Source organism: Ranitomeya variabilis, chromosome 5 (genome assembly GCF_051348905.1).
Source record: "Ranitomeya variabilis isolate aRanVar5 chromosome 5, aRanVar5.hap1, whole genome shotgun sequence".
NCBI lineage: Eukaryota > Metazoa > Chordata > Amphibia > Anura > Dendrobatidae > Ranitomeya > Ranitomeya variabilis.
In genome coordinates this window covers 568,456,147-568,528,235 of record NC_135236.1, presented here as the reverse complement: position 1 = coordinate 568,528,235, position 72,089 = coordinate 568,456,147, and the positions used below count along the sequence as shown (strand labels likewise).

Genomic DNA, 72,089 nt, shown 5'->3' with positions numbered 1-72,089 from the left:
CAACATCATAATTCCGCTCAGCGGGCGAAAATTTACGGGAAAAGAAGGCACAAGGCCTCATCACGGAGCAGTCAGAACTTTTCTGCGACAACACTGCCCCAGCTCCGATCTCAGAAGCGTCGACCTCAACCTGAAAAGGTAGAGCAACATCAGGCTGACGCAACACAGGGGCAGAGGAAAAACGGCGCTTGAGCTCCCGAAAGGCCTCCACAGCATCAGGGGACCAATCGGCAACATCAGCACCCTTCTTAGTCAAATCGGTCAATGGCTTAGCAATATCCGAAAAACCAGCAATAAATCGACGATAAAAGTTAGCAAAGCCCAAAAATTTCTGAAGACTCTTAAGAGAAGAGGGCTGCGTCCAATCACAAATAGCTTGTACCTTGACAGGATCCATTTCAATGGAAGAGGGGGAAAAAATATATCCCAAAAAGGAAATCCTCTGTACCCCAAAAACACACTTAGAACCCTTCACACACAAAGAATTAGACCGCAAAACCTGAAAAACCCTCTTGACTTGCTGGACATGAGAGTCCCAGTCATCCGAAAAAATCAGAATATCATCCAGATACACAATCATAAATTTATCCAAATAATCGCGAAAAATATCATGCATAAAGGACTGGAAAACTGACGGAGCATTTGAAAGACCAAAAGGCATCACTAAATACTCAAAATGGCCCTCGGGCGTATTAAATGCGGTTTTCCACTCATCCCCCTGCCTGATTCGCACCAAATTATACGCCCCACGAAGGTCAATCTTAGAGAACCACTTGGCCCCCTTTATGCGAGCAAACAAATCAGTCAGCAACGGCAATGGGTATTGATATTTAACAGTGATTTTATTCAAAAGCCGATAATCAATACATGGTCTCAAAGAGCCGTCTTTTTTTGACACAAAGAAAAAACCGGCTCCTAAGGGAGATGACGATGGACGAATATGTCCCTTTTCCAAGGACTCCTTTATATATTCTCGCATAGCAGCATGTTCAGGCACAGACAGATTAAATAAACGACCCTTTGGGTATTTACTACCCGGGATTAAATATATGGCACAATCGCACTCTCGGTGCGGAGGTAACGAACCAAGCTTGGATTCTTCAAAGACGTCACGATAGTCCGACAGGAACTCAGGAATTTCAGAGGGAATAGATGATGAAATGGAAACCACAGGTACATCCCCATGAGCCCCCTTACATCCCCAGCTCAACACAGACATAGCTCTCCAGTCGAGGACTGGGTTGTGAGATTGCAGCCAAGGCAACCCTAGCACCAAATCATCATGTAGATTACACAGCACCAGAAAGCGAATAATCTCCTGGTGATCCGGATTAATACGCATAGTTACTTGTGTCCAGTATTGTGGTTTATTATTAGCCAATGGGGTGGAGTCAATCCCCTTCAGCGGAATAGGAGTCTCCAAAGGCTCTAAATCATACCCACAGCGTTTGGCAAAGGACCAATCCATAAGACTCAACGCGGCGCCAGAGTCGACATAGGCGTCCGTGGTAATAGATGACAAAGAGCAAATCAGGGTCACAGATAGAATAAACTTAGACGGTAAGGTGCAAATGGAAACAGATTTACCAAGCTTTTTAGTGCGCTTAGAGCATGCTGATATAACATGAGTAGAATCACCACAATAGAAACACAACCCATTTTTCCGTCTAAAATTCTGCCGCTCACTTCGGGACAGAATTCTATCACACTGCATACTCTCTGGCGATTTCTCAGTGGACACCGCCAGATGGTGCACTGGTTTGCGCTCCCGCAAACGCCTATCGATCTGAATAGCCATTGTCATGGACTCATTCAGACCCGCAGGCACAGGGAACCCCACCATAACATCCTTAATGGCATCAGAGAGACCCTCTCTGAAAGTCGCCGCCAGGGCGCACTCATTCCACTGAGTAAGCACAGACCATTTACGGAATCTTTGGCAGTAAATTTCCGCTTCATCTTGCCCCTGAGATAGGGACATCAAAGTTTTTTCTGCCTGAAGCTCCAAATGAGGTTCGTCATAAAGCAACCCCAAGGCCAGAAAAAACGCATCCACATTGAGCAACGCAGGATCCCCTGGTGTCAATGAAAAAGCCCAGTCTTGAGGGTCGCCCCGGAGCAAGGAAATCACAATCCTGACCTGCTGTGCAGGGTCTCCGGCAGAGCGAGATTTCAGGGACAAAAATAATTTGCAATTATTTCGAAAATTCTGAAACCCAGATCTATTCCCCGAGAAAAATTCCGGCAAAGGAATTCTCGGCTCAGATACAGGTGCATGACAAACAAAATCTTGCAAATTTTGTACCTTCGTGGCGAGATTATTCAAACCTGCAGTTACACTCTGAAGATCCATTACAAACAGGTGGACACAGAACCATTCAAAGATTAGAAGGAGAGAGAAAAAAAAAAAAAAAAATTTCAGCAGACTACTTATTTCTCTCCTTTCTCAGCCAAGGATTTTAACCCTTTAGTGGGCCGGTCAAACTGTCATGATCTCAATGGCAAGAGATCATAGCATCAGCATATAAAGGTACTAGCTCTTGGAAGATGGGAACTGAGCTGACCATGAACTAAACCTAACGCACAACTAGCAGTGGCCGGGTAGCATGCCTACGTTGATTCTAGATGCCCAGCACCAGCCGGAGGACTAAATAATGCTAGCAGAGGAAAATATTAGTCCTAGCTCACCTCTAGAGAAATACCCCGAAAGGAGACAGAGGCCCCCCACATGTATTGGCGGTGAATTAAGATGAAATAACAAATGTAGTATGAAAATAGGTTTAGCAAATTTGAGGTCCACTTACTACATAGCAGAAGACAGAAAGGACACTTTCATGGTCAGCTGAAAACCCTATCAAAACACCATCCAGAAATTACTTTAAAACTCTGGCATTAACTCATAACACCAGAGTGGCAATTCCTGTTCACAAGAGCTTTCCAGACACAGTAACGAAACTACAGCTGTGAACTGGAACAAAAATGCAAAAACAAACATGGACAAGAGTCCAACTTATCTAGTAGTTGTCTAGGAGCAGGAACAAGCACAGAGAGGCTTCTGATAACATTGTTGACCGGCAAGCAACTAACAGAGCAGCAAGGTTATATAGCGACTCCCACATCTTGATGGGAACAGGTGAACAGAGAAGATGAAGACACCAGTTCAATTCCACCAGTAGCCACCGGGGGAGCCCAGAATCCAAAATTCACAACAGCCATCTCTCACTCAGTGGGCCATATAAAGCCTTTTTTTTTATTATTTGGTTTCTAAAGTCTCCCTGAAAAAAAAAAAAATTCAAACAGTGGGAGATTAATATTGCCCTTTCTGCTTGTGTGCCACTCCTGACTCCTGTGTGTGCCATCTCTCACTCAGTGGGCCATAGAAAGCCTATTTATTTTTTATTATTTGGTTTCTAAAGTCTCCCTGAAAAAGAAAAAAAAAATAAAACAGTGGGAGATTAATATTGACATTTGTGCTTGAGTGACAGTCCTGCGTGTGTGGCATCTCTGTGATTTGGTGCCACAGAAAACAGAGTGTGTAACATTGTGCCTGATTTTCCTTGTGGTCTCACCAACCTGTTAAGGGATATTGAAATCATACTGAAGTTATAGCTCACCGTGTAAGTTGTTTGACAGCAACAAATAAAGTTACTTTGGTTAAGTTTTTAAAACAATGAGGAAGTCTGGTGCAAGAGGTCGTCGTGGCCGTGGGCGTTCATTGTCAGCTGGTAATGATGGTAGTGGTAGTGGAGCATCAGGTGGTCGTGGGGATAAAAATATTCCACCTAAGTCTGGAGCTGTGGAGCCAGTTTCATTGTCTGGCTGCACAAGGCCTCGAACGCTCTTTTCTGGGAGTTGGAAAACCGCTTTTAAAGGCGGAGCAGCAACAGCAAGTTTTGGCTTACATTGCAGACTCAGCCTCTAGCTCTTTTGCCTCCTCTTCTGAAACTGGTAAATGTAAAAGCAGCGCGTCGCTTGTGGATGTTCACGGTCAGGGACAATTCACTTCCTTGTCCTCTTCAGCAAAAACTACAACAAGAGAGAAGGATGCAGCAGGCGACACAACGGGTAACTCCATGGAGCTCTTTACACATACCGTCCCTGGCTTAGAAAGTGAAACACTTAACAGGCCATGCCCATTACAAGTAGATTCTGACATGGAGTGCACTGATGCACAGCCACAGCCAGAGTACTATGCTGCTCCTTTGACTCAGACCACCACATTGCCCTCTCAGGGTACAGATCCACAATCAGACCCTGATGAGACTATGTTGCCCCGCCACGAACGCTATACCACCGACCGACACAGTGACACAAACGAAGTTGCACACGAGCTCGAAGAGGAGGTAATAGATGACCCAGTTGTTGACCCTGATTGGCAGCCATTGGGGGAACAGGGTGCAGGCGGCAGTAGTTCAGAAGCGGAGGTGGAGGAGGGGCCGCAGCAGGCATCAACATCGCAACAGGTTCCATCTGCCGGGCCCGTATCTGGCCCAAAACGCGTGTCAAAGCCAAAACCTGTTGGAGGACAGCGTGGCCATCCGGTTAAAGCTCAGTCTGCAATCCCTGAAAAGGGATCCGATGCTAGGAAGAGTGCAGTCTGGCATTTTTTTAAACAACATCCAATTGATCAGCGCAAAGTCATCTGTCAAAAATGTTCAACTAGCTTAAGCAGAGGTCAGAATCTGAAAAGTCTAAATACTAGTTGCATGCATAGACACTTAACCACCATGCATTTTCAAGCCTGGACTAACTACCAAACGTCCCTTAAGGTTGTAGCACCCTCGGCCAATGAAGCTAGTCAGCAACGCAACATCCCTTCCGTCACTGTAATGCCACCATTTTCCGCACCACCGGCAGTATCTGTGCAGATTTCTTTGCCAGCCAAAAGCAGTCAGGGTCAGGGAATCACCAGTTTTGTAGGAGGAAATATTGCATCTAGGGCACCGGCGGAAACAATACCGTCTCCAGCCGTCTCTCAGTCTGCCATGTACACCGGCACACCCGAAAGTTCTACGATCTCCAGCTCTCCAGTCCAGCTCACCCTACATGAGACTCTGGTTAGAAAAAGGAAGTACTTATCCTCGCATCCGCGTACACAGGGTTTTAACGCCCACATAGCTAGACTAATCTCATTAGAGATGATGCCCTACCGGTTAGTTGAAAGCGAAGCTTTCAAAGCCCTGATGGAGTACGCTGAACCACGATACGAGCTACCCAGTTGACACTTTTTTTCCAGAAAAGCCATCCCAGCCCTGCACCAGCATGTTAAACAGCGCATCGTCCATGCACTCAGGCAATCTGTGAGTACAAAGGTGCACCTGACTACAGATGCATGGACCAGTAGGCATGGCCAGGGACGTTATGTGTCCATCACGGCACACTGGGTGAATGTGGTGGATGCAGGGTCCACAGGGGACATCAATTTCGGGACAGTTGTGCCTAGCCCACGGTCTACGAAACAGTTGGCTGTAGGCGTTCGCACCCCCTCCTCCTCCTCCTCCTCGTCCTCCTGCAAAAGCTACAGCTCTTCCACAGACCGCAGTCGGCCAACCACTCCATCGGCAGATGACACTGTTGCACACCAGTTGTCCCATTATGGGCCAGCTACTGGCAAGCGTCAGCAGGCTGTATTGGCTATGAAGTGTTTGGGCGACAACAGACACACCGCGGAAGTTCTGTCTGAGTTCTTGCAACAAGAAACGCAGTCGTGGCTGGGCACAGTAGATCTTGAGGCAGGCAAGGTAGTGAGTGATAACGGAAGGAATTTCATGGCTGCCATCTCCCTTTCCCAACTGAAACACATTCCTTGCCTGGCTCACACCTTAAACCTGGTGGTGCAGTGCTTATTGAAAACTTATCCTGGGTTCTCCGACCTGCTCCTCAAAGTGCGTGGACTTTGCTCACATATCCGACGTTCGCCTGTACACTCCAGCCATATGCAGACCTATCAGCGGTCTTTGAACCTTCCCCAGCATCGCCTAATCATAGACGTTGCAACAAGGTGGAACTCAACACTGCACATGCTTCAGAGACTGTGCCAACAGAGGCGGGCTGTTATGTTTTTGTGGGAGGATACACATACACGGGCAGGCAGTAGGATGGCAGACATGGAGTTGTCAGATGTGCAGTGGTCGAAGATACAAGACATGTGTCAAGTCCTTCAGTGTTTTGAGGAATGCACACGGCTGGTTAGTGCAGACAATGCCATAATAAGCATGAGCATCCCCCTAATGCGTCTGCTGATGCAAAGTTTGATGCACATAAAGGAGCAGGCGTCTGCACCAGAGGAAGAGGAAAGCCTTGATGACAGTCAGCCATTGTCTGGTCAGGGCAGTGTACAGGACGAGGTAGCGGGCAAAGAGGAGGAGGAGGACGAGGAGGATGATGGGGATGAGTATATTTTTAATGTGGAAGCTTTCCCGGGGGCACTGGAAATTGGTTGCGTGGCAAGGCCGGGTTCTGGTTTTTTGAGGGACACAAGTGACGTAGATTTGCCTGAAACTGCCCCTCAACCAATCACAACCGGAGATTTGACAACTGGAACTTTGGACCACATGGCGGATTATGCCTTACGTATCCTAAAAAGGGACACACGCATTACGAACGATGGAAGGAAGGAAGGAAGGCTGCCGGAAAGAAGCAGGGCGTGTCCGAGGATGAGTATATACCTAATAGGAATATACTCACCCTCGGCTTCGTTCCGGCAGCCTTCCTTCCTAAGAATCAGCCCTTCCAGGACCTTCGGTGACGTCACGGTGACGTCGCGGCTTGTGATTGGTCACGCAGCGGTCACATGGGCGGCCGCGCGACCAATCACAAGCCGCGACGTCATTGTGACGTCACCGCGAGGTCCTGGAAGGCTGATTCTAAGGAAGGAAGGTTCCCGGTTAGTACCAGGGCCCGTCAGAGGGTAAGTATAGCGATATTTTTTATTTTAATTCTTTATTTTACACCTAAATATGGATCCCAGGGCCTGAAGGAGAGTTTCTGCTCCTTCAGACCCTGGGAACCATTGGAAACCCAATGCACTGCATTGGGTTTCGAGTTTCGGCCGACCCCGACCCCGACTTTTTTATAGGATCGGCCGATCTCACTCGACCCGACTTTTGAAAAAGTCGGGTTTCGTGAAACCCGACCCGATCCTATAAAAGTAAAGGTCGCTCAACCCTATTGACGATCTAACATTCATTAAAATGAACCACAACTGGATTTCGAAATCTTTTGCCCCACCTTGCCCGGCCGACACCTAGCTTTCCTATGAAAAGCTCTTGCCTGTGGACTACTGTGAATTACTTTTCTAATGTCTAATTTTCTGCAGCTGATTGTCCAGCATACGACATGTTTGTTTTAATGCGAGACATTCACATTTAATTGTTGTTTTTGACTACTAACTGGCAGACACTCATTACAATCGGCCTCCGTTGACCAGACCACTGCTGCCCGTGTACCCCTGGAACCAATTATAAAGTGCCTACAGCCCGCCCATTTTATTGTGTTAGGCCTTGGAAGCCTGTCTGCGGTCCCTCATTCCACTAGGCCTCCACTGACCAGACCACTACTGCCCGTGTACCCCTGGAACCAATTATAAAGTGCCTACAGCCAGCCCATTTTATTGTGTTAGGCCTTCGAAGCCTGTCTGCGGTCCCTCCTTCCACTAGGCCTCCACTGACCAGACCACTGCTGCCTGTGTACCCCTGGAACCAATTATAAAGTGCCTACAGCCAGCCCATTTTATTGTGTTAGGTCTTGGAAGCCTGTCTGCGGTCCCTCCTTCCACTAGGCCTCCACTGACCAGACCACTGCTGCCCGTGTACCCCTGGAACCAATTATAAAGTGCCTACAGCCAACCCATTTTATTGTGTTAGGCCTTCGAAGCCTGTCTGCGGTCCCTCCTTCCACTAGGCCTCCACTGACCAGACCACTGCTGCCCGTGTACCCCTGGAACCTATTTTACAGTGCATAGAGCCTATTGTTTTATTTTATTTAATATTAATAAAGCCATGATGGACTACGCTGTACCACGCTATGAGCTACCCAGTTGACAATTCTTTTGCGAGAAAAGCCATCCCACCCCTCCACCAGCATGTTAAAGACCACATTGTCCTTTCATTCTGTCAATCTGTGAGTCCAAAGGTACACCTGACAACAGACACATGGAGCGGAAGGCATGGCCACGGAAGGTTACGTGTCCTTTGTGGTGCAATGGGTTAATGTATTGCATGCATGGTCCACACAGGGGACAGCCTGGTAAGTCTGTCTGCAGTCCCTAATTCAAGTTGTCCTCAAATGAATAAATCTGAGCTTCTACCTTCTGGCTCTGATTAACTGCTGTTTTTAAAAAAATTGGTGGTTCTGGCCTACTAACGGTGTCTGCCCCTGCCTGGTGTTGTCCTTAACTGAATAAAGCAGAGCTTCTACCTTCTGGCTCTGATTAACTGCTGTTTTTAAAAAAATTGTTGGTTCCGGCCTACTAACGGTGTCTGCCCCTGCCTGGTGTTGTCTTCAACTGAATAAAGCTGTGCTTCAACCTTCTGGCTCTCATTAAGTGCTGTGTTTTTAAAAATTGGTGGTTAGGGCCTACTAACGGTGTCTGCCCCTCCCTGGTGTTGCCCTCAACTGAATACAGCTGAGCTTCTACCTTCTGGCTTTCGGCCTATAGTATCAGATATTAAACTGCATTTGGCCTACTAGTGTGGTTGGGCCCTTAAAACAGTGTCTGCTGCTCTTGGGTTTGCTACTCCACTGAACAAAGCAGTGCCGCCTGTTTAGTCCTGTTACCAATTTTGAACTGCATTTAGCCTACTTTATTCTTTGGCCCTATATCTGTTTCCTCCTCATCCTGCCCATTGCCCAGCCACTGCTAGATGAGTCTGCTGGTACATTGACCCAGACCACTACATTCCCCTTGCACTCTACACAGCCAGAATCTGACCCTGCTGAAAGTAAGGTTCCCCTTCCCGCATGTTATACCAACTTACACAGGGACAAAGAGGAAGGTGCAGATGAAAGTGCAGGTTCCTTCATCAGGTGGGGGGGCATACTCGTTGGCGGCGACATCACTGGCACAGGGCCCCTCAGAGTACGCAAAAGTGTCTCTGCCGGTGGGAGGCGCCCCCGCCGTGCAAACACACCGCTGTACTTTGAGGGGCCCTGTGCCAGTGCCAATGGCAACGAGTGGGCCCCCCTGCTTGCTTAGGATCACAGCACTTGCAAACTTGACATACTTACCTCTCACTGCTCCACTGCCGTGACGTAGTCCACGTTTCCTGTGCCCACTAAAACCTTGAACCAGCCCTACCCCCCACAACTTTTGCCAAATGACCCCAATTTCCAATGCCCAACTATTATTATAAAGTTAATTAAGATTGACAAGCTTCAGAAACAAGAATGGATGTTTTTGGCATTAAAATGGGCACTGTAGGTGTTTTCCTGGCCTCCACCCACTGCCGACTATGCTTCCCCATTGACTTGCTTTGGGTTTCGTGTTTCGGTCGATCCCCGACTTTTAGCGATAATCGGCCGACTGCACTCGACTCGACTCTGGAAAAAATCGGGTTTCACAAAACGCGACTCGACCGTAAAAAAATGAAAGTCGCTCAACCCTACTCAACACTACTCATCAGTGTTACTATACTCAGCTCCGGCTGTATCACACTCCACAGCAGGCACACTGAAGTCGTTTAAAAAAATCATCGGGGATGGTCCGCATAAGTTCATCTTAAACAAGAAAGAATAAAAACAATATAAATATAATATACATAACAGCACTTACTTAGAATGGTACACTAGCTGCTGCATTTATATAAAGCTTGAAACATACCTAATAGCGAATCCTCAACTAGGTCGGAAAAAGCCAAAAAATTTGGGGATTCCATCTAAAATAAATTATCTGTGTAAATTTTTGTGCTATCTATATTAATTTTACAACACAGATATGATTTATACAGTTAAACTATATTATACAGCGCAACTAAATTTGCGAGTGTGGCATAAATATGTTTATACTAACCAAAACATAGGTAATAAGTACGCGGTGAATACGCTAGTTAGGATGTATTAACAGCTATTAACTACTGTATTACTCAAATTATTAAACCAAATAACAACCTTAATTATGTTTTAGAGATGCATAGTTAAAATAATTAAGCATTTGCGAATAATAAGGCAAAATAGAATAATGCAGGGGTCTGTAGATACTTACATTTAGAATAGCATGGCTGTTAGTCTTGTCTGACTTCTGGTGGATGCCTGATGTACTGCAGTTGTAGAGACAGCTGTATTTATCCTGACTGGCAGAAAACAAGCCTTCTGTTAATACCCAGAACACACCCATACAGACAAACAGCATGTATTAACCCATGCATGATATTGCCGGATTAAAACCTGAAACTTTATACAATTGAATTTCTGTAAGAAGCAGGCGGCTATTGTTCATTGAGACACAATCATTTTATCCAATCATGGATTCTAATTCCTATGAAATATATTATCTAGGGCTGGAATATTTGGAATAAATACAGCATTTAATATGAAATTTTATACAGTTGAATTCCTGAAAGAAGCAGGCGGATGCTGTTGATTATCGAGACACAATCATTTTATTCAATCATGGCGTCTAACTCGTATCATGAAATACTAGAAAAACAATATTTTACAGCTATGGAGCCCGGATCATTCTGCGGAATTGACAAATTATTTAGAGTGACGAGAAACGGCGGAATAAAGAAATCTGACGTGGCTGAGTGGTTGAATAACCAAGATGCCTACACGCTACACCGGCCTGTTAGAAAACGTTTTTTGACAAATAAAATTTACGTATCGGACATTGATGTGCAGTGGCAAGCGGATCTCGTAAGTTTAATTGACTATTCAAGGGAAAATGATAATGTCAAATACATCCTGACTGTGATTGATACTCTATCGAGATACAAGTGGTGCATGGCCTTATCAAACAAGACCGGAGCTAGTGTGGGCAGATCGTTCAAATTAATATTTCAAAATTTTAAGCGCATGCCGAAGAAATTGCAGACGGATCGCGGCAAAGAATTTATAAATTCGTCACTCAAGCAGCTGTGCAATATGCATAATATTCACCACTTTTTTACCAACAATGTCATAAAAGCAGCTATCGTAGAGCGCTTTAATCGCACATTAAAAACTCGTATGTGGCGCTATCTCACGAAGCATAATACCTTTAGGTATATTGATATTTTACCGGATTTGGTGCATAGCTACAATCATACTTATCATTCTACCATACGCTGTAGTCCCGCTGAAGTGAGTTCGCAAAACGCGCTGCAGATCTGGCGCAATATTTACAGTTCTACTATTACTAATAAATCGATTAAACCGACTTTAAAGGTCGGAGACCATGTCAGAATATCGCGCTATAAAGGGACCTTCTGTAAGGGGTATGAAAAAACGTACAGCGAAGAGATTTTTTTAATTACAGGCGTATCCAGTAAATTTCATAAACCTCTTTATAAAATTAGTGATTTAGCCGGCGACCCTGTAGAGGGGTCATTTTATAAGGAAGAACTGCAAAAAATACCTATGGTTGAGAATCGTGTCTACAGAGTAGAAAAGATTTTGAGAAAAAAACGTGTCGGGGGTGTGAGTCACTGCTTCGTCAAATGGCTGGGGTACCCCGAAAAATTCAATAGTTGGATTCCGGCCTCGGAGTTGAGAGATATATAGCCATGGAAGCGCGCTCATTTTTCTTCACCCTACCCAGCAATTCCTCAATTAAAATCTACCCCGATAACACCATATCGAATTACAATACCAAGCTAGCGAGGGCCATTCATCTTTCAGATGCTTATGAAGTGGCGTTAACGGAAATACAGTACCCCCATACGTGGAACACGTTTGAGGCTTTTGAAGGAAACTTCTACGCGGCTAAACACGGTGAACCGTTAGAACATTATCACATAAAATCAGGATTTTACTCGAACAGTCATAAGCTGGTTGGCGCGGTCAATGCCCGAATACAGGCGCTGAATTTATCCACGCCTGACTACAGAATACGGTATGATGAGCTACGCTGAGAGGTGATCCTGCCCGATCCAGCCCCTATACAGTTTGCTCTGGGTACTAAGCTAAAATTTATTTTCGGCCTACAGACCGTCGATGACTCCCCCGTTGCTTTAATGCCCTGGAATCGACACTTTTACCCCGATTCAAAGGCTGGTTTTTATTTGCTTTTTGTATACACTGATATAATTCAGCATCAGCTTGTAGGCGACAGTTACGTTCAACTGTTACGGACCGTAGAAGTTAGCGGCGATGATAATGATATTGTCACGGTGCGCTACACGCGCTGTTGTGATTCGGTTCGTGGGCTCCCCCGGTGGTCTCTTGTGGTACTGGTGTCCTGCAAGCTTTGCCTTCTCAGTTCACCTGTTCCTATCAGGATGTGGGAGTATCCTATTTAACCTTGCTCCTCAGTCATTCTAATGCTGGCCATCAATGTATCCAGAGTGATTCTGTTGCATGTTCCTGCTCCCAGTTTTCTGCTCAGCTAAGTTGGACACTTTAGTCCTTAAGTCTATTTTTGTATGTTTTGTCCAGTTGCACTTATGTGAATCTCTGCAGCTGGAAGCTCTTGTTGGGCTGAAATTACCACTCCAGTGGCATGAGTTGTCACATGAGTTAAGGTAATTTCAGGATGGTGTTTTGAAGGGTTTTGCAGCTGACCGCGAAGTCCTCTGTTGTATCTTTCTGCTATTTAGTTAGCGGGCCTCTCTGTGCTAAATCTGCTTTCATACTACGTGTATCTTTTCATCTGCTCTCACCGTTATTATATGTGGGGGGCTGCTATCTCCTGTGGGGACATTCTCTGGAGGCAAGCCAGGACTGTGTTTTCTTCTACCAGGGGTAGTTAGTTCTCCGGCTGGCGCGCGGCATCTAGAGACAACGCAGGAATGCCCCCTGGCTACTTCTAGTGTGGTGTGTAGGTTTAGCATCGCGGTCAGCTCTAGTTTCCATCACCCGAGAGCTTGTCCGTTTATTCTATGCTTCTGATGTTTCCTTGCCATTGGAAACCATAACAACGCGCCCCGATTACATACCGCTGTGCAAACAACACTTTAACTCCATAAACATTACAGTCATGTCGGACCAGGCTACGCCGGTTAAATTCAGATACGGAAAGTGTATAGTGCGATTACATTTCAGACCGCGACAGTATTGACACTATAAAATGGTGTCTCAAAGGGTGTATGGAGATCCCGCTGTTTATTCCCGCTACTATACTGCCCAGTCGGGGCACGGGCTAGAGGGATTCCGCGGGAGCGAGTACATGTATGGCTCTGGCCTGGCCGGGATATTTAAAGGATTATTTCGCCGCGCCGTGCCGCTTTTCAGAAAAGGCTTAGAATTAGTAAAACCGCACATAAAGACGGCGGTCCGGAACATCGCGACGGACGCCGTCACGACCGCCTCAACGGCCCTTATGAAACGGATAAATACACAACCGCAGCAAGACGGATCTGGAATAATTTATGTCTCTAAAAAAGCACACAAAAGAAAGAGGCGCGCTTGCCCCCCTTTACCACCGATGCTCATGAATAAAACTACCACCAAGAGACGACACCGCCAGAAACGAGTAAGACGCTCTGCGGACGACATCTTCTAATCAGTTATCATGGCATTCCTGCATGACGCTTCTGTAGAGTGCGCAAAATCTGAACTGGATATTTTTGACGTACCCCCGACACAAACAAGTATAGAGAAATCTCTATTTGTAGAAGTACAGCCGGTTGCAGCTCTGTCAGACAATGGCCCATTGGAATTTTTCATATCTGGGAGCGGCGATTATTATTATGGTCTGAACAACACGCTGTTGTACATAAGCTGTTGCATCGTGAAGCAAGATACTACGGCTATTGCTGATGGTGCCCGGGTGGCTCTCATAAATTATCCTCTAGCCACCCTTATTAACCAGGTCGATATTACTCTGGGAGACCGACTTATCTCACAATCGGACAATCTCTACAGTTATAGAGCGTACATAGAGACCCTTTTAAATTATAGCTCGCAGACGCTGTCATCACAATTTACAGCCGGTTTGTTCTATAAAGACACTGCGGGCCATCATAATGACCGGAGCTTGGATGGCGCAAATGCAGGGTTTATCAAAAGAGCCAATGCAGCTTCTCGCTCAAAGCCCATCGACCTCTTGGGGCCCATTTTTGGGGATATATTTAATCAACCAAAGTTAATATTGAATGGTCTTGACCTTAAGGTTAAGTTAACAAGAAATAAGGATGCTTTCTGCCTCATGTCCGCAGAAGCCGAGCCGCTGAAGGTGCAAATCACACATGCTGCTCTCTATGTGAAAAGAGTGCAGGTGTCTCCGGCTGTCTGAATCGGCCACAGCCAGGCCCTCCTATCCGCAACCGCCAAGTACGCTATTGACTGAACAGCCCTGAAAGTGTACAGCAACGCCACAGGGACACAGATCACGAACCACGAGAACCTCTTCCTAGGCCAGATACCAAAAACTGTTATATTGGGGTTTGTAGATAATGAGGGGTTCAGCAGTTCATATTCGAAAAATCCGCTCCACTTCCACCACTACCACGTCAACCACGCCGCTTTATACTGTATCTGGATGGCCAGCAGATACCCGCGAGACGTTATAATCCTAATTTTAATGATGGTTTAGCCATCAGAGAGTATATGGCGCTTGCCCATATATCTGGTAAGCAAAAGGCAGATTGTGCCATGGCGATAGATCATGAAGAATTTATGGCTGGATTCACTCTATTTGCTTTTGATTTATTGCCTGATCAAGAGCCTGGAGGACATTTCTCGCTCATTAAAACAGGTAACCTACGTGCTGAAGTCCGCTTTGCGCTAGCGACACCCCACACGATAAATATGATTGTTTTTGCAGTCAACCACACCATTCTGGAAATTAATAATAGGAGAGAGATATTGTACGATTTTAATTAACGATGGACAGTCTGCAGCTTACAACGATACTGAAGGCCGATAATTATACAGCCCACATATTCGCCGGTGTGTTTCCGTGTGATTTGCTTCCGGAAGAAAGAGTGACTCAGAGACCCACGGCATATATCGTGAATACAGACCCGGCGAATCAAGCTGGATGCCACTGGGTATTAATCGTACTCTGCGATGATAAGGCAGGCATATTTTTTGATAGTTATGGCTTTAGTGCGGACAATATTATCTTCCCACGTGATTTTGTGACATTCCTGAACAAGAATTGTGACGCGTATTGTTATCAAGACGCCCAAATCCAAGATATGTATAGTCATGTATGCGGACATTACTGCGTATATGTATTGCATCATTTAGCGCACGGATTACCATTCAAGACGCTTTTACAGCGTTTCACTTCTGATGTGCAAAGACATTATAGAATTGTATCAGATTTTGTATCATCAACATTTTCAAGTTTAACTCGTTCTGCCTGTAGTTATCAATTTAATCAAAAATGTACTTGTCTTCGTTGATCTAAATGTCTGACCTGGGCAGCTAACTAGTTAAAAGATATTCAGGGTGACATCTGCTAGCAATTAGCTCTGTTGTGCTTTACTTCTCACAATAAAGATTTTAAACCGCTCTGTGTTTGCACATCTATCTGGGATCCCAGAAGGGAAGAAACATCTGTGGGACACATCCGCACATCCGTGGGACACATCACATCCCTGGTTCACATACAACAACCAGCTGCTTGTTGTATGTGAAGTGGAATTGCAGACACGTGGGGCCCACCATATCCCACCATAACTCTGTGAACCAGAATTGCAGACAGTTTTGCTGTGTTGATTGATGGACATTAGCTGCAGGGACACAGCTGTTTATGTTAATCTCAGCTACACAGAGAACCATTTGGTGCAGCTCTGAGCGTACCGCTCTGATCTGTTTGTAGTTAAGTAAGGAATAGATAGCTAATCTGTGTAAATGTGGATCTCCAGAAACTCTGACAGTAGTGGTGAATGTCTTGTATAGAGAGACAGCTGTGCTTGTCTGCAGTTACATATAAAAATGAAAAATCTAATATAAACCAATTACTGGGATAATAATCACTGTATTAACAATATTAAACTATATCAAAAGGGAGAGCACAGTGAACAGCTGCTGAATGCAGCCAGGGAGGGGAGGGGTTACACACTCTTGATACACTTTGATAGGGGCGGGTCCACCTGTCAAATTGAGTGACGAAACCTCCCTATGCTCTACTACTTACGCCATTTGGCTTTTTGCATGGAAAATTAGCTCCAATCATTAGCGGACACCATGTCACGTTTGGAGAGCCCCTGTGTGCCTAAACATTGGAGCTCCCCCACAAGTGACCCCATTTTGGAAACTAGACCTCCCAAGGAACTAATCTAGATGTGTGGTGAGCACTTTGAACCCCCAAGTGCTTCACAGAAGTTTATAACGCAGAGCCATAAAAATAAAAAATAATTTTTGGGTAACAGAAAAAACAGACACACTGGCGCTCACCACACTTGAGGACAAAAAGATGGTGACAATGAGAATGGGTGGTCAATTGGACACCCCTAGCTGCTGGGATCACTAGAACAGGATCTGTGCCTATCCTGGGATAAAAATATACAGAAAAGTTGCCACAAAAGGACAGAGTGATGCCGCGCTTAGGGGTTAAATGTTCTGTATTGATAGACGGCAGGTAGCCGGTGTCCAGGTCCTGATAAATGCCTGGGATGTAGCTGTAGATAACTCAAGACGTAGATAGGTGTATACCTAACTCGAGGCATGGATAGATACTGGAGAAGTTATCTGAAACATTACTACATATAAATGCACAATTGTTGCGTTGCAGGAGGGTGCTTACCCTATATGTAGATGCGCTGATCGTCCCGCTGCAGAGCCCGAGGAGTTGTCCGATCCGGTCACCGCTGTTTGTTATTGCGGTGTCGGCGGGGAACAGAAGGGGAGAGCGGGAGGGAGTGTAGCAGCTGACGCGGTACCTGGGAGCCCCGGCCGAAGGCGTCCCTGGTAACCGCAGCAATTGTGCATTTATATGTAGTAATGTTTCAGATAACTTCTCCAGTATCTATCCATGCCTCGAGTCAGGTATACACCTATCTACGTCTTGAGTTATCTACAGCTACATCCCAGGCATTTATCAGGACCTGGACACCGGCTACCTGCCGTCTATCAATACAGAACATTTAACCCCTAAGCGCGGCATCACTCTGTCCTTTTGTGGCAACTTTTCTGCAAAAAATAATTTTTATTTTCTCAAAAATGATTTTTTAGCCCACAATTTTTTATTTTCCCAAGGGTAACAGAAGAAATTTGACCCCAAAAGTTGTTGTCCAGTTTATTTTGAGTACGCTGATACCCCATATGTGGGGGTAAACCACTGTTTGGGCACACGTCGGGGTTCGGAAGGGAAATAGTGACGTTTTGAAATGCAGACTTTGATGGAATGCTCTGCGGGCGTCATGTTGCGTTTGCAGAGCTCCTGATGTGCCTTAACAGTAGAATCCCCCCACAAGTGACACCATTTTGGAAACTAGACCCCCAAAGGAACTTATTTAGATGTGTGGTGAGCACTTTGAACCCCCAAGTGCTTCACAGAAGTTTATAACGCAGAGCCATGAAAATAAAAAATATTTTTTCTTTTCTCAAAAATGATTTTTTTGCCCAAAATTTTTTTCCCCAAGGGTTACAGGAGAAATTGGACCCCAAAAGTTGTTGTCCAGATTCTCCTGAGTACGCTGGTACCCCATATGTGGGGGTAAACCACTGTTTGGGCACACATCGGGACTCGGAAGGGAGAGAGCACCATTTGACTTTTTCAACGCCAGATTGGCTGGAATTAATGGTGGCGCCATGTCACGTTTGGAGACCCCCTGATGTGCCTAAACAGTGGAAACCCCTCAATTCTAACTCCAACACTAACCCCAACACACCTCTAACCCTAATCCAAACCCTAACCACAACCCTAACCCCAACACACCCCTAACCCTAGTCTTAACCCTAATTCCAACCCTAACTCTAATTCCAACCCTAACCCTAAGGCTATGTGCCCACGTTGCGAATTTGTGTGCGGATTTTTCGCACCGTTTTTGAAAAATCTGCAGGTAAAACGCACTGCGCTTTACCTGCGGATTTACCGTGGATTTCCAGTGTTTTTTGTGTGGATTTCACCTGTGGATTCCTATTATGGAACAGGTGTAAAACGCTGTGAAATCCGCACAAAGAATTGACATGCTGCGGAAAATACAACGCAGCGTTTCCGCGCTGTATTTTCCGCACCATAGGCACAGCGGATTTGGTTTTCCATAGGTTTATGTGGTACTGTAAACATGATGGAAAACTGCTACGAATCCGCAGCGACCAATCCGCTGCGGATCCGCAGCCAAATCCGCACCGTGTGCATATAGCCTAATTCTAACCCTAATTCCAACCCTAGCCCTAAGTGCAACCCTAGCCCTAAGTGCAACCCTAGCCCTAAGTGCAACCTTAGCCCTAAGTGCAACCCTAACCCTAAGTGCAACCCTAAGTGCAACCCTATCCCTAAGTGCAACCCTAACCCTAAGTGCAACCCTAAGTGCAACCCTAGCCCTAAGTGCAACCCTAACCCTAAGTGCAACCCTAAGTGCAACCCTAACCCTAAGTGCAACCCTAAGTGCAACCCTAACCCTACCCCTACCCCTAACCCTAACCCTAACCCTAATGGAAAAACAAAAATAAATATAATTTCTGTATTTTATTATTGTCCCTACCTATGGGGGTGATAAAGGGGGGGGGGTTATTTACTATTTTTTTTTATTTTGATCGCTGTGATAAAACCTATCACAGCGATCAAAATGTACCTGGAAAGAATCTGCCGGCCGGCAGATTCGGCGGGCGCACTGCACATGCGCCCGCCATTTTGGAAGATGGCAGCGCCCATGGAGAAGACCAAGGACACTGGGAGGGACATTGGAGCTCGGTAAGTATGGGGGGGGTGCGATCGGAGCACAGGGGGGTGATCGGAGCACGGGGGGAGCAGACAGGAGGACGGGGGAGCGGACAGGAGGACAGAGGGGAGCATGGGACATGACAGGACGGAAAGGAGGAGATCGTGGTGGTGGGGGGGCAGATTGGGGTCTCCAGCCATGGCAGATGCTATAGCAGCATGGTAATTGTACTGTATTGTTTATCCATATCCCCTTCACAACAAATGACGTATAGGTACATCATCCGTTGTGTCTCTGCCTTTGATACAGGCTCCAGCGCTGAGATCTCATCTAATATGATCAGCTGTCGTGTGCTTCTAAGAGCCGCGAGTGTCAACAAGGTAAATGCCACTGTCAATCCCTGATTTAACACATGGTGGCAAGAAGCACATCACAAAACCCACCCATCGGCGCCCTTGTCACAAGGGGTGCTGATGGGTTGTCATTAGTGATGAATGAGTGTACTCGTTGCTCGGGTTTAACCGAGCACGCTTGGGTGGTCTCCGAGTATTTATGACTGCTCGGAGATTACGTTTTCATTGACTCAGCAGCATGATTTATAGCTACTAGCCAGCTAGATTACATGTGGGGATTACCTAGCAACCAGGCAACCTCCACATGTACTCAGCCTGGCTAATAGCTGTAAATCATTCAGCTGCTGTGATGAAAACAAAATCTCCGAACACTAGCAAATACTCGGATGTCACCCGAGCATGCTCGAGAAAACCCGAGCAACGAGTACACTCGCTCATCACTAGTTGCCATGTTAGTGGGAGGTCTGCAGAAGCCTCCTGTGCCTAGCATTGTAAATCTCCTATGATCGCTGGCCGATGGCATTTTGCTACACGTAGCAGCACTGAAATACTGCTATGTGTAGCACAGGTGATTGGATGATAGCAGATTTAAGTCTCCTAAGGGGACCATTGAAGCCAGTAACAATTTTTATAAAAAGTTTTTCATAATTAAAAAAATACACAAAACTTCAAATAACCCCCTTTTGCCCCATTCTAAATAAACAATAAAAAATACAAACATTTGGTATTGATGCATTCAGAAGTTTCCCATATATACACATATAAAGTAAATGAATCTGAATAGTAAATGGCATAACAATAAAAAAAATCTAAATACCAGAATTTAGTTTTTTTAACCCACACAACGTTGCAATAAAATGCAATATCAAAAAATCATATGTACGTCAAAATGGTATTAATAAAAATGTCAACTTAAGGCACAAAAAATAAACCATCACCCACCCCAAGATCTTGAAAAAAGGAGACGCTCCGAGACTCGGAAAATGGCGAGGTAAGCAAATTTTCTTTCCTACAAATTTGGGATTTTTTTTCACAACTTAAATAAAAAACAACCTATACAAGTTTGGTATATGTGTACTTGTAATTACCTAGTGAATCATATTGATAGGTCAATTTTAGCATTTATTGAAGATAGTAAAATAACAAACCCGAAACACAATTGTGGAATTGCATTTTCACCACACATTTTTTTTTTCAGTTTCCCAGCATAATATATGATAACATCAATAGAGTCATTCAAAAATATGACTCGTCCTGCAAAAAACAAGCCCTTATATGGCTATATTGATGGAAAAATGAAAAAGTCTTGCAGATAGGGAAGGAAAAAATGAAAAACGAATATCGCCCAGGGTTGAAAGGGATAATGGTTTATTTTTATTCCTCAACATTTTATTAAGAGAATGTATAAGTTTTTTACAGGATTCAAGTAGTATATCTTTAAACATGCCCCATTTATGTTTAGTATTTCAAGTTGCTATGACATGGTCGCAATCTACTCGATTAAAGTCTTCCCTTAATTTGTTGTAATCATTTTCCCAAAACTCCAGGTTTTTTGCATTTCCCCTTTGAAATGTTTAATTGAATATTACTGTACATTGAAACTTACCATATTATGGTCGCACATCCCAAATGCTCCCACACCTGTAGATCTGAAGTTGTATCTGGTCTATGACAGGACCAGATCCAGCATATAATGTCCCCTGGTTGAGATACAAATTGAGAAAGGTAATTGTCTTGAACTGTGGAAAAGAATATGCAGCTTTTAGCACAACCAGAAGATATTATGTCACATGGAATGTCTGGATAATTACCCGATCCATAATAAGGACCCTATTATTATTTGCTGCTTTTCTAGTTTGCTGAAGCATTTCATCTTCTACCTGTTCAGCTATATTTGGACGCTTTTGTCAAACTTCAATTAGCAGCTTTCCATTATTGCATGTACACTTACCCTCACTGACTCTACATTATCTAAGTTCACCCCAATTTCATCATTGAGCACAGGTCATAAGTTTGATTTAATGAAAATACACACCTCTCCATCTTTCCTGTCCTTTCTGAATGCATTGCAATGTGCTACATTTCTCACTGATTCATATCTTTCGTCCAGCCAGGTTTCTGTAATGTCCATCACATCGTAATCTGTGAATAACATAAGACTTTCCAATTTATTCATTTTGTTTGCATCACTTTTTGCATTTGCCAACAAGCAATAAATATTATTAACTCATTTATTTTTCCTACTCACCCCCTACCTTCCTTACATGTCCCAGTCCCCCAAATCCTCACTAAACCCTACTGTCTCACTCTGTCTGCTCTGTATATCCCCTTATTTGCACAACTACCCTCTCAGATCCTAGTTTAAAAGCTCCTTCATCCCTCTAAACATTTTCCCCCTAGCACAGCTGCACTGCTCCCATTGAGGTGCAACCTGTCCCTTCCAGATACTCTGTGCAGAGAAGTCAGCCGAGTTCTCCATGAGCCCAAATTCTTCCCTCCTGCACTAAATTCTAAGCCACTTACCAAATTTATATTCAGAATCTCCCTATTTCTTTCTAGTGATGCTCGTGGCATGGGCAGTATTTCTGAATACACCACAGTGGAGGTCTTGGACTTCCACTTGTTTCCTAGTTCCCTGCAATCATTTTAAGGGCCTTCCACCTCCCTCTAAGTAATTTGGTATTTGCCTAGGTACATTCAAGTGACCGACCCAGAATGTTTAGCGCTTTGTTTGCAGCCAATGAACATGCTGGGCTGGCTTGCCAATCACAGTAATGACGGCACCATCTTTTGTGTGGCATTACTGTGATAGCTGGCCTTCAAGAGTTATAGGGGATAATGAAAGGCTGCCAGTGCCATCTTGCACACATTGCTGCTGTAAACAGTGTAGGGAGAGCATAGTTTGAGCATAGGGAGAGTGATAGGAGCTTATAGTGAGCATTTTCATTCCAAAAAGCTCTTTTAAGATCTGAAGATTGTCAAGATTAGTTGTTTGTTAGGTGGGATTTAGTAGGGACAGTGAAAGGCAGGCACCTGGGTGTTCTCATCATTGCATGTAAATGGTGCAGATCTTTGTTACTTGCCTCTGTGTTCGACAGCAGTTAGTATTAGGAACAGACTGTGGAATTAGGGTGAAATAAGGATGTTTCATATGTGAAGAGCGGAACAAAAATGGTTACCTCAATGAACCAAAAAGAATTTGTGATCAATATTGACCTGTCCATTCAAGGACATTTTCGCTATAGTGTGAAATCCTATTTTTTGTTTGTGAAACTGCCACTTAGGCGAAACTGTACTGTTTTGTTTGTTGTGAAACAATCACATAGCCGAAACTGTTTTTTTTGTCTTCTCTTTTCTCTCTTTGTTTAAACAAGCAAAACTTGTATAACCACTGAAACTACCTGTACAACTATATAAAGAGGGGATAGCACCTTGAAGGCAGGCGTGCTTCAGAGGCTTCCCAGTGATATACTATACGAGACGTGTCTTGTGTATTATTTCTGGTGATTCCCCACTTCCAAAGGCTGCTCCGACTGAGTGTGGTCCCGACATTTCCTGGTGCCCGAACAGGGACCCGAGGTCTGTGTACTCCTTCAAGAACACCGGCAGAATACGAACGAAAAGAGAATCTGGGATAATGGACGGCAGATGAATAAAAACCTGGCCAGGTAAGAGACACTGTTAGATCTCTTATATCTGCCCTGCACTGTCCATAAGATTTTCTGTGTCGTGTCCTTTAGCGGGTAGTTCTAGTAGAGGAGGATACCTATAGCTCGGGTTCTTGAACTTCTTAGGAATTGACCACCTCACGGAGTACGGCATTGAATGAGAGTGAATGTGAATAGAAGGTGTGTGGAAGTTGGGAATAGCCCTCCAAGGGTGTTGAAACAGAAGAAGTGACTGTCCCACTGGGCAACGTGGTTGCGTCCTTTCGGGGAGACCTCCGCGCCTATGTTCAATCTCTGATCCTGTCTTTGACGAAAACCTGGTGACGGATAAGTGTATGATAGTATGAGCCCAGGACAGATAAATTAGCCTGGGACAAGATACGTTGTATTTTGATCCTCTGTCTGGTTGCATTTGTGTTGTTTGCTATAGGTGTAGGAATCAGGATTTTCTTACATCAACACGGTACGCAGAAGCCGTTAAACATCCTAGCTCCTTAGGAAGAAGGTAACGAGGTATTCTCATACCCAAACGCCACCTAGGGCAAGAAAATAAAAAAGCTCAGGATAAGAAAATGGGGAATAAGCAAACAAAGTCGGAACCAGAAGAATTAGATATCTATACTATCATAAAGGAGAGAAGTGGTGAAGATGCCACTAAGGGGCTGAGAAAGATTTTTAGTAAGTTTGGAGTTACTAAGGCAGAAGCCTTTAGTAGAAAAAAATGGGAAGGAATTCAGGAAAAAAAAAAAGGCATAATCAGAGACAAGAAATGGATAGATCAGATCCAAGCGTTGATTGATGTCTCTAGGGTAGCAGAAAAAGAGGGATGGACATATAATCAACAGAATAAAAAGTGGTGTATTAGACCCGCAGGCTATGGAGAAAAACAAAATGTGGAATATAAGAACACCCCACCCCCATACCTTAACCCACATGCCCCATCTTTTCTCCAAACACCACCTCAAAGTTTAGCCGGACCAGGAGGATGGGTATGTCCGCACTGTGGACAACAAAATCCAGACTGGAGAAATGATTGCCTAGCCTGTGGTACACCTAGACATGGCGCTGTACTTGCCCCTGTTAGGGTAGTACCAAGACCCTTTAGGGAACCTGGTGCTGACGGAGTAATGGGAACTAGATATCACCAAACTCGACAATATTTCCCTTGGTCCCCCGCTGAAGGCATGTCTCTCTTGCATAACGCACCAGATCCCACCCAGTGTCCAGTTAGATTTGCACAATATATACAGCAAATTATGCAGACTCACGCTGGAGTTTGGGCAGATGGAGAAGAATTATGTAGAATGAAAATGACTCCTGGACTCTTCCAGGAGCTATTAGCAAATCTACAGGTACATAGGCCCCAGGCAGGAGATGGTGCCTTACAAACGATAGAATCAGGTACGCAATTTGTAGATCACTTAATGGTTTTCATGAGGGAAAAACAGAGGCAGAGAGGAACAACGGGAGTGGTGGCTCAGAAATCTGGACAATCAGTAGACGAATATTATCTAAGTGTAGAAAATAATTTCAGAGATGAAGGCATGGATCTAACCGCTTCAGGAATGATGAGGTTAGTTACAAAAACCTTTATAGATGGATTGTCTCCAAAAGTGAAGGAAAAGCTTAAGGCCGCAACCCCTGATTGGAGAACCTTGGAAGACCCACACCTGGCTAGACAGAAAGCTGTAGGGATAGAAATGGACTTAAGAGAAAATTCTAAGCCAGTAAGAATTGCACAGGCTAATACTGGCTCTGCTAATCAAAAGTTTACTTGTCATTACTGTAAGAAGCCAGGACATTTCCAAAGGGAATGTAGGAAGAGAAAAGCAGATATAGATTCAGGAACCTTTGTACCCAAAAATAGGATAAATAAATAACCCAGCGCCTGATCAAACAGACAGCTCAGAATGACTGAAGGTTATGCAGGTCTCTCTTCCTTCTAGAAGACCAATAATACAAGTTGAGGTTGAGGGTAAAAATGTACCTTTTCTGATAGATACGGGAGCAACATCCTCCATTTTAAATCAAGACTTTTTACCATTTCCTGACAATATATCCTCAAAGGTAACATATGCAGAAGGGTATGATGGTAAAATTCAGGCGTTGCCCTTTACAAAACCTTTAAATGTGAGCTTTGGCCCTAAAACCTTTGTATCCAAATTTTTATTTGCTAAAGGTGCACCTACCTGCTTGCTGGGTACTGATGTCTTAAGTAAAATGCACGCAAACATCCATTTTAGAGAAAATGGCACAGTTATGCTGACCATCCCTGAAGAAGCAGAAACTCTGGAACAATATGTTAGAATACAGGAAATGGAGGATTTTCCCGAAATTTACACTCAACAAGCAAAAATTGACTTGTCTCGGGTTCCTGACAGCCTATGGGCAAAAGGAGACACTGATGTAGGATTCTTATCAGTAGCTCCTATACTGTTAGAAACTGCCCCGGGAACCATTTTACCTCAGCTTAGGCAATACCCCATCAGCGCCCAGCAAGAACTGACGATTTCTCAACAAATTCAGGATTATGTGTTACAAGGTGTTTTGGTAGAAATCAGGTCACCCGCCAATACACCCTTATATCCTGTTAAAAAGAGTTTCCTCCAAAGAAACTATGGTGAAATATCGCATGGTGCACGACCTACGGGAAATCAATAAGGTTTTGGCACCGGTCACCCCTGTGGTACCGAATCCTCATACCTTACTGTCTCAAATTCCCAGCACTGCTGCATATTTTACGGTAATTGACTTATCAAACGCATTTTTTTCTGTGCCACTACATAAGAACTGTTGGCATTTGTTTGCCTTTACATTCAAGGGTAAACAATTAGCATGGACAAGATTGCCACAAGGTATGGTACACTCACCAACTTTGTACTCTGAAGCAATGCAGACCGTGCTGAAAAATTTCACCCCAGAACCAGGAGTAGTCATTCTACAGTATGTAGATGACTTACTTATTTGTTGCCCTGATGAGCAGACGGCAGTTACCTCAACTGTTAATTTCTTAATTTTCCTAGCGCAAGAAGGCTGTAAAGTAAATAGACAGAAACTCCAGGCTTGTCAACAAACAGTCGTGTTCTTAGGTCACTGCATATCACAGGGCATCAGACACCTCACACCTCAACGTATGGAAGCCATACGTAACATGCTTGAACCCAGGAATCACAAACAGCTGCGTGCTTTCCTGGGTATTGTTTCACACTGTAGACAGTGGATCATACATGCAAGTCAACTCATGCAGTCTTTATATGACTGTATTGCCAACACGCCATATTCACTCAGTGAAGAGGCTAAACAGTCATTTTCCTCTTTGAAAACAGCACTGGTATCAGCTCCGGCTTTGGGACTCCCAGACTACACTAAACCTTTTCAATTGATGGCAGCTGAGATATCCTCACATGCTACAGGGGTGCTCACACAAAAACATGGAAACAAACAGAGACCTGTGGCATACATATCAGCTCATCTGGACCCTGTAGCTAGAGCCGCACCTTCTTGTGTAAGAGTAGTAGCCGCAATTTCACTGTTATTAGATAAAGCTTCTGAGATTGTTCTTGATCACCCACTTCTAGTTCAGACCACTCATGATGTACATGGCATTCTTAACCAGGTCCAACCTAAACATATTTCAATGGCCAGACACCTCCGTCTCCAATGTTCCCTACTACTGCCGCCCAACATTTCCTTTGCCAGGGTTCAGACTCTTAATCTCGCGTCTTTGCTCCCTTTAGAGTCTGAGGGGGGTACCATACCTGAGGAAACTGCACTCTCCAACTCCTTTGACCCATCAGAGTCAATGCATGATTGTGTACAATTAATGGAACAAGAGACTCAGGGCTTACGTAATGTACGTGACAAGCCACTCTGTAATGCTACATTTGAACTTTTCATAGATGGCAGTAGATATGCAGATATGAATGGACAATTTCATACAGGTTATGCGGTAGTAACTCAGCATGAAGTGCTGAAAGCAGAACCTCTCCCTGCTAATCAGTCTGCACAAGAAGCAGAACTTACGGCATTAGTTGAAGCTCTAAAAATAGCCAAAGATCAGACAGCAAACATATACACTGATTCTAGATATGCACATGGCATTATTTTCGATTTTGGCGTAATATGGAGAGCCAGAGGTTATATGACTGCTTCAGGCCAACCTGTTAAACATGCCTCCCTCATTAGACAGATTCTGGAGGCAGCACAAGAAACTAAAGAAATAGCGGTGATAAAGGTAGCTGCACATGTGAGACTCGACACCGAGGAAGCCAGGGGTAACGATAAAGCCGACAAAGCAGCAAAACAGGCAGCACGTAAACCCTTACATCATGCCCACACACTAGATAGCTCTGAAGATGATGAGGAGAGATTGAAGGAAGCCCAGAAACAGGTAGACGACGAAGAACGAGGGCAGTGGCAGAAAAAAGGGGCAGAAGATCAGCAAGGATTATGGAAAAAAGGAACTTTGTTGTGTTTACCCAGAGCCTGGTACCCCGCAGTGGCGAGTGACCTCCACCTACCTACGCATGTATCGGCAAATGGTATGACGCTCAAGGTAAAAGAAAGGTGGTTGGCTCCAGGCTTTGGTAATTTCGCTCGGAACATGTGTGCTGCATGCGCTATATGCCTGGCACACAATCCAGGTCAGACCATTAAAACCCCAACCAAGCATCATGTAAGACCACTGTATCCCTTTCAAAGACTCCAGATCGACTACATCCAGCTTCCTAGGTACAATGGATACGAATATGTGCTTGTGTGTGTGGACATGTTCTCAGGGTGGCCAGAGGCTTATCCAGTTCGTAAAGCCTCAGCAAAAACTACTGCCATTAAAATAGCACATGAACTGATACCCCGTTACGGCATGCCTGAGGTGATCGAGTCAGATAGGGGTACCCATTTTACTGGAGAAATATTCCAGAATGTTATGAAAATGTTGGGAGTAGAAAACCAGTTTCACACTCTGTATCACCCACAGAGTTCAGGTAAAGTGGAAAGATTAAATGGAACAATAAAATTAAAAATCCAGAAGGCCATGGCAGAAACAGGAAAGCCTTGGACCGAGTGTCTACCACTTGCCCTGTATTCCATCCGAAACGCCCCAAGGGGGAAGGCTAAGCTGTCACCACATGAGATTCTTTTTGGTAGAGCAGCAAATTTGGGTTGTTATTTTCCACAACAACTGATGTTGAATACTGAGACTTTAACTGCTTATGTACAAGAATTACAAAAACGTTTAACTAAAGTGCATTCGCAAGTTTTTGCTTCCCTTCCAGATCCAGAAAATCTCGAAGGAGGCCACAAGTTGGAACCTGGTGATCAAATCTACGTGAAAAGACACACCAGAAAGACTCTGGAACCGAGATTTGACGGACCTTTCCAAGTCCTGTTAACAACTCCAACAGCAGTCGAGCTTGAAGGAAAGGCATCATGGATACATGCAAGCCATTGCAAAAAAGCAGTATAAGACTCATGATATTGATGTTAATAATGTTAACCTCAACGGAGGCATGGGAAAGATTGAATTCTCTAGCCCCTTTGAACAATAGATTCGTACAACATCATAGAAAATTAGTGCATGATTTGTTAAATAATACGCAACCCCTGGCAGATTGTTGGATCTGTACCCATTCACCAGTATCAGCCACAAGTATACCTTTTCTAGCAGTTCCCGTGTCAGCTGAAGAAATATTCGCTTGGCCTAATTGTTCAGACAACCTGGCCAACAACCAACCTGGCAATACTAGACTATGGAATACTACAATCGCCATACCAGTTGTGGGATGGGTAGAATTTCCTTGGTGGCAGGGCAATCTTACAGGAAAAATAGGCAACTTACAATATTTAGCACTCAGAGAAGGAGCATATAAATGGCTTCCCATAGGTATAAAGGGTACTTGTACATTAGGACGCCTAACCCCGGCTACTTTCATAATTTCGAACAAACAAGTGAATATGCAAGCCGTGCCCAAGCACACACTGTATAAAAGAGCTGCAGATAACTCACCACGTCCCTCGGGGAGGCCACATATAGTACAAATGGGAATTCCCAACAAAATTGCTAGTACCATTTTTATTTATCCTATGTTAACACAGATGTGGGATAAATTAGTTAGAGCCACGGATTATCTAGATGACCAGATTTGGGATATATTGGACATATTAAATACTAGTATAGCTGTACAGAATCAACTTATAATAGTCACTAACCAACATACCCTGGTATTGGATTACCTAACTGCCTCACAAGGGGGTATGTGTCAAATCATCGGACCCACCTGCTGTCATTATATAGACCCGAATAGTACTATGAGTATGAGATTTAAATTAGAAGACGTACAACGACTCAGGGATCAGTATGACAAAGACAATGACCAAAATAAGGATAGCTGGTGGTCAGATACCTTTTCTTTTCTTAACCCGGCCAATTGGTTCAGGGGGATCGGTGGGTGGGTTACCGGGATTATGCAAAGCCTAATACATACAGTTATAGTTATTGTAATTATATATGTATTATTCAAGGTTGTACTCAAGGGTATCTCGGTATGCACAAATAAATTTTGTGTAATGGATGCGAGAATATAAAGTTTTTTTGTAATATCACAAAAAGAATGACTAAAATAATCGTCTATATGACAAGGTTTTGAATGGAATATGTCAAAGGGGGGATTGTGAAGAGCGGAACAAAAATGGTTACCTCAATGAACCAAAAAGAATTTGTGATCAATATTGACCTGTCCATTCAAGGACATTTTAGCTATAGTGTGAAATCCTATTTTTTGTTTGTGAAACTGCCACTTAGGCGAAACTGTACTGTTTTGTTTGTTGTGAAACTATCACATAGCCGAAACTGTTTTTTTTGTCTTCTCTTTTCTCTCTTTGTTTAAACAAGCAAAACTTGTATAACCACTGAAACTACCTGTACAACTATAGAAAGAGGGGATAGCACCTTGAAGGCAGGCGTGCTTCAGAGGCTTCCCAGTGATATACTATACGAGACGTGTCTTGTGTATTATTTCTGGTGATTCCCCACTTCCAAAGGCTGCTCCGACTGAGTGTGGTCCCGACATTTCCTGGTGCCCGAACAGGGACCCGAGGTCTGTGTACTCCTTCAAGAACACCGGCAGAATACGAACGAAAAGAGAATCTGGGATAATGGACGGCAGATGAATAAAAACCTGGCCAGGTAAGAGACACTGTTAGATCTCTTATATCTGCCCTGCACTGTCCATAAGATTTTCTGTGTCGTGTCCTTTAGCGGGTAGTTCTAGTAGAGGAGGATACCTATAGCTCGGGTTCTTGAACTTCTTAGGAATTGACCACCTCACGGAGTACGGCATTGAATGAGAGTGAATGTGAATAGAAGGTGTGTGGAAGTTGGGAATAGCCCTCCAAGGGTGTTGAAACAGAAGAAGTGACTGTCCCACTGGGCAACGTGGTTGCGTCCTTTCGGGGAGACCTCCGCGCCTATGTTCAATCTCTGATCCTGTCTTTGACGAAAACCTGGTGACGGATAAGTGTATGATAGTATGAGCCCAGGACAGATAAATTAGCCTGGGACAAGATACGTTGTATTTTGATCCTCTGTCTGGTTGCATTTGTGTTGTTTGCTATAGGTGTAGGAATCAGGATTTTCTTACATCAACACGGTACGCAGAAGCCGTTAAACATCCTAGCTCCTTAGGAAGAAGGTAACGAGGTATTCTCATACCCAAACGCCACCTAGGGCAAGAAAATAAAAAAGCTCAGGATAAGAAAATGGGGAATAAGCAAACAAAGTCGGAACCAGAAGAATTAGATATCTATACTATCATAAAGGAGAGAAGTGGTGAAGATGCCACTAAGGGGCTGAGAAAGATTTTTAGTAAGTTTGGAGTTACTAAGGCAGAAGCCTTTAGTAGAAAAAAATGGGAAGGAATTCAGGAAAAAAAAAAAGGCATAATCAGAGACAAGAAATGGATAGATCAGATCCAAGCGTTGATTGATGTCTCTAGGGTAGCAGAAAAAGAGGGATGGACATATAATCAACAGAATAAAAAGTGGTGTATTAGACCCGCAGGCTATGGAGAAAAACAAAATGTGGAATATAAGAACACCCCACCCCCATACCTTAACCCACATGCCCCATCTTTTCTCCAAACACCACCTCAAAGTTTAGCCGGACCAGGAGGATGGGTATGTCCGCACTGTGGACAACAAAATCCAGACTGGAGAAATGATTGCCTAGCCTGTGGTACACCTAGACATGGCGCTGTACTTGCCCCTGTTAGGGTAGTACCAAGACCCTTTAGGGAACCTGGTGCTGACGGAGTAATGGGAACTAGATATCACCAAACTCGACAATATTTCCCTTGGTCCCCCGCTGAAGGCATGTCTCTCTTGCATAACGCACCAGATCCCACCCAGTGTCCAGTTAGATTTGCACAATATATACAGCAAATTATGCAGACTCACGCTGGAGTTTGGGCAGATGGAGAAGAATTATGTAGAATGAAAATGACTCCTGGACTCTTCCAGGAGCTATTAGCAAATCTACAGGTACATAGGCCCCAGGCAGGAGATGGTGCCTTACAAACGATAGAATCAGGTACGCAATTTGTAGATCACTTAATGGTTTTCATGAGGGAAAAACAGAGGCAGAGAGGAACAACGGGAGTGGTGGCTCAGAAATCTGGACAATCAGTAGACGAATATTATCTAAGTGTAGAAAATAATTTCAGAGATGAAGGCATGGATCTAACCGCTTCAGGAATGATGAGGTTAGTTACAAAAACCTTTATAGATGGATTGTCTCCAAAAGTGAAGGAAAAGCTTAAGGCCGCAACCCCTGATTGGAGAACCTTGGAAGACCCACACCTGGCTAGACAGAAAGCTGTAGGGATAGAAATGGACTTAAGAGAAAATTCTAAGCCAGTAAGAATTGCACAGGCTAATACTGGCTCTGCTAATCAAAAGTTTACTTGTCATTACTGTAAGAAGCCAGGACATTTCCAAAGGGAATGTAGGAAGAGAAAAGCAGATATAGATTCAGGAACCTTTGTACCCAAAAATAGGATAAATAAATAACCCAGCGCCTGATCAAACAGACAGCTCAGAATGACTGAAGGTTATGCAGGTCTCTCTTCCTTCTAGAAGACCAATAATACAAGTTGAGGTTGAGGGTAAAAATGTACCTTTTCTGATAGATACGGGAGCAACATCCTCCATTTTAAATCAAGACTTTTTACCATTTCCTGACAATATATCCTCAAAGGTAACATATGCAGAAGGGTATGATGGTAAAATTCAGGCGTTGCCCTTTACAAAACCTTTAAATGTGAGCTTTGGCCCTAAAACCTTTGTATCCAAATTTTTATTTGCTAAAGGTGCACCTACCTGCTTGCTGGGTACTGATGTCTTAAGTAAAATGCACGCAAACATCCATTTTAGAGAAAATGGCACAGTTATGCTGACCATCCCTGAAGAAGCAGAAACTCTGGAACAATATGTTAGAATACAGGAAATGGAGGATTTTCCCGAAATTTACACTCAACAAGCAAAAATTGACTTGTCTCGGGTTCCTGACAGCCTATGGGCAAAAGGAGACACTGATGTAGGATTCTTATCAGTAGCTCCTATACTGTTAGAAACTGCCCCGGGAACCATTTTACCTCAGCTTAGGCAATACCCCATCAGCGCCCAGCAAGAACTGACGATTTCTCAACAAATTCAGGATTATGTGTTACAAGGTGTTTTGGTAGAAATCAGGTCACCCGCCAATACACCCTTATATCCTGTTAAAAAGAGTTTCCTCCAAAGAAACTATGGTGAAATATCGCATGGTGCACGACCTACGGGAAATCAATAAGGTTTTGGCACCGGTCACCCCTGTGGTACCGAATCCTCATACCTTACTGTCTCAAATTCCCAGCACTGCTGCATATTTTACGGTAATTGACTTATCAAACGCATTTTTTTCTGTGCCACTACATAAGAACTGTTGGCATTTGTTTGCCTTTACATTCAAGGGTAAACAATTAGCATGGACAAGATTGCCACAAGGTATGGTACACTCACCAACTTTGTACTCTGAAGCAATGCAGACCGTGCTGAAAAATTTCACCCCAGAACCAGGAGTAGTCATTCTACAGTATGTAGATGACTTACTTATTTGTTGCCCTGATGAGCAGACGGCAGTTACCTCAACTGTTAATTTCTTAATTTTCCTAGCGCAAGAAGGCTGTAAAGTAAATAGACAGAAACTCCAGGCTTGTCAACAAACAGTCGTGTTCTTAGGTCACTGCATATCACAGGGCATCAGACACCTCACACCTCAACGTATGGAAGCCATACGTAACATGCTTGAACCCAGGAATCACAAACAGCTGCGTGCTTTCCTGGGTATTGTTTCACACTGTAGACAGTGGATCATACATGCAAGTCAACTCATGCAGTCTTTATATGACTGTATTGCCAACACGCCATATTCACTCAGTGAAGAGGCTAAACAGTCATTTTCCTCTTTGAAAACAGCACTGGTATCAGCTCCGGCTTTGGGACTCCCAGACTACACTAAACCTTTTCAATTGATGGCAGCTGAGATATCCTCACATGCTACAGGGGTGCTCACACAAAAACATGGAAACAAACAGAGACCTGTGGCATACATATCAGCTCATCTGGACCCTGTAGCTAGAGCCGCACCTTCTTGTGTAAGAGTAGTAGCCGCAATTTCACTGTTATTAGATAAAGCTTCTGAGATTGTTCTTGATCACCCACTTCTAGTTCAGACCACTCATGATGTACATGGCATTCTTAACCAGGTCCAACCTAAACATATTTCAATGGCCAGACACCTCCGTCTCCAATGTTCCCTACTACTGCCGCCCAACATTTCCTTTGCCAGGGTTCAGACTCTTAATCTCGCGTCTTTGCTCCCTTTAGAGTCTGAGGGGGGTACCATACCTGAGGAAACTGCACTCTCCAACTCCTTTGACCCATCAGAGTCAATGCATGATTGTGTACAATTAATGGAACAAGAGACTCAGGGCTTACGTAATGTACGTGACAAGCCACTCTGTAATGCTACATTTGAACTTTTCATAGATGGCAGTAGATATGCAGATATGAATGGACAATTTCATACAGGTTATGCGGTAGTAACTCAGCATGAAGTGCTGAAAGCAGAACCTCTCCCTGCTAATCAGTCTGCACAAGAAGCAGAACTTACGGCATTAGTTGAAGCTCTAAAAATAGCCAAAGATCAGACAGCAAACATATACACTGATTCTAGATATGCACATGGCATTATTTTCGATTTTGGCGTAATATGGAGAGCCAGAGGTTATATGACTGCTTCAGGCCAACCTGTTAAACATGCCTCCCTCATTAGACAGATTCTGGAGGCAGCACAAGAAACTAAAGAAATAGCGGTGATAAAGGTAGCTGCACATGTGAGACTCGACACCGAGGAAGCCAGGGGTAACGATAAAGCCGACAAAGCAGCAAAACAGGCAGCACGTAAACCCTTACATCATGCCCACACACTAGATAGCTCTGAAGATGATGAGGAGAGATTGAAGGAAGCCCAGAAACAGGTAGACGACGAAGAACGAGGGCAGTGGCAGAAAAAAGGGGCAGAAGATCAGCAAGGATTATGGAAAAAAGGAACTTTGTTGTGTTTACCCAGAGCCTGGTACCCCGCAGTGGCGAGTGACCTCCACCTACCTACGCATGTATCGGCAAATGGTATGACGCTCAAGGTAAAAGAAAGGTGGTTGGCTCCAGGCTTTGGTAATTTCGCTCGGAACATGTGTGCTGCATGCGCTATATGCCTGGCACACAATCCAGGTCAGACCATTAAAACCCCAACCAAGCATCATGTAAGACCACTGTATCCCTTTCAAAGACTCCAGATCGACTACATCCAGCTTCCTAGGTACAATGGATACGAATATGTGCTTGTGTGTGTGGACATGTTCTCAGGGTGGCCAGAGGCTTATCCAGTTCGTAAAGCCTCAGCAAAAACTACTGCCATTAAAATAGCACATGAACTGATACCCCGTTACGGCATGCCTGAGGTGATCGAGTCAGATAGGGGTACCCATTTTACTGGAGAAATATTCCAGAATGTTATGAAAATGTTGGGAGTAGAAAACCAGTTTCACACTCTGTATCACCCACAGAGTTCAGGTAAAGTGGAAAGATTAAATGGAACAATAAAATTAAAAATCCAGAAGGCCATGGCAGAAACAGGAAAGCCTTGGACCGAGTGTCTACCACTTGCCCTGTATTCCATCCGAAACGCCCCAAGGGGGAAGGCTAAGCTGTCACCACATGAGATTCTTTTTGGTAGAGCAGCAAATTTGGGTTGTTATTTTCCACAACAACTGATGTTGAATACTGAGACTTTAACTGCTTATGTACAAGAATTACAAAAACGTTTAACTAAAGTGCATTCGCAAGTTTTTGCTTCCCTTCCAGATCCAGAAAATCTCGAAGGAGGCCACAAGTTGGAACCTGGTGATCAAATCTACGTGAAAAGACACACCAGAAAGACTCTGGAACCGAGATTTGACGGACCTTTCCAAGTCCTGTTAACAACTCCAACAGCAGTCGAGCTTGAAGGAAAGGCATCATGGATACATGCAAGCCATTGCAAAAAAGCAGTATAAGACTCATGATATTGATGTTAATAATGTTAACCTCAACGGAGGCATGGGAAAGATTGAATTCTCTAGCCCCTTTGAACAATAGATTCGTACAACATCATAGAAAATTAGTGCATGATTTGTTAAATAATACGCAACCCCTGGCAGATTGTTGGATCTGTACCCATTCACCAGTATCAGCCACAAGTATACCTTTTCTAGCAGTTCCCGTGTCAGCTGAAGAAATATTCGCTTGGCCTAATTGTTCAGACAACCTGGCCAACAACCAACCTGGCAATACTAGACTATGGAATACTACAATCGCCATACCAGTTGTGGGATGGGTAGAATTTCCTTGGTGGCAGGGCAATCTTACAGGAAAAATAGGCAACTTACAATATTTAGCACTCAGAGAAGGAGCATATAAATGGCTTCCCATAGGTATAAAGGGTACTTGTACATTAGGACGCCTAACCCCGGCTACTTTCATAATTTCGAACAAACAAGTGAATATGCAAGCCGTGCCCAAGCACACACTGTATAAAAGAGCTGCAGATAACTCACCACGTCCCTCGGGGAGGCCACATATAGTACAAATGGGAATTCCCAACAAAATTGCTAGTACCATTTTTATTTATCCTATGTTAACACAGATGTGGGATAAATTAGTTAGAGCCACGGATTATCTAGATGACCAGATTTGGGATATATTGGACATATTAAATACTAGTATAGCTGTACAGAATCAACTTATAATAGTCACTAACCAACATACCCTGGTATTGGATTACCTAACTGCCTCACAAGGGGGTATGTGTCAAATCATCGGACCCACCTGCTGTCATTATATAGACCCGAATAGTACTATGAGTATGAGATTTAAATTAGAAGACGTACAACGACTCAGGGATCAGTATGACAAAGACAATGACCAAAATAAGGATAGCTGGTGGTCAGATACCTTTTCTTTTCTTAACCCGGCCAATTGGTTCAGGGGGATCGGTGGGTGGGTTACCGGGATTATGCAAAGCCTAATACATACAGTTATAGTTATTGTAATTATATATGTATTATTCAAGGTTGTACTCAAGGGTATCTCGGTATGCACAAATAAATTTTGTGTAATGGATGCGAGAATATAAAGTTTTTTTGTAATATCACAAAAAGAATGACTAAAATAATCGTCTATATGACAAGGTTTTGAATGGAATATGTCAAAGGGGGGATTGTGAAGAGCGGAACAAAAATGGTTACCTCAATGAACCAAAAAGAATTTGTGATCAATATTGACCTGTCCATTCAAGGACATTTTAGCTATAGTGTGAAATCCTATTTTTTGTTTGTGAAACTGCCACTTAGGCGAAACTGTACTGTTTTGTTTGTTGTGAAACTATCACATAGCCGAAACTGTTTTTTTTGTCTTCTCTTTTCTCTCTTTGTTTAAACAAGCAAAACTTGTATAACCACTGAAACTACCTGTACAACTATAGAAAGAGGGGATAGCACCTTGAAGGCAGGCGTGCTTCAGAGGCTTCCCAGTGATATACTATACGAGACGTGTCTTGTGTATTATTTCTGGTGATTCCCCACTTCCAAAGGCTGCTCCGACTGAGTGTGGTCCCGACACATACACTACCAAAATGTAAAAATCAGCTATTTGTAGAAGGAAATAATATTAGGCAGTAACAGCATATACAAAACCATTATTTTAGGAGCTACATAATATTCCTGTGTGGCAGCCTATAATTTTTTTTTCTTTACAGCAAAAAATATTCGCCGGTGCCAGTATATAGTATCATCCATTTTAAAATCAAATTGCTAAATAATATTCCTCGTCTATTACTTAAATACCTAGCAGTTGTGCGACAGGCACAAAACCTTTTGAGCTACAGAAACATCACTATATACCACAAATTTCCTTGAGTGTGCTGTTGGCGTGTCTCATAAAGACAATGTAAAAAAAGTCCCCCAAAAATATATTTGTTTAAAAAATAGGTAGAGATAACCTTACTTGACAATTTAGCGGGGCAATAATCTTCATTACTCTGCATTTGGAGTGTCAGTAAGGTGATCTAAAAATAAAATCATAATTATGTATGGTTTAAAAAACAGGGTATCTTTATCTATAAGTTGTACAACTAGCACAATCCAGGTAGCGATAATCTTGCATGACAATTTAGAAGGGGGTCATAATTTTCATTACTCCGCTGTTGGAGTGTGTCAGCAAGGTGATCTAAAGAATAATTCATTTTTCTATTGTTTTATTAAATAGCATATTTTTATCTATCAGTTGCGCGATTGCTACAATCCGTGCAGAGATAATTAAACATCAGAATTTAGCAGTGGCAATAATTTTTATTCCTCCTCTGTTGGAGCCTGTCAGCAATGTGATCTAAAAAAAACAATCCTAATTTTCTATTAGTTTAATAAACGTATCTTTATCTAGCAGTTTTGTGACTGGTTTGTGACAATTTAGAAGTGGTAATAATCTTCATGACTCTGCTGTTGGAGTGTGTAAGCAAGGGAATCGAAAGGGAGTACAAGTTTCACCATTGCACAATGTTACAAGATTTCACAAAGTACAAAACATTAGCCACGTGGGAAATCCATACACGACCACTAAGTACTTGTTGAAGAAGCAGGATGAAGTGATTTCCTAAAGAAAGTGGGTTTGGATAAACCCATTTTGTTCATGAAACCACCTCCTCCTCCTCCTCCTTCTCCTGCAACAAGTAGTTAGTGGCCATGTATGTATCCCCACATGGCTATGGTTTTGTACTTTGTGAAAACTTGGCACATTGTGCAATGGTGAAATTTGAACTCCCTATCGATCCCCTTGCTGACTCACTGCAAATGCAAAGTAATGAAGATTAGTGCCCCTGCTAAATTGTCACATAAGATTATCTGTACCCAGATTGCACCAGTTACACAACTGCTGGATAAAGATACGCTATTTTTTAGAACAATGGAAAATTAAGATTTTTTAAAATCTGCTGCTATAACACTACAAATGCGGTGTAATGAAGATTATTTTCCCTGCTAAATTGTCACATAAGATTATCTCTACCAGGATTGCACAACTGTTAGATAAAGATATTTTTTAGAACAATAGAAAGGACCGTCTTCCTGCATGATTACCAAAATGAGTAGTTATGGATTAACTGGAAGAATCTGATTGATCCCCAGATGATAAAATAGAAGAAATGGATAGTGTCCTTTCAGTAAGACCACTAGGATTGTGACATCTCCATTTATAATCTCTGTTCTGTTGGAAGTCAGAAGAGTCTCTCAGAAGTTTTTTTTCTTGGATATTTTTTTATCTCTGCTTCCCATCCTTCAAAGCATTTTTCCATTCTCAGATTAAATTTTCCAATGGCTTCACTAGATGTGGTGGTTTTCAATGAGGCATGAGCAGTGTCTAATTCCATTTCCAATTTTGTTAATAACTTTTGATTAAGTTCAATGAGAAGTGACACAAATCTTATTCAGTCCTCAACTGGAATAGAGGGACCTGGATCCTGAAACCTCTTGGGATGAATATCTGAAGATTATTTTTAACATAAATATCAAAAAATGCCTTTTTCCTCCACATCTTAGTTCTTCTGTAGGGTGGCCATTTAATATTAGTTTGAAGCCAGAACTTACCAAAAATCTACAGACTGTCAAAGAAAATAATATGATTACCAAAGAAATACACAATTAACTGAAGGTGAAGGAATCTTTGATACCAACACTATATCTACTACCAAAGACTCATAAGGATACCCGGACACCCCCAAATCATTGATTAAAAACACCCCCTCCTACCTTTGTGATACAGAGGAGTTACTAAAGATGATAGACTGCTTGCACATAGATAAGGATATGATCTGTTGTGAATTCTGTTCTCGAACTCCCTCCGGTATGGTACTTTGGCGAGTTCTGTCCATGGTCTTCCTCTGGTGGCTGTGAGTGGAGCTGCTGGTTCTGAGGTTCTGTCCTCAGCTGACCTCGTTTAGTCCTAGACTGGATGCTCTATTTAGCTCCACTTAGATCGTTACTTGATGCCAGCTGTCAATGTCCTAGTACTGGTTCAGTTTGCTCTTGGATCTTTCAGATGACCTGTCTACTCCAGCAAAAGCTAAGTCCCTGCTAGCTTATTTGTTTACCACTGTTTTTCTGTCCAGCTTGCTATTATGATTCTAACTGGCTAGCTGGAAGCTCTGGGATGCAGAGTGGCACCTCCATGCCATGAGTCGGTGTGGGGTCTCTTTTGCACACTCTGCGTGGTTTTTTGGTAGTTTTTTATGCTAACCGCAAAGATACCTTTCCTATCCTCCAGTCTGTTTAGTTAAGTCTGGCCTCCTTTGCTGAAACCTATTTCATTCCTGTGTTTGTGACTTCCATCTTAACTCACAGTCAATACGTGTGGGGGCTGCCTATTTCTTTGGGGAATTTCTCTGAGGCAAGTTAGGCCTTATTTTCTATCTTTAGGGGTAGTTAGCTCTTAGGCTGTGAAGAGGCGTCTAGGCATAGTCAGGTACGCTCCACGGCTATTTCTAGTTGTTGTGATAGGTTTAGGGGTTGCGGTCAGCAAAGCTCCCACTTCCCAGAGCTTGTCCTGTATTACTAGTTTGCTCATCAGGTAATTCCTAGTGCTCCTAACCACCAGGTCATCATAACAATGATCCTCATTACATGTGTTATCAAATCGCTTAATATGAGCATCAGACACAAGGATGGTTTGCATACAGCCAAAACTTTTCTAAATATGACTAATCTTTATACTGATGAAGTGGATTTCAACCATTTTCACTTTCAATAAATCCTTTTTCCTACAGCTCCAGGGCACGGCCATGGGTCCAGCCTGTGTGCCTTCCTAAGCCAATCTGTTCCTGGGGCTGTGGGAAAGGGATCTATTTTCATCTGATACTACCATGGATCGGATAATATTCTGGACCTGATTCATAGATGATATCTTTCTTATCTGGTGTGGCAGTGTGATTGAATTGGAGTCTTTTAATTCATAAACTAAATACCAATGATGTTAACCTTAAATTAACATATAAATATGATTACAACAGAATCGACTTCCTCGATGTTGCCATAAAAAATTATGAGATTGGACTACTTCAATCTGACATCTGAAAGGATACTGTGGTCAACTCCCTTCTACATGCTTCTTCCTCACATCAATCCCATGTCATAAACTCCATTCCTACTGGTCAATTTTTGAGAATACATCTGATATACTCCACAGACAGGGAGTTTGAAGTATGTGCTAATGAAATGAGATGTTTCTTGGATCGGCACTACAGCCATCGTTACATTAAGAAGGCATACCATCGAGCTAAAAAGGCTAATCCCCAAAGTATGATCTATTGTACACAGAAGAAGCCCATTAAGCAACAGGTAAGAATGGTTACTCAATTCCATTCTCAATGGCAATGCATGTATCAGATCATAGAACAACATTGAAAAATTCTTATGGCAGAACAAATTTTGAGGCAATACTTAACTTCTAAACCACGTGTTATTGCACGTCGGTCTCGTAATCTTAAAGATCCCCTTGTGAAGTCTTATTAAACACCAACGAATCAACTTTTTGCATTCTCTACATTTATACCTAAATCTATCAAACATGGGGATGTTTCCCATGCGGGAAGTATGTAGATTGTGAGAATTTAGATTATGCTACAGAATTCTATTCTTCTGACAGCAAAAAAATTGTTATAACTCAGACCATTACATGTGGAACCAAAGAAGTAGTGAATCACGCTACCTGCCCATGCTCTACAATTTATATAGGCTTAACTGCTCACCCACTTAAAGTTAGACTTAGGGAACATGTTAGAAACATAATTGCAGCTGACAAAGAGATAAGTATAGATTATTTGAAACCAATTCCAAGGTACTTTAAAACCTTTCAATCAAGTGACCCCTCTGGACTTAGGGTTATAGTTATTGACCATATTTTCTCTGATCTTCAAGGTGGCAACCTCGCCTTCTATCTCAAAGTGAGGCTAAATGTATCTGGACCCTCCACAGTCTTCAACTACCTGATCTTAATGAGACTCTCACATTTGCCTAATTTCTGTGATTGCCTCCTCCTTAGGTTTCTAGTTATATTTTAATCATTTTGCTTGCTGTCATGTAAGAAATTTATTTTGGTTTTATGTCATATTGCCAATGCCCATATGCTCATATGTTGCATTTCTTTTCTAGCATCCTAGTGATCTACTGAGGCCTGTGATACACTGTTAGGGCTGGTGGAACGCACCGAGTAAATATAGAGATGTTATTTGGTGCGTTCACAGCCCGGGGTCCACCGTGCAGGAAAAGAACCTGCTGCTGGCAAACGGCGGCGCTATATGGTGGTAGAAGCGAACTCTGTTGCTACACAGAGTCGCTATAAAGAAAGGACTGTGTCCTGTTAAACTTCACAGGAATACACAGTAACTGCTGAGCAGATAGCAGCTTGTGGTCACGCAGTCAAGGAGGCAATCATACAATCTCCTCACCGGAGGAGCCGGTATTCTAGGTGGCTTATTTCAGCCTGGGCCCTGAAACCATACACACAATCTCCTAACCGGAGGTGACGGTATTCTAAGTGGCTTATTTCAGCCGGGTCCCTGAATACACACAAGAGTGACCACATTGGCGCAAAACTCATGACATGAATTGATACTAGCCGTGCGGCCATGCAAACCTTTTATAGCTGCAGCAAGTACAAGACCCTCCTAGAAGGACCAATGAGAGGCTGCCACAGAGCCTGAGCACCTTCAGGACCTTCCTGGAGAACCAAGGGGCTTTGCTGCAGTGCCCAAGCATGTGACCCTCGATCTCCAATGAGAGATCTTACCCTGGGCATGCTTAGAAGGGGAAAAGCAGGACTTAGTCCCAAAAGCGTCTGCTCGCCGCTGCCCAGCACTGGCTTCAATGGCAGAGACTGGAAAAGCAGCAGTAACCCTTTGCACAGAGTCAGACTGAGCGAGACGCTGGGACCGACATCTCCACTGAGCAGGCTCCACTGCGGCAGGAGAAGAATGGGAGACCGCAGCGGAGACGGACCGAGATTCCCCCCTTGCAGAGGCGGGAACTCGACCCCTAACATACACTTTGTGGATTCATTCCTCTTCATGTGACAGTGGAGTTTGTTACAAAGATTTTCCAAGAAGTTTATTATGTTGTATTTTTATGTGGCTTATTAAATTCCTTTTCCTTTTGCTTTTCAGGATATTTATTAAACCTTACATTTAGTTTTCCAATTTAGTTATAGGGATACTACTAAGAATCTATGGCTACCCTTTCTAACAAATTGTTATTGAATCCCTTAATTATTATATGGGAGATTACATCCAAAATATGTGTTTTCCTTTTATAATCCAAAAAAACATATATTACAAAAATTTCTTACTACTTTTATTTAGTTTCACATAATCACATTTACACTTATCCTTATTACATACTGCACACTACTTTATTCTTTTCACAAATATATATACATATATATATATATATATATATATATATATATATATATATATATATATATATATATATATATATATATATATATATATATATACACACACACACATTTGTTATGATTTATTCCGTACACGTCACATTTTCATATCCTCTCCCCCCTCAAATTTTTTATTTAATTAATAATATTTTTTTTAATTTTAAATTTTCTATTTCTTTATTTTTTTACACATTTTTTTTCTCACTTTGTCTCTCCTGGGGCTCATATTGAATTTACCAAATTTTATGCATTGTCACTTTAATTTGCTTAATGTCCTCTTTCTGACAGTATCTCATTCATCAATTTGTTTGCACTGTCACTTTAATGTAATTATTATCATCTTTTGTGGTACAATGTTTATATGTAACATTTACCGTTTCATGCACTGTCACTTTAATTGCTATGCTCTAATGATTATTATTGCTATGTTTTCCTACTCAGGATTGAGTTTGTTTAAGAACCTGCTTCTTTATATTACATCCATTTGTTCACATCAAAAATATATTTTACATATTTGGGTATTTTTTGAGATTGGTTATCTATTGATGTACAGCTGCTTCTTTGGACATTATCTGTTTTGCATTTTGGTTAGTTATTATTGCCCTTCCTCCACTCTCATCCTCGGTGGTGTCACTTGGGACAGTGTGGTCTTCTTCCTCAAGGCTTCTGGTCTTGTGACCTTGCGTCTCCGTTGCACTTCTGTGACTGTAGGCTTTATGGCAGTCATTTTTATTCCTAGTATCTATTGGCTCTCATTTTTCTCCACTCTTGTTATTGTGCAGTTCGTGATGGTGCTGCGCTGACCTGTCACAGAGCCCATTCACATGATCGCATGAATGTGGCCTTGGGTCTTGTTACCTTGGTGACTGGAGGGAGAGTCACTCTTTTTGGTGGTGCGCATGTGCTACCTTCTCACCTCTTCTCTCATCATCGGTTGCGTCTCTTTGGTGATGCTGTGCTTGCCTTTCCTGGAGCCCGCTTGGGTGTATGTGGGTTTGGCTTTGAGTCATGTGACCGCGGTGGTGTCATGACACTTCTGAGTGTGGAGAGTCACATGCTGCAATAAACACCGGCGATATGGCAACATATGACATCTGAGAAAGCTAGGCCATTTCCTATTGGCTAGCTGTATATATTTAAAGGGACTCTGTCACCTGAATTTGGAGGGAACAATTTTCAGCAATAGAGGCGGGGTTTTCGGGTGTTTGATTCACCCTTTCCTTACCCGCTGGCTGCATGCTGGCTGCAATATTGGATTGGAGTTCATTCTCTGTCCTCTATAGTACACGCCTGCGTAAGGCAAGATTATGTCTGTTGGGCATCTTGAAACGCTATATGTATGGTTTGCTAATTTGCACTGACAGTGCTCCAATCCAATATACGGCATCTACGTATATAACTAAGTGGAGTGTTTGCATGTGGTGTCTTGGAGAGCATACGAGACACATAGCATACGCACTTTTGATAAAGGGCTGTTACAGATGTGGTAATTGTAAAAGTTGTACCTCTATTAGACCCTCTAAAAGCTTTGTAAGCAATGTCACAGGTACCACGTACACAATTCGGCACTTTATTAATTGTCGTACAAAAGGGGTCGTCTATAAGGCCACGTGTGAATGTGGCCTTGAGTACGTTGGTAAGACTAAAAGGAAGTTTTGCAAGAGGGTTGGCGAGCACCTTCCTGACATTGCAAACAGGAGAGAGACCCCGGTGGCAATCCACATGAATCAATTTCATCAGGGCAACCCCAGTAAAATTTACTTCATGGGAATTGACAGGATAGTGCCTCCACAAAGAGGGGGTGATTGGGACAAACAAATACTCCAAAAGGAGACTAGATGGATATTCATGTTGAGAACAGTACATCCATCAGGGCTGAAAGAGACACAATCATATAGCTGTTTTTTGTGAAACTATGGTTGGGTCGTCTCGAGAATAATTGTTCCAATACCCCTTTGGCGCTAAGAGTGATAGGGCCTTTGATTAGGGCTAGTCATCGTGGAGTGGGGGCTGTTGTGTATCCGCTTTTTGGGCTCCCCTGGTGGTTGCTGGTGGTATTGGTGACTTGTTTGCACTTTGCTGCTTCTGTTCACCTGCTTCCATCAGCGTTTGGGAGTTTCCTATTTAGCCTTGCTCTCCAGTCATTTCCTTGCCGGTCATCATTGTAACCAGAGCCTTCGGTTGCATGTTCCTGCTACTAGTCTGCTGATCAGCTAAGTGGACTTTGTCCTTTTGTTTTGTATCTTTTGTCCAGTTTGCAGTTTTTGTAATTCTCTGTAGCTGGAAGCTCTTGCGGGCTGAAATTGCCACTCCTGTGTCATGAGTTGACACAGGAGTCTTAAAGTAATTTCAGGATGGTTTTTGAAAGGGTTTTCAGTTGACCGTGAAGTCCTCTTTTGTATCCTTCTGCTATCTAGTAAGTGGACCTCTCTTTGCTAAATCTACTTTCATACTGTGTATGTCTTTTCCTCTTAATTCACCGTTATTACATGTGGGGGGCTGCTATCATCTTTTGGGGTATTTCCCTAGAGGTAAGCCAGGTCTGTTTCTTCCTCTACCAGGCGTAGTTAGTCCTCCGGCTGGCGCGTGGCATTTAGGAAGCCGTAGGTATGCTCCCTGGCTACTATTAGTTGTGTGGTAGATTTAGCTCACGGTCAACTCGAGTTTCCATCACCCGAGAGCTCGTTCGTTATTTATATGTTTCTTACGTTCCCTTGCCATTGGGAACCATGACAGGGGGCGCCATATGCGAAGGTTTTTAGGGTGCCAACCCCCGCGATAGGTAGGGTCATAATTATAGTGACTTCCTATATTACCCTGGCCCCTGCAAGACATCCTAAAATAATTTTGCAGACATATTTTCTTCTTTCCAGCTATCCTTTGTAGATACGAGGGACTTATAGGGAAAGGTATTTTGGGATAGTCTACGTTGAGTGGGGGCGCCATATGTGCAGGTCTCTCCTAGGGTGCCAACCTCCGCGATAGGCAGGGAAAGGAGTGTAGATACATCAAAGGAGGGCATCCACAGGGCCACTGTTTCCCACGTTTTTGGAGGTGATGGAGGGTGGTGTCCCGCATATGGAAATTCCTTCCCTATACTCATTTTTCATTTTTTTATTTATTTTTTTGTTTATAATATTTTTTCAATAAGCAATTATTGGTTTCATTCTTTAATTTTCTTGTCCTCTCGTCCTTGCTTGCTCTCTATGTTTCATTAATAAATGGGATGCTTTATCTGTACCTTGAGTCAAATCACCTGTGCCCCACGTAATTTGAGAGTCATAAAAATAGGCTGAGAAGATTATGAATCATGTCAATTGGTGAACAGGATTAGTTATTATATTAACTTTCCTGTTTCTAAGGTGTCAATCACATATGCGGTACAATGAATAAAGAATGGAATTTGTGCTGCAGCATGAACAGGCACTTTAGGGGACAAAATAGCATGAGCATATGCATTTATGTCCCAATTTTTTTCTTTATCTATGTCCGGCAGGAGTCTGCTCACACATCCTGGGATACGTATGTCCCTGTTACGGCGGTGCGCATGCGCCGCTGAGCGGGGATTCCCAGCGCTCAATGAAGCAGTAGAGCGTCTTAAACTGGCCGGAAATACAAGGGTAAGCCCGGGGTGCACGTCACACGCCAGAGCCTATGTTAGCGCGGCACCGAGCTGATTCTATAAATGTCACAGAAAGGGGGATACCCACAATGGCAGCAGCACTCTCCCCCGATGAATCCATAAGGAGGAAACGCGTCGGGAGACGCTTCCTGTAGCACCATACTTTAACACCAGGGTCGGACATGAGGTGGACGGAGATAAGAGGAACAGCTGGGAATGACTGAGTTGAACATGCGGTGAGATCCAACCAAGCATATGGGCTTTTTATGTTTATCTGGTCCCATGCATTGCAGCGTTCCTGAGATAATATCCCACCATCATTAACCCTTTTGAAGGTGTCATAATTGAACCCATTAGGGAACACTCGTGTAATTGTAAAATGAGTCATTATGTATCCCATAGATATATGGATGGGTAATTATGTCTGTTGGGCATCTTGAAATGCTATATGTATGGTTTGCTAATTTGCACTGACAGTGCTCCAATCCAATATATAGCATCTACGTATTTATATACGTAGATGCTATATATTGGATTGGAGCACTGAACACTAAGTGGAGTGTTTGCATGTGGTGTCTTGGAGAGCATACGAGACACATAGCATACACACTTTTGTGGTTCAGAAGCCACCTTGAGTAAAGATTAAAAGCAAAAACTGTATCTTTTTCGGTGGAGCAGACACAGTAAGGCCATGTGCACACGTTCAGGTTTTTTCGCGTTTTTTTCGCTATAAAATCGCGATAAAAACGTAAAAAAAACGCTTACATATAGTTCCTAATCTTTTCTATGGATTCCGCAAAAATAGTGCAAACGTTGCGTTTTTTTCCGCGAAAAAAACGATTCGCGGCAAAAAAAGCAACATGTTCATTAATTTTGCGGAATTGCTGATTTCCCGCACACATAGCCTTGCATTGAAACACTAGAAATCCGCAAACATATAAAAAAATGCGGATTTCTAGCGTTATTTTTGCGGTAAAACAGGAAGTGACAACACAATGTCCATCCCATAATGGCCATCCCATCATGCCATGCATGCATATCCCATAAAATCCAGGAAGCGGAAACTCCCACATTCCCGTCTTCCTGCTTATAGCTGCCGGCATGGAGTGCTACGATCGCATGAGCCTGGATGTGGTGCAGATGATAAGTGTGGTAAGAGTGTGTGTGTCTGTGTATATATGTGTGTGTGTCTGTGTATATATGTGTGTGTGTGTCTTTGTATATATGTGTGTGTGCGTGTGTTCGGACATCGGCCGATGAGACTACACCCATCGGCCTTTGTCTGTTCCCTCCAAGTCGTTGCAGCAGGCTCAGCTCGATGGGAGCAGTATTTCCCATCGAACTGTCCCTGCTGTTATGTACGTCCCCGAAATGTTGTTGTGGCCCCCTCATCCTAAATTTCATAGTAAAATGTAACCAAATTTCCCCCACAAAATGTCCCCTTATTAAAAACAATGGTGGCCAGTGTTTACATTGGTGGCCAGTGTTTACATTGGTGGCCAGTGTTTACATTGGTGGCCAGTGGTAAAAATCAATAAATTAAATTATCCCCCTGTCGTGTCCCTATTTTTTAATAGTCCATTCAATTCATTTTCATTGGTGGCCAGTGGTTACCTGTGGAAATAAATTATAAATACCTGTCCCCGCCGATCGCCACCTAAAATAAATAAAAAAAAACAAACCCGTACTCACCTAAACGCCCAATTCCACGAATCCCTCGTCAGAAAAAAAGTAAAAAAACAAACCACAAAGTATACCTACCCTCCGCAGCATCCAATTAAACGAGTGTCCCACGAGGATCTTGAGTTTAGAGCAGCCACATAACATGCGGCTGCTCTAAACCGCGGCCGCCGATACAATGAACGGGATCTTAAAGCGATCCCGTTCACTGTATACCGAGTTCTCCCGAAGGCAGCTCGCGCTGTTCGGGTGAACTCGTTCGGTACTCACTGCGGCTGCGCGGACTCTCCGGCTGACCGGAGATGAACTCTGGAGCGTGGGAAATTTTTTCTCATGCTATCTGTTCATCTCCGTTCAGCCGCTGAGGCTGCGCAGATATGAAATATGTCATGTGCAGTTATGTTTACAAGGGAACAGGTGCATTAGCACCGGTTCCTTTGTAAATCAATTTTTTTTTTTTTTTTTTACCCTTGGATTACCAGTTTAATAAAATGTGGTCAAAAACTGGGTGTCTTTATTTCATTAAAATTTTGAAATCATTTGTCTGTCTTTATTAACCCTTTTCATGTGCAAGGGTTAACAATGGATAGGTGTCATAATTGACGCCTCTCCATTATTAACCTGGCTTAATGTCACCTTACAATAGCAAGGTGGCATTAACCCTTCATTACCCCATAGCCCACCACTACAGGGAGTGGGAAGAGAGTGGCCAAGTGCCAGAATAGGCGCATCTTCCAGATGTGCCTTTTCTGGGGTGGCTGGGGGCAGATGTTTTTAGCCACGGGGGGGCCAATAACCATGGACCCTCTCCTGGCTGTTAATATCTGCCCTCAGTCACTGGCTTTACCATTCTGGCGGAGAAAATGCGCTGCGGCGCACAATGCACGTGTGAACATAGCCTTATTCCATATAAGAGAAGAGAGGAGATATAAAAAACCGGGAATTTAATTACAGGCCTTTCTGCAATCTAGCGCTGTATGTAATAGTGAAATATATATATATATTATATATATATATATATATATATATATATATATATATATACACGCACACACACACACACACACTAGATGGTGGCCCGATATACGTGGTATGTCGCCCAGCCCACATAGTATATCGCGCAGGCCACATAGTATATAGCACTGCCCATGTACTATATATCCCTGCCACTTATATAGCTCAGCCCATGTAGTATATTGCCCAGCCACGTATATAGCACATCCCATGTAGTATATTGCCCAGCCACTTATTTAGCACATCCCATGTAGTATATAGCACAGGCCACGTAGTATATTGCCCAGCCACGTATATAGCACATCCCATGTAGTATATTGCCCAGCCACTTATTTAGCACATCCCATGTAGTATGTAGCACAGGCCACGTAGTATATTGCCCAGCCACTTATTTAGCACATCCCATGTAGTATGTAGCACAGGCCACGTAGTATATTGCCCAGCCACGTATATAGCACATCCCATGTAGTGTATTGCCCAGACACTTATTTAGCACATCCCATGTAGTATATAGCACAGGCCACGTAGTATATTGCCCAGCCACGTATATAGCACATCCCATGTAGTATATTGCCCTGCCACTTATTTAGCACATCCCATGTAGTATATAGCACAGGCCACGTAGTATATTGCCCAGCCACGTATATAGCACATCCCATGTAGTATATTGCCCAGCCACTTATTTAGCACATCCCATGTAGTATATAGCACAGGCCACGTAGTATATTGCCCAGCCACGTATATAGCACATCCCATGTAGTATATTGCCCAGCCACTTATTTAGCACATCCCATGTAGTATATAGCACAGACCACGTAGTATATTGCCCAGCCACGTATATAGCACATCCCATGTAGTATATTGCCCTGCCACTTATTTAGCACATCCCATGTAGTATATAGCACAGTGTTGTGAATTTGGATTCTGGGCTCCCCCGGTGGCCGCTTGTGGAATTGGACTTGTCATCCTCTTTCCTGTTTCACCTGGTTCCATCAGTAGTGGGTGTCGCTATTTAAGCTCATTTCTCTGGTGGTTTCTTGCCGGTCAACAATGTTATCTGATGCCTCTCAGTGCTTGTTCCTGCTTCTAGACAACTACTAGATAAGTTGGACTTTTGTCCATGTTTTGTTTTGCCTATTTGTTCCAGTTCACAGCTGAAGTTTTGTTACTGTGTCTGGAAAGCTCTCGTTGATCAGGGATTGCTACTCTGGCGTTATGAGTTAATGCCAGAGTTTAAGGTAATCTCTGGATGGTGTTTTGTTAGTGTTTTTCTGCTGACCATGAAAGTATACTATCTGTCTTCTGCTATCTAGTAAGCGGACCTCAAATTTGCTAAGACTATTTTCCTGCTGCGTTTGTAGTTTCATCTGAACTCACCGTCATTATATGTGGGGGGCTACTGTCTTCTTTGGAATATTTCTCTAGAGGTGAGCCAGGTCTTATATTTCCCTCTGCTAGCTATTTAGGTCTTAGGCCAGAGCTGGGCATCTAGCGATAAATAGGAAATGCTACCTGGCTATTTCTAGTTGCGCGGCAGGCTTAGTTCATGGTCAGTATAGTTCCATCTTCCGAGAGCTTGTCCCTCTATAGGCTTGCTATGATCTCTGCCTGCAGAGATCATGACAGTTTGACCGGCCCATAAAGTGTTAAAGACCCAGGTTGAGAAAGGAGAGTTATAAGAAGTCTGCTGGAATTTTTTTTTTTTTTTTTTCCTCCAGTCTGCCTTGCTGCAGTCTTTTTTTCTCTCTCTCCTCCTAATCTCTGTATGCTCTGTGTGCACCTGACAATAATGGATCTCCAGAGTGTAACTGCGGGTTTGAATAATCTCATCACGAAAGTACAAAATTTACAAGATTTTGTGGTACATGCTCCGGTATCTGAGCCGAGAATTCCTTTGCCGGAGTTCTTCACAGGGAATAGAGCTAGCTTCCAGAATTTCCGAAATAATTGTAAGCTTTATTTGTCCCTGAAGTCTCGTTCAGCTGGAGACCCTGCTCAGCAGGTTAGGATTGTGATTTCCTTGCTCAGGGGTGACCCTCAAGATTGGGCCTTCTCATTGCCAGCAGGGGATCCTGCGTTACGCGATGTGGATGCGTTTTTTCTGGCCTTGGGCTTGCTTTATGAGGAACCTCATTTGGAACTTCAGGCAGAAAAAACTTTGATGGCACTATCTCAGGGGCAAGACGAAGCTGAAGTTTTCTGCCAAAAATTCCGTAAATGGTCTGTGCTTACTCAGTGGAATGAGTGCGCTTTGGCGGCAACTTTCAGAGAAGGTCTCTCTGATGCCGTTAAGGATGTTATGGTGGGGTTCCCTTTGCCTGCAGGTCTGAATGAGTCCATGACAATGGCTATTCAGATTGATAGGCGTCTGCGGGAGCGCAAACCGGTGCACCATCTGGCGGTGTCTATGGAAAAGACGCCAGAAAGTATGCAGTGTGATAGAATTCTGTCCAGGAGCGAGCGACAGAATTTTAGACGGAAGAATGGATTGTGTTTCTATTGTGGGGATTCTACTCATGTTATATCAGCATGCTCTAGGCGTACAAAGAAGCTTGATAAGTCTGTTTCCATTGGCACCATTCAGTCTAAGTTTATTTTGTCTGTAACCCTGATTTGCTCTTTGTCATCCATTGCCACGGACGCCTATGTTGACTCTGGCGCCGCTCTGAGTCTTATGGATTGGTCCTTTGCCAATCGTTGTGGTTTTAATTTAGAGCCTTTGGAGACTCTTATTCCTCTGAAGGGGATTGACTCCACCCCATTGGCTAATAATAAACCACAATACTGGACACAAGTAACCATGCGTATCAATCCGGATCACCAGGAGATTATTCGTTTCCTGGTACTGTATAATTTACATGACGATTTGGTACTGGGATTGCCATGGTTGCAGTCTCACAACCCAGTCTTGGACTGGAGAGCAATGTCTGTGTTGAGCTGGGGATGTAAGGGTATTCATGGGGACGTACCTTTGGTTTCTATTTCGTCGTCCATTCCCTCTGAAGTCCCTGAGTTCCTCTCTGATTATCAAGACGTCTTTGACGAACCCAAGCTTGGGTCGTTACCTCCGCACCGTGAGTGCGATTGTGCCATAGATTTGATACCGGGTTGTAAATATCCAAAGGGTCGTTTGTTTAATTTGTCTCTGCCGGAACATGCTGCTATGCGGGAATATATAAAGGAGTCTTTGGAAAAGGGACATATTCGTCCATCTTCTTCTCCCTTGGGAGCTGGGTTTTTCTTTGTCTCAAAAAAAGACGGCTCTTTGAGACCATGTATTGATTATCGGCTTCTGAATAAGATCACTGTTAAGTATCAATACCCATTGCCATTGCTTACTGATTTGTTTGCTCGTATAGAGGGTGCTAAGTGGTTCTCTAAAATTGATCTTCGTGGGGCGTATAATTTGGTGCGGATCAGGCAGGGGGATGAGTGGAAGACCGCATTTAATACGCCCGAGGGCCACTTTGAGTATTTGGTCATGCCTTTTGGTCTTTCTAATGCCCCTTCAGTTTTCCAGTCTTTTATGCATGATATTTTCCGCGATTTTCTGGATAAATTTATGATAATATATCTGGATGATATTCTGATTTTTTCTGATGACTGGGACTCTCATGTCCAGCAGGTCAGGAGAGTTTTTCAGGTTCTGCGGTCTAATTCTTTATGTGTGAAGGGGTCTAAGTGCGTTTTTGGGGTCCAGAAAATTTCCTTTTTGGGGTATATTTTTTCTCCCTCTTCCATTGAGATGGATCCCGTCAAGGTGCAAGCTATTTGTGACTGGACTCAGCCCTCCTCTCTTAAGGGTCTTCAGAGATTTTTGGGCTTTGCCAACTTTTACCGCCGATTTATTGCTGGTTTTTCGGATGTCGTTAAACCACTGACTGATTTGACCAGACAAGGCGCTGATGTTGCTAATTGGTCCCCTCATGCTGTGGAGGCCTTTCAGGAGCTTAGGCGCCGTTTTGCCTCTGCCCCTGTGTTGCGTCAGCCTGATGTGAATCTGCCTTTTCAGGTTGAGGTTGACGCTTCGGAGATCGGAGCTGGGGCAGTGTTGTCGCAGAAAGGTTCCGACTGCTCCGTCATTAGGCCTTGTGCCTTCTTTTCTCGCAAATTTTCGCCCGCAGAGCGGAATTATGATGTTGGGAATCGGGAGCTTTTGGCCATGAAGTGGGCGTTTGAGGAGTGGCGCCATTGGCTCGAGGGGGCTAGGCATCAGGTGGTGGTATTGACTGACCACAAAAATTTGATTTATCTTGAGACTGCCAGACGCCTGAATCCTAGACAGGCGCGCTGGTCTTTATTTTTTTCTCGCTTTAATTTTGTGGTGTCGTACCTACCGGGTTCTAAGAATGTTAAGGCAGATGCCCTTTCTAGGAGTTTTGACCCGGACTCTCCTGGTAATTCTGAACCCACAGGTATCCTTAGGGAGGGAGTGATTTTGTCGGCCGTTTCTCCTGATCTGCGGCGGTCCTTGCAAGAGTTTCAGGCGGATAGACCGGATCGTTGTCCGCCTGATAGACTGTTTGTTCCGGATGATTGGACCAGCAGAGTCATCTCTGAGGTACATTCTTCTGCATTGGCAGGTCATCCCGGAATTTTTGGTACCAGGGATTTGGTGGCAAGATCCTTCTGGTGGCCTTCCCTGTCACGAGATGTGCGAGTCTTTGTGCAGTCATGTGACGTTTGTGCTCGGGCCAAGTCTTGTAGTTCTCGGGCTAGCGGACTGCTGTTGCCCTTGCCTGTTCCTAAGAGGCCTTGGACACACATCTCGATGGATTTTATTTCAGATCTGCCTGTTTCCCAGAAGATGTCTGTCATCTGGGTGGTCTGTGACCGTTTCTCTAAAATGGTCCATTTGGTTCCTCTGCCCAAGTTGCCTTCTTCTTCTGAGTTGGTTCCTCTGTTTTTTCAGAATGTTGTCCGATTGCACGGTATTCCTGAGAATATTGTTTCTGACAGAGGTACCCAATTTGTGTCTAGATTTTGGCGGGCATTCTGTGCTAGGATGGGCATAGATTTGTCTTTTTCATCTGCTTTTCACCCTCAGACTAATGGCCAGACCGAGCGGACTAATCAGACCCTTGAGACATATCTGAGGTGTTTTGTCTCTGCTGACCAGGATGATTGGGTTGCTTTTTTGCCATTGGCAGAGTTCGCCCTCAATAATCGGGCCAGTTCTTCCACCTTGGTGTCCCCGTTTTTCTGTAATTCGGGGTTTCACCCTCGATTTTCCTCCGGTCAGGTGGAATCCTCGGATTGTCCTGGAGTGGATGCGGTGGTGGAGAGATTGCATCACATCTGGGGGCAGGTTATGGACAATTTGAAGTTGTCCCAGGAGAAGACTCAGCGTTTTGCCAACCGTCATCGTCGTGTTGGTTCTCGGCTTTGTGTTGGAGATTTAGTGTGGTTGTCTTCTCGTTTTGTCCCTATGAGGGTCTCTTCTCCTAAGTTTAAACCTCGGTTCATCGGCCCTTATAGAATATTGGAGATTCTTAATCCTGTTTCTTTCCGTTTGGACCTCCCTGCGTCCTTTTCCATTCATAACGTTTTTCATCGGTCGTTATTGCGCAGGTATGAGGTACCTGTTGTACCTTCAGTTGAGCCTCCTGCTCCGGTGTTGGTTGAGGGTGAGTTGGAGTACGTTGTGGAGAAAATTTTGGACTCTCGTGTTTCCAGACGGAAACTCCAGTATCTGGTCAACTGGAAGGGTTACGGCCAGGAGGATAATTCTTGGGTCAATGCATCTGATGTTCATGCTTCTGATCTTGTTCGTGCCTTCCATAGGGCTCATCCTGGTCGCCCTGGTGGATCTGGTGAGGGTTCGGTGCCCCCTCCTTGAGGGGGGGGTACTGTTGTGAATTTGGATTCTGGGCTCCCCCGGTGGCCGCTTGTGGAATTGGACTTGTCATCCTCTTTCCTGTTTCACCTGGTTCCATCAGTAGTGGGTGTCGCTATTTAAGCTCATTTCTCTGGTGGTTTCTTGCCGGTCAACAATGTTATCTGATGCCTCTCAGTGCTTGTTCCTGCTTCTAGACAACTACTAGATAAGTTGGACTTTTGTCCATGTTTTGTTTTGCCTATTTGTTCCAGTTCACAGCTGAAGTTTTGTTACTGTGTCTGGAAAGCTCTCGTTGATCAGGGATTGCTACTCTGGCGTTATGAGTTAATGCCAGAGTTTAAGGTAATCTCTGGATGGTGTTTTGTTAGTGTTTTTCTGCTGACCATGAAAGTATACTATCTGTCTTCTGCTATCTAGTAAGCGGACCTCAAATTTGCTAAGACTATTTTCCTGCTGCGTTTGTAGTTTCATCTGAACTCACCGTCATTATATGTGGGGGGCTACTGTCTTCTTTGGAATATTTCTCTAGAGGTGAGCCAGGTCTTATATTTCCCTCTGCTAGCTATTTAGGTCTTAGGCCAGAGCTGGGCATCTAGCGATAAATAGGAAATGCTACCTGGCTATTTCTAGTTGCGCGGCAGGCTTAGTTCATGGTCAGTATAGTTCCATCTTCCGAGAGCTTGTCCCTCTATAGGCTTGCTATGATCTCTGCCTGCAGAGATCATGACAGCACAGGCCACGTAGTATATTGCCCAGCCACGTATATAGCACATCCCATGTAGTATATTGCCCAGCCACTTATTTAGCACATCCCATGTAGTATATAGCACAGGCCACGTAGTATATTGCCCAGCCACGTATATAGCACATCCCATGTAGTATATTGCCCAGCCACTTATTTAGCACATCCCATGTAGTATGTAGCACAGGCCACGTAGTATATTGCCCAGCCACGTATATAGCACATCCCATGTAGTGTATTGCCCAGACACTTATTTAGCACATCCCATGTAGTATATAGCACAGGCCACGTAGTATATTGCCCAGCCACGTATATAGCACATCCCATGTAGTATATTGCCCTGCCACTTATTTAGCACATCCCATGTAGTATATAGCACAGGCCACGTAGTATATTGCCCAGCCACGTATATAGCACATCCCATGTAGTATATTGCCCAGCCACTTATTTAGCACATCCCATGTAGTATATAGCACAGGCCACGTAGTATATTGCCCAGCCACGTATATAGCACATCCCATGTAGTATATTGCCCAGCCACTTATTTAGCACATCCCATGTAGTATATAGCACAGGCCACGTAGTATATTGCCCAGCCACGTATATAGCACATCCCATGTAGTATATTGCCCAGCCACTTATATAGCACAGCCCATGTAGTATATAGCACAGGCCATGTAGTATATAGCCCAGCCACGTAGTAGCAGGGAGAAAAATTTTGTGCGTAACGACCCAAGAAACCTTCACTTACATGTATTTTCTTGCACACGGTCTTTGTGCAACTGTAGATAACCGTATATTTCTGTTCTTTCACTGTAAATTTTAATATAAATTTTCCCTTGTAATCTGTTATTTTTCAGATTGAAAAACACCCGGAGGTCTGGGACCGGTCACATGAGAATTACAAGGGGTCAAAGCGGGATGCCTGGCCCAAGATAGTAACAACTCTATTTCCTGAGTGGCCAAATCTATCTAAACAGTGGCAAACAACAATTTGTAAGTATTGATTTCTTAAATTTTTTGGAAAAAGTAAGGAAATGGGATTAGTAATATTTTATATTTAAATTCTTTCATTTCAGTGGGCGATGTGAGGAAGAGGTGGCGGTCAGTGACAGATCGATTCATGAAGTCCCTCAAGACTCCGAGTGGCAGCTCGCCGCCAAGGAAGCGGGTGCCATTTGCAGACCAGCTGCAGTTTATATTGGGAAGCCGGAGTTTGAGGAGGTAGTTTATATATAAAAATTGTTTAGCTTGACATAATGATTGAAAATATTATTTTTTTAACATTGTTTTTTTTCTTTGGTCTGCAGAACTGAAAGCAACGTGTGTGCCCAAACACCTCCGGACCTAGGTGACTCCACGGAGGACAATATTGGAGAGGAAGTAGAAGAATGCAGGATGGGCAGCCAAGCTTCTCCGGGGGACATGTCTTTGTCCGGAAGGTCACAAGAGGTTACCGATACCTTTGGAGAACGTGACATAGCACCTCGTGCGGGAGAAGTTTTGGACTGTAACACTGCTTCTACTTCCTCGGACGCTGCAGCCAACTCTGGTGGTGGTGTGTCGAGGCACATGGGGATGGGGGCTGCTTCTGCCCGTCCCGTGGCTTTGAGAAGGGCGGCACCAAAGAAGTCTAAACAAGCTCAAGTAATAGAAAACTTAACAAGCCGTACGCTCAATCTGCTAGACAATTCGGCAAAGCAGGATGAGCAAGAAAAATTTGGGTCACTTTTGGCAGACCGCCTTAGAACACTGCCACGGGACAAGCAGCAAATGTACATGACAGCAGCCAATTGTCTGTTAACGGCAATTGATGGGACATTCACCCTACCCCCAGCCCAACAAATTATGATGGGTATTTTTAATATTTTTAATAACCCCATTGTGCCTCCACCACCACCACCAGCAGCCGCACCGCAGCGTTATGGGCAGGCGGCAACATACAGGGCCGACCACGTAGAGGCCTACAGTTATGGCCATACACATGGACCTACAGCAACTGGCCATCGTACCAGTACACCCAATTCCAGTCTCTCCTCCCAACATGACTCATTTCCGGGTTATGGATACCACCCGGAATATCACAATTTTTGAGATTGGATGTCTCCTCCTTTTTGAGTAGAGATGGGAGTGTAGACAATGTTTTACTGTGATGAGAGTTCTAGCCCAAATGTGAATAAGTTATTTACGGTTTTTCCACAAAAATCTAAGTTTATTGAAAAAAATTTATTGTTATTGATTTTTGGATATTACATCAGCTAATGTATCTTCCTTTAACCCCTTAATCCCGTATGACGTACTATCCCGTCAAGGTGACCTGGGACTTAATTCCCGGTGACGGGATAGTACGTCATACGCGATCGGCCGCGCTCACGGGGGGAGCGCGGCCGATCGCGGCCGGGTGTCAGCTGCATATCGCAGCTGACATCCGGCACTATGTGCCAGGAGCGGTCACGGACCGCCCCCGGCACATTAACCCCCGGCACACCGCGATCAAACATGATCGCGATGTGCCGGCGGTGCAGGGAAGCATCGCGCAGGGAGGGGGCTCCCTGCGGGCTTCCCTGAGCCCCCCGCAGCAACGCGATGTGATCGCGTTGCTGCGAGGGTCTTACCTCCCTCCCTGCCTGCTCCAGACCCGGATCCAAGATGGCCGCGGATCCGGGTCCTGCAGGGAGGGAGGTGGCTTCACAGACGCCTGCTCAGAGCAGGCACTGTGAAGCAGCCTGCACTTCTCTCAGATCGGTGATCTGTCAGAGTGCTATGCAAACTGACAGATCACCGATCTGTATTGTCCCCCCCTGGGGCAAAGTAAAAAAGTTAAAAAAAAAATTTCCAAATGTGTAAAAAAAAATAAAAAAAAATATTCCAAAATAATGAAAAAAAAAAAATAAATATTATTCCCATAAATACATTTCTTTATCTAAATATATAAAAAAAAACAATAAAAGTACACATATTTAGTATCGCCGCGTCCGTAACGACCCGACCTATAAAACTGGCCCACTAGTTAACCCCTTCAGTAAACACCGTAAGAAAAAAAAAAAAAAAACGAGGCAAAAAACAACGGTTTATTATCATACCGCCGAACAAAAAGTGGAATAACACGCGATCAAAAAGACTGATATAAATGACCATGGTACCGCTGAAAGCGACATCTTGTCCCGCAAATAACGAGCCGCCATACAGCATGATCAGCAAAAAAATAAAAAAGTTATAGTCCTGAGAATTAAGCGATGCAAAAATAATTATTTTTTCAATAAAATAGTTTTTATCGTATAAAAGCGCCAAAACATAAAAAAATGAGATAAATGCGGTATCGCTGTAAGCGTACTGACCCGAAGAATAAAACTGCTTTATCAATTTTACCAAACGCGGAACGGTATAAACGCCTCCCCCAAAAGAAATTCATGAATAGCTGGTTTTTGATCACTCTGCCTCACAAAAATCGGAATAAAAAGCGATCAAAAAATGTGACGTGCCCAAAAATGTTACCAATAAAAACGTCAACTCGTCCCGCAAAAAACAAGATCTCACATGACTCTGTGGACTCAAATATGGAAAAATTATAGCTCTCAAAATATGGTAACGCAAAAAATATTTTTTGCAATAAAAAGCGTCTTTCAGTGTGTGACGGCTGCCAATCATAAAAATCCGCTAAAAAACTCGCTATAAAAGTAAATCAAACCCCCCTTCATCACCCCCTTAGTTAGGGAAAAATAAAAAAAAAAGTATTTATTTCCATTTTCCCATTAGGGCTAGGGTTGGGGCTAGGGTTAAGGCTACAGTTAGGGTTGGGGCTAAAGTTAGGGTTAGGGTTTGGATTACATTTACGGTTGGGAATAGGGTTGGGATTAGGGTTAGGGGTGTGTCAGGGTTAGAGGTGTGGTTAGGGTTACTGTTGGGATTAGGGTTAGGGGTGTGTTTGGATTAGGGTTTCAGTTATAATTGGGGGGTTTCCACTGTTTCGGCACATCAGGGGCTCTCCAAACGCAACATGGCGTCCGATCTCAATTCCAGCCAATTCTGCGTTGAAAAAGTAAAACAGTGCTCCTTCCCTTCCGAGCTCTCCCGTGTGCCCAAACAGGGGTTTACCCCAACATATGGGGTATCAGCGTACTCAGGACAAATAGGACAACAACCTTTGGGGTCCAATTTCTCCTGTTACCCCTGGGAAAATACAAAACTGGGGGCTAAAAAATAATTTTTGTGGGAAAAACAAAGATTTTTTATTTTCACGGCTCTGCGTTATAAACTGTAGTGAAACACTTGGGGGTTCAAAGTTCTTACAACACATCTAGATAAGTTCCTTGGGGGGTCTAGTTTCCAAAATGGGGTCACTTGTGTGGGGCTTCTACTGTTTAGGTACATTAGGGGCTCTGCAAACGCAATGTGACGCCTGCAGACCATTCCATCTAAGTCTGCATTCCAAATGGCGCTCCTTCCCTTCCGAGCCCTCCCATGCATCCAAACGGTGGTTCCCCCCACATATGTGGTATCAGCGCACTCAGGACAAATTGGACAACAACTTTTGGGGTCCAATTTCTCCTGTTACCCTCGGGAAAATACAAAACCGGGGGCTGAAAAATATTTTATGTGGGAAAAATTTTTAGTTTTATTTTTACGGCTCTGCATTATAAACTTCTGTGAAGCCCTTGGTGGGTCAAAGCGCTCAAAACACATCTAGATAAGTTCCTTAGGGGGTCTACTTTCCAAAATGGTGTCACTTGTGGGGGGTTTCAATGTTTAGGCACATCAGTGGCTCTCCAAACGCAACATGGCGTCCCATCTCAATTCCTGTCAATTTTGCATTGAAAAGTCAAACGGTGCTACTTCCTTTCCGAGCTCTCCCATGCGCCCAAACAGTGGTTTACCCCCACATATGGGGTATCAGCGTACTCAGGACAAATTGTACAACAACTTTTGGGGTCCAATTTCTCCTGCTACCCTTGGAAAAATACAAAACTGGAGGCCAAAAAATAAGTTTTGTGGGAAAAAAAAGATTTTTTATTTTCACGGCTCTGCGTTGTAAACTGTAGTGAAACACTTGGGGGTTCAAAGTTCTCACAACACATCTAGATAAGTTCCTTGGGGGGTCTAGTTTCCGATATGGGGTCACTTGTGGGGGGTTTGTACTATTTGGGTACATCAGGGGCTCTGCAAATGCAACGTGACGCCTGCAGACCAATCCATTTAAGTCTGCATTCCAAATGGCGCTCCTTCCCTTCCGAGCTCTGTCATGCGCCCAAACAGTGGTTCCCCCCCACATATGGGGTATCAGCATACTCAGGACAAATTGTACAACAACTTTTGGGGTCCAATTTATCCTGATACCCTTGTAAAAATACAAAACTGGGGGCTAAAAATCATTTTTGTGAAAAAAAAAAGAATTTTTATTTTTACGGCTCTGCATTATAAACTTCTGTGAAGCACTTGTTGGGTCAAAGTGCTCACCACACATCTAGATAAGTTCCTTAGGGGGTCTACTTTCCAAAATGGTGTCACTTGTGGGGGGTTTCAATGTTTAAGCACATCAGGGGCTCTCCAAATGCAACATGGCGTCCCATCTCAATTCCAGTCAATTTTGCATTGAAAAGTCAAATGGCGCTCCTTCCCTTCCGAGCTCTGCCCTGCGCCCAAACAATGGTTTACACCCACATATGGGGTATCAGCGTACTCAGGACAAATTGCACAACAATTTTTGAGGTCCAATTTCTTCTCTTACTCTTGGGAAAATAAAAAATTGGGGGCGAAAAGATCATTTTTGTGAAAAAATATGATTTTTTATTTTTACCGCTCTGCATTATAAACTTCTGTGAAGCACTTGTTGGGTCAAAGTGCTCACCACACATCTAGATAAGTTCCTTAGGGGGTCTACTTTCCAAAATGGTGTCACTTGTGGGGGGTTTCAATGTTTAGGCACATCAGGGGCTCTCCAAATGCAACTTGGCGTCCCATCTCAATTCCAGTCAATTTTGCATTGAAAAGTCAAATGGCGCTCCTTTCCTTCCGAGCTCTGCCATGCGCCCAAACAGTGGATTACCCCCACATATGGGGTATCAGCGTACTCAGGACAAATTGTACAACAAATTGGGGGGTCTATTTTCTCCTGTTACCCTTGGTAAAATAAAACAAATTGGATCTGAAATAAATTTTGTGTGAAAAAAAGTTAAATGTTCATTTTTATTTAAACATTCCAAAAATTCCTGTGAAACACCTGAAGGGTTAATAAACTTCTTGAAATTGGTTTTGAGTACCTTGAGGGGTGCAGTTTTTAGAATGGTGTCACACTTGGGTATTTTCTATCATATAGACCCGTCAAAATGACTTCAAATGAGATGTGGTCCCTAAAAAAAAATGGTGTTGTAAAAATGAGAAATTGCTGGTCAACTTTTAACCCTTATAACTCCGTCACAAAAAAAAATTTTGGTTCCAAAATTGTGCTGATGTAAAGTAGACATGTGGGAAATGTTACTTATTAAGTATTTTGCATGACATATGTCTGTGATTTAAGGGCATAAAAATTAAAAGTTGAAAAATTGCGAAATTTTCAAAATTTTTGCCAAATATTCATTTTTTTCACAAATAAACTCAAGTTATATCGAAGAAATTTTACCACTATCATGAAGTACAATATGTCATGAGAAAACAATGTCAGAATCGCCAAGATCCGTTGAAGCGTTCCAGAGTTATAACCTCATAAAGGGACAGTGGTCAGAATTGTAAAAATTGGCCCGGTCATTAACGTGCAAACCACCCTCGGGGCTTAAGGGGTTAATAATGTTCACAACATTTTCTGTTATGTAATAAAATTATTTTTTAATGTAATAAAAAAAGTTTTGTTATACTACTCTGAGTTGGAATGATTACCAAATGTGAAGACCGGATAATGTGATCTGATGAAGCAACATTAACAAAAAAAACAAACATGGAAACGATAATTATTCAAATAATATTTTTATTTATTAACGATTATTTGCTTTAAGATTGATGATTAAAAAGGGTCCTTGGTAGCTAGGAAATAGTCTTCACTAGATAGGGATTAGGCCTCGCATTTTCTCTGTTGTTATCATCTCTGCCATACACACTGGTTCCTTTTTTTGTATGGGTTTGGCCATCATATGTTCTCTGCTGTTATCGCTGACGTCCAGGCTTGGGCCTTGATTTGGTTTAGGCATCCGATCTTCTCTGCAGTTCAGGCTGCTCAACACCGGCACAAGAGTATTGCCAGTGCACGGCACCTTCAGGACTCATGAAGTAGTCTGCGAAGGTTTCTCTCACACGCACACCCGAGTTACATTGCCTTCCTTGACCAAAGTTGTCCACTGCAACTAATTCTGACACCTGTGGCTCCTCAACTACCTCTGTGCTGTATTCCCGAGCATAGTTGTGGAGCACACAGCATGCCTTTATCACAGTGTCCACGGTCTCCGGATCTAGCTGGATGGCAGTGTGAAAGATCCTCCACCGACTACACATGATCCCGAAGGTACATTCCACATATCTTCATGCACGGCACAGCCTGTAATTGAAAATCCTACGCCGATCATCCAGTGCTCTTCGTGGGTATGGGCGAAGCAGGTTGGGCTTTAAGGGAAATGCCTCATCCAATACCATCACAAAGGGCACTGGATGTGTGGAACCCGGCAAAGGTCTTGGGGCTGGGAGCGTGCCGCCATCTTGAAGAATTTGAAGTCCAATCTGTGATGACTGCAGCACCCAAGAGTCCCCAGAACTGCCATAAGCACCGACGTCGATGGCAACAAACTTGTAATGTGCGTCAGCCACCGCCATCAGGACCACAGAAAAATACTTCTTATAATTAAAGAAGCTTGATCCTGATCGTGGTGGCTGCTGAACCCTTACATGTTTGCCATCAACAGCACCTACGCAGTTGGGGAAATTGGCCACAGTTTGAAAACCAGCTGCAACCTGCAGCCAAGTCTCCTCGGTTGGGCAAGGCATCACGATGGGCTGCAACGTCTGCCAGATGACGGTACATGTGCACCGTACAATTTGCGAGATGGTGGATTTGCCTAGCCTAAATTGGAGGTGCAGGGATGTGTAGCTCTCTCCTGTAGCTAAAAACCTGATGAGAGAAAAAAAAAATTCTTTAGAATAACTAATAATGGGGGCACTCGTAGCATTGCGGCAGCATTATGGGTGAACTGGCAGCATTATGGCAGCACTATGGGGGAACTGGCAGCATTGCGGCAGCACTATGGGGGAACTGGCAGCATTGCGGCAGCATTATGGGTGAACTGGCAGCATTATGGCAGCATAATGGGGGCACTTGCAGCATTGCGGCAGCACTATGGGGGAACTGGCAGCATTGCGGCAGCATTATGGGGGCACTCACTGCATTACAGCAGAATTATGGGTGAACTGGCAGCATTGTGGCAGCATAATGGGGGCACTCACTGCATTACGGCAGCATTATGGGTGAACTGGCAGCATTATGGCAGCATAATGGGGGCACTCGCAGCATTGCGGCAGCACTATGGGGGAACTGGCAGCATTGCGGCTGCACTATGGGGGAACTGGCAGCATTGTGGCTGCACTATGGGGGAACTGGCAGCATTGTGGCAGCATAATGGGGGCACTCGCAGCATTACGGCAGCATTATGGGGGAACTGGCAGCATTGTGGCAGCATAATGGGGGCACTCACTGCATTACGGCAGCATTATGGGTGAACTGGCAGCATTATGGCAGCATAATGGGGGCACTCGCAGCATTGCGGCAGCACTATGGGGGAACTGGCAGCATTACGGCTGCACTATGGGGGAACTGGCAGCATTGCGGCTGCACTATGGGGGAACTGGCAGCATTGTGGCTGCACTATGGGGGAACTGGCAGCATTATGGCAGCATAATGGGGGCACTCGCAGCATTGCGGTAGCACTATGGGGGAACTGGCAGCATTGCGGCTGCACTATGGGGGAACTGGCAGCATTGTGGCTGCACTATGGGGGAACTGGCAGCATTGTGGCAGCATAATGGGGGCACTCGAAGCATTGCGGCAGCATTATGGGGGAACTGGCAGCATTGCGGCTGCACTATGGGGGAACTGGCAGCATTGTGGCAGCATAATGGGGGCACTCGCAGCATTATGGGGGCACTCGCACTATTGCGGCAGCATTAAGAGGGAAACTGGCAGCATTGTGTCAGCATTTAGGGGGGCACTCGCAGCAAGGCCTTACCGCAAGGTGATGAGCAGCCTTTCCTCTGCAGAGATTGCTCTTCGCATGACCGTATCTTCATAACTGAGGTGTGGACCAAGAAGAATTAGAAGACGATCAAATGCCTCAATGGAAAGCCGGCAAAACTGAGTAAATTTATCTGGAAACCTGAAAATAAAAATAAAAAAAAGATTAAATAAAATCAAATAATTTTAAACACACATTTTAAACAAAGTACGTTGTATATAGCAATAAAAAGTCAGAAATAAAATCAACTGTCAATATACCATTTCTCCCTATATCTTACCTCCTTAAATCCCGGTAAAGAACATGGAAGTGTCCCTTTTCCTCCCGTTCCTGAATAATGGGATGAACCCACATCCTTTTTTGACGTCTGCTATTCCTTCTTTTCCGAGATTGCTCCTATGTGAGAATATAGAATGTATTATTACATGGAACTGTACAACGCATGGAAAACTGCTGCCAATCCGCAGCGTCATAAACTCGGCATCTCCGCAGCCTAAGGCTGGGTTAACATTGCGTTCCCCCAGTCCGTTAGCCGGATTTTGTTACACCGCTGCGTAACGCGATGAAACGTAGTCTGCTAGCGCCGTCATTGACTCCTATGTCGGACGCATCGCAAGCCATGTGCCGTCATTTGAGTGACGGTCAGACCCCGAGACTCGGACTGCAGCGTTGCCGTGTCTGTCACTGCTAGCGCTGATAGAGCTAGCAGATGCTCTATCGGCGCTAGCGATGTGCCAAAGTCAGCACTTGCGTTACAGCAGCCCGTAAACGTATGTGTTGAACGGGCTGCTGTACACAGTGTGAAACCAGCCTAATACGCAAAGTGTTCACATCTAATGACATTATCCTACCTGTTCGCTGTGGTGGTGCAGCAAAAGCAGTGCCGTATGCAACAGTAGCCGGTTCTGTTGTGGAGTAAGACGATGGCGCGGCATGTTGAATCCAACAAGGAAGCAAAATGGAGAAGAGGGGTTGGACCAGGAAATGACCTCATGGGAGGTTTTTTTTTTTTAAACCAACTTTATGTGTTCTAAAAAACGCACAAAAAACGCACAAAAAAACGCATCAAAAAACGCACAAAAACGCACAAAAAACGCACAAGGATTTCCTGGGAGTGGTGCCAGATTTTCCTCAGGAAAATCTCAGGAAAATTCTGCACAAATTCTGCACAAAATCCTGACGTGTGCACATATCCTTTACAGTGAGAACCTAATTGTAGGAGTGTATCCTGTGTCCATATACCGATGTTTTTGTTGAATTATACAATGGTTGGCCCACTTTTGGAGCCTATGGGAAAAATTGCGGATTGGAAGTGACTTTCAACACTGACAGTGCTGTAGGGGATTTGTTATCTGTATTTGTCTTGTTTTGTTTCCCCATTCTGTGTAGGTATTAGGACACGCTTCACAGTAGGGTTCCTATTTGTTTGTTATTTTTGATTTAAGTATATGTGCCATTTATTGGTTTTTTAAAATACCTAATAAAGGTTAATTTTTATCCAGTTGCTAAATACAGTATTAAACTCATTGGATAATGAATGGTAATGAAGGACTATATGGCGGTACATTGTGGATACACACACACGGGTTAACTTCACCCTGTGTGGAGGTAGCGAACCCTGTTGCGTCACAGGGCCGCGGTACCGCACCAAGAGCGCAAGCAAGGAGTCCCATAACTCAATCCCAAGACACAGGATTTGAGTTCATATAGACCTCTTGCGCTCGACACCGCAACTGGGGTGTCAGAGGGAAAGAAATAATAATAATAAAGATGCACGAGAGTGCGTGCGGTGCCGCACTGGCGGACGCCACTTACCACCCAGGCTTGGGTCAGGAAAGCGCTGTGAAAGCGCACGGTGCTGCACTGGTGGTCACAGCAATAGACGCTTTTTTGTGTGTTACGTGCTAATGGCTAAGTTGGGCGCTAGATATCAATCATCCACCTTACACGAGCAGTCATTCAATAGGGATAGGATATTTAAGGACGACTTGCACTCATCATCACACACACATATACAAATCTACACTAGCGCATGGCCGTGCAGTCATGCGAACCTTTTATAGCTGCAGCATGTACAGGACCTTCCCAGAAGGACCAATGGGAAGCTGCTGCAGTATCTGAGCATGTGACCCTCGATCACCAATGGGAGATCTTGCCCTGGGCATGCTCAGAAGGGAAAAAGCAGGACTTAGTCCCAAAAGCATCTGCTCGCCGCTGCCCAGCACTGGCTTCAATGGCAGAAGCTGGAAAAGCAGCAGTAACCCTATGCACAGAGTGCGACTGAGCAAGACGCTGGGACTGACATCTCCGCTGAGCAGACTCCACTGCGGCTGGAGAAGAATAGGAGACCACAGCGGAGATGATTCGAGATTCCCCCTGTGCAGAGGTGGGAACTCGACACATTATATATATAGATTTTTTGTTTTTAAGGCTAAACCAAGTTTTATCCATTTAAGTTGTTAATTTCCTATTTACAGCACAGCTTCTGTAAGCTTTAGATAATTATCAAACACATATGTAGCTTAAATAATGAGTATGCTTAAAATGAACATAGCATTCTAAATCTCCTTTCACCATGCCTTCATGGTTATCTGCTTTATAATGTAGTGGAGTTTTTTTAGAAGTAGGTGTAAAAGATTTAGTATTAATGAATATTCTGTTAAGGAAGATGAGTACAAAAAACTTCTCTTCTACTCGTTAACCAAAGGTGAGTGAAATCCTTTGGCAATTGACATTCCCTCTGGGATCTTATGGTTATTTTTGACATGACAGGTCAAATACATTTTCCACTTGATTTAGCTATCAAAGGTGCTAAAATTGAAACTGAAATTATTTGCATCACACAGAGAGCAAGGTTTTCTGGTCTCAGGAAACATGAACAAATATGCTGCTAAAGAAAGTTTTACCATATTAAGGTATGTCAAAAAATGTATCAGTTTCAGCTGATCTTCATATCTGAAATCTTCATATCTGAGTGGTGTACAAACTGTAGACATTTAAGGAGCAACCGTCACCAATTTTTGCCCCATATGTATAATGTAGAAAAAAGCACCACTGTAATAATGCACACCACGTCATATGTACACAAAATACAAAATAGGCTTTTATTGATACAACACACATGGGTTAAAACATAACTAAAAATGCAACACAGCAGAGAACCTGGTCCATTAGAAATGAACTCCACATGACACTGGTATAGTCGAAGGCGCTCCATGGGAAAGGGTAAATACCCCTTGGTCCAACCGATTGTTGGCTCCTCCTTTTATACCAACCCACCATTTACCCACCCCTTTTCCCAATTAACCCCTTTCTGCCAGCTGGCAGATCCCCTGCTTTAAGGTGGGCTCCGGCGGAGAGCTCACCTTAAAGCCGCGACATGTCAGCTGTTTTGTACAGCTGACATGTGCGTGCAATGAGCGCGAGCAGAATCGCGATCCGCCCGCGCCCATGAACTAGTTAAATGCCGCCGTCAAGCGCTGACAGCGGCATTTAACTAGCGCTCCCGACCGCGCGGCCGGAAGTGCTCGCACTGCTGACCCCCGTCACATGATCGGGGGTCAGCAGTGCATCGCCATAACAACCAGAGGTCTCCTTGAGACCTCTATGGTTGTTGATGGCCGATTGCTTTGAGCGCCACCCTGTGGTCGGCGCTCAAAGTACACCTGCCTTTCTGCTACATAGAGGTGATCTGTATGTCACCTCTATGTAGCAGAGCTGATCGAGTTGTGCATGCTTCTAGCCTCCTATGGAGGCTATTGAAGCATGCCAAAATGAAAAAAAAAAGTGGTTAAAAATATAAAAAAAATAAAAAAATATATAAAAGTTCAAATCGCCCCCCTTTCGCCCCAATCAAAATAAAACTATTAAAAAAAAAAATCAAACCTACACATATTTGGTATCACCGTGATCAGAATCGCCCAATCTATAAAAAAAAAACAAATAATTAACCTGACCGCTAAATGACGTAGCGAGAAAAAAAATCAAAACGCCAAAATTACATTTTTTGGTCGCCGCGACATTGCATTAAAATGCAATAACGGGCGATCAAACGAATGTATCTACACCAAAATGGTATTATTAAAAATGCCAGCTTGGCACGCAAAAAATAAGCCCTCACCCGACCCCAGATCATGAAAATTGGAGACGCTACGGGTATCGGAAAATCGCGCAATTTTTTTTTATTTTTATTTTTTTTTTTAGCAAATTTTGGAATTTTTTTTCACCACTTAGATAAATAATAACCTAGACATGTTAGCTGTCTAAGAACTCGTAATATAAAATAAACCCGGCACTCACTTGTGGAGAATCTCTTTTGAATTTATTGGCAAAAGAGAAGCTAAACGTTTCGGCCTTGCTTGGCCTTCTTCAGTAACTATGTACAAAATAACAAAACATAATTAGTTCACATCACTCAATATACAAAAGGAAACAAAGTATATACATAGACAAAATAATGCGGTCATGTATTTGAATGTACAGTATGTAATAATAAGGAGTTCCAAAACATTACACAGTTGGATGGGACACCAGTGTACAGAAAACAATGTTCCAGTCCAAAGGATTAATCGCATAGTGTCAAATGATACCATACGCCCAACAAGGGTGGAAGAACTCCATGTCAAGTTCCGCCAACGTGGCTACCCCAACGCAGTCTTACAGAACTCAAGCCACATGTCACCCATGAGAAGGGGAGGAGGGACTAATAGAATTCCTTTTGTCCATGCCTATCACCCCTATGCCTACATACTCCATAGAACCATCCGGAGACACTGGCATTTACTACAAGAGGCTCCCCCTAAGGTGCCAGAATTCCGCACACCATTTCTTCCCTGCTTCAAGAGGGCACCTAACATTAGGGACAAACTTGTCAAGGCGGATATAGTTCCACCAAAGACTACCTTACGACAGACATTTTTACAGAATCCAAAATTTGGCACATTTCCCTGCCTCCACTGCAACCAGTGTAGTAATGTCATTAGAGGAGACACATTCCATCACCCCCATTCAGGCAAACGTTTCAAAATCAAGGGCTAGCACACATGCGACACAACGTTTGTTATTTATCTAATTAAATGCCCTTGTGGCCTGCTATATATTGGAGAGACGACGCAGCCAGCAAGGGACTGTATATCCAAACAAGTCCACAATATGCTGCAAAAATCTTCTCCTTCCCATACCTGAACATTTTATAGCACACAATAATAACGTTTCTCAATTAAGATTTAAAATAATTGAGCATGTACCTCAGCCACGAAGAGGGGGGGACCGCATTCAGAGATTGAAACAACGTGAGGCTTACTGGATACACACGTTGGGGACCCTTCATCCAAGGGGCCTGAATATAGAATATGACCTACTGTCATTTATATAAACTTGCGGTGTTACTAAACAGTGGCCCATCTCACGGTTGCTATTACCATTCTAGCCATATTTATAATATATTGTGGTGTACATCGTTGCTCTATGGTTGTATTTGCCTTATGTTCCATGTTCTAACTCTGTTTCTCCTTTCCAGAGTCGCCGCTATTGACCTGGACCCACCATTCCATTCACGGCCCCTTCAAACATCACTGGGACCAGAACAGCTTGAGGCACTAATCACTTTGACCCTAGTGGAACGCACAATGACGTCACTGGAACGCACATAGTGCGCACGCCCAAGATCTCCTTCCACTTTCTATGCTACTCCACATTTATACAGCCCGGACCTTAGCCACGCCCACTTCCGGCTATAAACACTGCGCGCCACAGGTCCAGGCAGACAAGCGGTGGACACCGCGTCACCAGGACATACCTATACCACGGCTCTCCACAGGTCGGTTTTCTACCTATGCCCATCACAGCACTATTCCTTGTGGCACCACCATTTACCATGCGCTTTCTATACAGGCAGCGCACGGTTTATCAGACCCAGCCACTAACGGATCCTGCGAGCCAGCATCTATCTTTCTCCTGGTAGGATTACGTACCTCCCTTTTCTTTCTTTTATTTGCTATACTCCACTGCCATATAATCACTGGCATTTCTTTCCACCATCCCATTAGATCTAAAGCACTGGCAGATCATTACTGCACCACCAATCACTGCTCCAACAGGCAGCACGGTACGTCCACTAATAGCTCCCTATAGGGATATTATACCTAACTTCTGGCATAGCATCTCAGGTTTAGTTCTGTATTTTGGGTTATACGGTGTGTTTTCATTTACCTTTTATATGCGTCTTAAAAACGAGATTTAGTGATCATTGTTCCCTCAGTGTTGTTTTCTGTACACTGGTGTCCCATCCAACTGTGTAATGTTTTGGAACTCCTTATTATTACATACTGTACATTCAAATACATGACCGCATTATTTTGTCTATGTATATACTTTGTTTCCTTTTGTATATTGAGTGATGTGAACTCATTATGTTTTGTTATTTTGTACATAGTTACTGAAGAAGGCCAAGCAAGACCGAAACGTTTAGCTTCTCTTTTGCCAATAAATTCAAAAGAGATTCTCCACAAGTTGAGTGCCGGGTTTATTTTATATTTACATAAGGTGTGGGATCCTACCCGGGCACCCTCACGGGGTAGTGCATACGGTTCTTTCTCTAAGAACTCATAATGACCTGGAGAATCATAATGGCAGGTCAGTTTTAGCATTTGGTGAACCTAGCAAAAAAGCCAAACAAAAAACAAGTGTGAGATTGCACTTTTTTTGCAATTTCATCGCACTTGGAATTTTTTTCCCGTTTTCTGTTACACGGCATGGTAAAACTAATGGTATCATTCAAAAGTACATCTCGTCCCGCAAAAAATAAGCCCTCACATGGCCATATTGATGGAAAAATAAAAAAGTTATGGCTCTTGGAAGGAGGGGAGCGAAAATGAAAATGAAAAAACGGAAAAAGCTCCGGGGGTTAAGGGGTTAAAG

General features: G+C 43.7%; 1 long non-coding RNA gene across 1 annotated transcript; it reads left to right on the top strand.

Annotated features, from left to right (window-relative positions):
- The first annotated feature begins 29,989 nt into the window (after positions 1–29,989).
- Positions 29,990–57,149, top strand: LOC143773848 (uncharacterized). Its single transcript, XR_013215397.1, has 3 exons — positions 29,990–30,118; positions 56,826–56,961; positions 57,045–57,149. It is a non-coding gene; the product is annotated as an uncharacterized LOC143773848 (long non-coding RNA).
- The last annotated feature ends 14,940 nt before the right edge of the window (positions 57,150–72,089 follow it).